General features: G+C 43.9%; 2 protein-coding genes across 3 annotated transcripts; one reads left to right on the plus strand and one right to left on the minus strand.

Moving 5' to 3' along the window:
- The first annotated feature begins 16,117 nt into the window (after positions 1-16,117).
- Positions 16,118-55,966, plus strand: LOC118401223 (E3 ubiquitin-protein ligase UBR2-like). Of its 2 annotated transcripts, none has more exons than XM_035798578.2 (46): positions 16,118-16,414; positions 28,232-28,491; positions 28,952-29,030; positions 29,640-29,750; positions 33,049-33,179; positions 33,312-33,450; positions 33,552-33,614; positions 33,742-33,862; positions 34,087-34,194; positions 34,373-34,461; positions 35,776-35,874; positions 38,229-38,392; positions 38,500-38,599; positions 40,273-40,401; positions 40,543-40,726; positions 40,836-40,897; positions 41,968-42,078; positions 42,225-42,290; positions 42,407-42,529; positions 42,620-42,683; positions 42,878-43,002; positions 43,467-43,519; positions 43,717-43,868; positions 44,562-44,716; positions 44,820-44,922; positions 45,133-45,242; positions 46,169-46,252; positions 46,354-46,535; positions 46,648-46,847; positions 47,076-47,169; positions 47,666-47,824; positions 49,965-50,056; positions 50,239-50,308; positions 50,415-50,563; positions 51,094-51,149; positions 51,246-51,342; positions 51,516-51,583; positions 51,812-51,947; positions 52,164-52,260; positions 52,398-52,528; positions 52,689-52,797; positions 53,137-53,193; positions 53,671-53,748; positions 54,032-54,202; positions 54,281-54,382; positions 54,603-55,966. In XM_035798578.2, exons 1-46 carry the CDS (start codon positions 16,331-16,333, stop codon positions 54,742-54,744), a joined length of 5,259 nt encoding a protein of 1,752 aa, XP_035654471.1. In that variant the 5' UTR covers positions 16,118-16,330; the 3' UTR covers positions 54,745-55,966. The 2 variants fall into 2 exon arrangements, with proteins under 2 accessions (XP_035654471.1, XP_035654455.1); XM_035798562.2 differs by lacking the exon at positions 35,776-35,874 and adding an exon at positions 35,592-35,690 and having other exon boundaries at positions 16,119-16,414.
- Positions 55,967-59,528: 3,562 nt separating this feature from the next.
- LOC118361884 (peripherin-2-like) lies at positions 59,529-65,203 on the minus strand. The gene is made up of 3 exons (XM_035742100.2): positions 64,237-65,203; positions 62,264-62,510; positions 59,529-60,963 (listed from the first exon to the last, which is right to left on the minus strand). The coding sequence occupies exons 1-3, from the start codon at positions 64,815-64,817 to the stop codon at positions 60,757-60,759; spliced, it is 1,035 nt and encodes a 344-aa protein (XP_035597993.1). The 5' UTR covers positions 64,818-65,203; the 3' UTR covers positions 59,529-60,756.
- Between the last annotated feature and the right edge of the window lie 6,695 nt (positions 65,204-71,898).

The raw sequence follows: 71,898 nt of genomic DNA on the forward strand, positions 1-71,898 counted from the left end.
CTCATCTGCAGTGACGTGATGGAACTTGACTGATGAAAGCAAATTAATGGCTGACATCCATTGGAAAGGAAAGGGAGCCACTATAGACTATTAAGATGGATCCCAGTTCAGGTTTTCAGTGTGAATAAATTGATAATATTATTCAGGCAAGGTGTTGTGTGTCTCCTTGCAGTTTGTGTTCTGCTGTGACTGTAAGGAGGGGTTCCATGAGGGGGAATGTGGTGTGAGGTCAGCACCTGTCACAGGAGGAGCTCTGCAGGTAGCTGAACCAATCAGCTATGTGCTGCTCACTGATGCACTGTCTCTGCCGCCCCCCTACTGTGACATTGTGACCAGCATTAGTGACCAGCATTAGTATCTCAACACTGGTGAGGGAACACTCTGAAACACACTCGTCATGGCTTGTATTACAAGTGTGGCCCTGGGTCTGAACTCCGTCCTGTGCAACTGGGTCCTGGACTTCCACTCCGCACACCTCCACTCCGCAATCCTCAACACTAAGGCCCCACAGGGGTGTGTGCTCAGCCCCCTCCTGTACTCCCTGTTCACCCAGAACTGCGTGGCCAAGCACGCCTCCAACTCAATCATCAAGTTTGCAGACGACACAACAGTAGTGGGCTTGATTACCAACAATAACGAGACAGCCTACAGGGAGTAGTTGAGGGCTCTGGGAGTGTGGTGCCAGGAAAATAACAGCTTTTCATGCTCAGTGGGAGCATGCCTCCCAGGAGACTATAGATGAGACTATAGCTGCCCATGTCCACATTGCAAAGTTCCTGTGGAGAAGAGTGGTAAAGGCACTCTGTTTCTCCATCACTCCATCTCTCTCCATCCATTCTCTGATCCTTGTTCCAATACATACACATTAGGCTATATATCTACATTTTTTCTCATTCTCACTATATAATAAATTTCTCTTTCTTGCCTGTCTGTAATGTTGTGTTTCTATACTGTGGTCCCAGGGGTCTGTATGCACATGGTGTGCCCCCCTGCCCAGTGTAAGTTTGAGTGGTGCTGGATCTGTCTTGTGGAGTGGAACAGGGAGTGTATGGGCAACCGCTGGTTTGGCTGGCTCTATGACCTCAGGAAGGCATGTTGCCACTCAGGAATCCGTACCAAGGATTGGAATGCAAAATCAATCATGTGTTTTTTAAAGACTCAGTAAGGTTTTCCCTGACCTATTACAAACTCTCAAGCAGTGACCTCATTGCCTTCAGTCACATTGTCGGAAGACAGAACTTTTATCCAACTTTAACTGGACAACATCTTGGATTTACAAGTCCCTTTTTTTCTTCTTGTCAAAGGGTGTCTCTGCGGTCATTGTACTGTACATCACAACCTTGTCATAAGAACGCAATTTTCTGTGTTTATATAATAGATGCCATTTAGCAAACGCTTTTATCCAAATCGACATACAGTCATGTGTGCATACATTTCACATACCAGTGGTCCCGGGATTTGAACCCACTATCCTGGTGTTGCAAATAACATGCTCTATCATCTGAGTTACAGATGACTGCTCATTCAGTCTTATTGTTACTCAATGGCCTGTAGTCATTCTTTTTTTCACGTGCTTTGTTGACCCAGAGTGGACTTTAGCTCTTCAACACTCCACCCTTCTTTTGACATTATTGTGGCACCTGTCAATCACATTGTTATGGCGACCACGTCCTGTCAATCAATGACAGCTCTGAGCTGTCGCTGCATGTGGCCAAGTCATGGTGTTGTCATTTTGGATTGGAATCCTATGTCTAGCATGAAACTGGTTGTTTGTCAACAGCGGGGCCACATGTGTGTCAAATCAAATTAAAGTTTATTTGTCACGTGCCCCGAATACAACATTTGATTTGACACACATGTGGCCCCGCTGTTGAGCTGTACCTTGTCAGCTCTTGACAAACAACCAGTTTCATGCCTAGACATAGGATTCCAATGGTTTTTTCATATCTATTTTTATCTTAGAAAAAGCCTCCAAAATGACCTTACAGTGAAATGCTTACTTACAGGGCCCTAAACAACAGTGCCATTTTTAAGTAAAAAATAGGTATTAGGTAAACAATAGATAAGTAAAGAAATAAAATAAAACTGTAAAATGACAGTGAAAATAACAGTAGCGAGGCTATATACAGGTGGTACCGGTACAGAGTCAATGTGCGGGGGCGGCGGTGTCGAGGTAATTGTGCGGGGGGCGGCGGTGTCGAGGTAATTGAGGTAATATGTACATAATAATAATAATAATATATGCCATTTAGCAGACGCTTTTATCCAAAGCGACTTACAGTCATGTGTGCATACATTCTACGTATGGGTGGTCCCGGGAATCGAACCCACTACCCTGGCGTTACAAGCGCCATGCTCTACCAACTGAGCTACAGAAGGACTCATGTAGGTATAGTTAAAGTGACTATGCATAGATGATTACTTGCATACTTGGTGATTATATGTACCTTAACAAGCCAAAATGCATCTGCACTGAGCACACATCAGCTGATAAGAAGCCATAAACATGCACACAGGCAGTATTGAGTAGCTTGGATGAAAGGTGCCCAGAGGTGCCCAGAGTAAACGGCCTGCTCCTCAGTCCTAGTTGCTAATATATGCATAGTATTATTAATATTGGATAGAAAACAACTAAATCTAAAACTGTTTGAATGATGTCTGTGAGTATATCATAACTCATATGGCAGGCAAAAACCTGAGAAGAAATCCAAACAGGAAGTGAGAAATCTGAGGTTGGTTTATTTTCAACGCAGCCCCCTATTGAATTCACAGTGGGATATGGATGAAGTTGCACTTCCTAGAGGTTCCACTAGATGTCAACCATCGTTAGAAACTTCAATGAGGCTTCTACTGTGTTGTGGGGCTGAATGGGAGCTGAATGGTCACGCGCAATTCACATGATAGCGACCTGCATTCCATGGCTTCTCTACAGACAAAGGAATTCTCCAGTTGGAAGTTTATTGAAGATGTATGATAACAACACCCTAAAGATTGATTCTATACTTAGTTTGACAAGTTTCTTCGACCTGTAATATAACTTTTTGAAGTTTTTGTCCGACATTCGGATGGACCTGCACGAGCGTTTGGATTTGTATACCTAAGCCCTAACAAAAGTAACTACTTGGACATAAATAATGGACATTATTGAACAAATCAAGCATTTATTGTGGAACTAGGATTCCTGGGAGTGCATTCTGATGAAGATCATCAAAGGTAAGGGAATATTTATAATGTGATTTCTGATTTCTGTTGACTCCAACATGGCGGATAATTGTATTTATTTTCTGAGCGCCGTCTCCGATTATTGCATGGTTTGCTTTTTCCATAAAGTTTTTTTTTAAATCTGACACAGTGGTTGCATTAAGGAGAGGTATATCTAGAATTCCATGTGTATAACTTGTGTTTTCATCTACATTTATGATGAGTATTTCTGTTGAATTGATGTGGCTATGCAAAATCACTGGTTGTTTTTGGAACTAGTGAACGTACCTCGCCAATGTAAACTTAGATTTTTTTAATATAAATATGAACTTTATCGAACAAAACATACATGTATTTTGTAACATGAAGTCCTGATGAAGATCATCAAAGGTTAGCTCTATTTGTGCTTTTTGTGACTCCTCACTTTGGCTGGAAAAATAGCTGGGTTTTTCTGTGAGTTGGTGGTCACCTAACATAATCGTTTGTGGTGCTTTTGCTGTAAAGCCTATTTGAAATCGGACACTGTGGTGGGATTAACAACAAGATTACCTTTAAAATGGTATAAGATACATGTGTGTTTGAGGAATTTTAATTATGAGATTCTGTTGTTTTGAATTTGGCACCCTGCTCTTTCACTGGCTGTTGTCATTTATTTACCTTTATTTAACTAGGCAAGTCAGTTAAGAACAAATTCTTGTTTTCAATGACGGCCTAGGAACAGTGGGTTATTAACTGCCTGTTCAGGGGCAGAACAACAGATTTGTACCTTGTCAGCTCGGGGGTTTGAACTTGTAAACGTCCGCTTGCTAGTCCAACACTCTAACCACTAGGCTACCCTGCCGCCCCGTCATAACATCCTGTTAACGGGATTGCAGCCCTAAGAAGTTTTTAACAGTTAATACAAACTCCAATGCTGTTAAACATTAGAATATAAGACCATTGCTTTGTCAGTGTCATTGCCTGTCAACTTTATGACATAAAGGCTGTTTATTCTGTTGCAAAACATGCACGTGGGTCAGACATGGGTCAGAATGTACCATATTGTTCAAGTACAGTACTACAGACAGGAAACACTTCTCACTAGTAAACAAACAGCTTGACTGAGAAACAGTGAATAGGCCTGTAGACGACTTTCCTTTAACCTGCTATCTGCCTAACAACAATCCACTCCTTATCCCTGTGGATCACAAGGCTTTAGCAGCTTCAGAATCTATCGGAATCTAGCAACTGCCTGTGTTTTGAGTGAAAGCCTCTGTTTGGAAATAGTTGCTCATTGCAGAGGTACTGTACCTACGCTGGCAGGCTGGTCGTAGTCATATTAATGCTGTGTGGTTCGTTGTTTGCAGAGAGGCCTTGAGGCCTGGAACACAGCAGGATGAGGAAGATGAACCAGGTTAGTGCCCCTGGCCATGACAACCCGGCCATGGAAATGAAGATGACTGATGGAATGGTCAACCAGGTGAGGAGAAAATAGCACTTTGAAGTTTAATCAGCCTCTCAATGTTGTTATTTGCAGTGGAGTAAAGTACTTAGGTAGTAAATAGGTTAAAGTACTACATTTTTGGGGTATCTGTACTTTACTATTTATATTTTTGGCAACTTTTACTTTTACTTCACTACATTCCTAAAGAAATAAATGTACTTTTTACTCCATACATTTTCCCTGACACCCAAAAGTACTCATTACATTTTGAATGCTTAGCAGGAAAGGAAAATGGTCCAATTCACACACTTATCAAAATATCATCCCTGCTCATCCCTACTGCCTCTGATCTGGCGGGCTCACTAAACATACCTTCTTGGTGTTGTCTGAAAAATGGTGGTGATTTGCTTGATATAAGGAATGTTTAATTATGTATACTTTTACTTTTGATACTTAAGTATATTTTAGCAATTACATTTACTTTTGATAGTTAAGTATATTTCAGACCAAATACTTTTACTCAAGTTGTATGATACTGGATGACGTTCACATTTTCTTTTAAGGTATCTTTACTTTTAGTCAAGTATGACAATTGGGTACTTTTTCCACAACTGGTTATTTGTTGATATTTTTCATTTCTTTCTAGAGTAATCCGAAGCCCTCTTCTCAACACATTTTCAATCCTCGCTACTCAGTTCCAAACTGTATATGATTATAAAGTGGTGTGCTACTATACTTGCTTTAATTGGGTGATACATGTAGGATTGGTCATTTGAGTATGCTATGATGCAGTTCTATGTACCGCAGTGTGATGTACCGCAGTGTGATGTACTGCAGTGTGATGTACTGTATGTGTGATGTACTGCAGTGTGATGTACTGTATGTGTGATGTACTGTATGTGTGATGTACTGCAGTGTGATGTACTGTATGTGTGATGTACTGCAGTGTGATGTACTGCAGTGTGATGTACCGCAGTGTGATGTACCGCAGTGTGATGTACTGCAGTGTGATGTACTGTATGTGTGTCACTGCAGTCTGAACAGCAGCCAGTTGTTGGAATTCAGATCTCTAAGACATCGGTGTCGAGTGCTGTCAGGACAAATGCCGAGCGGGCATCTTATACCTGCAGCCGCCGGAAACGAGCCTGCCTTCAGTGTGAGGAGAAAACCCACAGGTACCATTGCAGACGACACATACTCAACACTCTTTCAGTGGACACTGGACTCCGCTGACACACAGAATAACTTACAATTCAGATAAACTACTCTAACCCTCATAACCCCTGCACACCAAAATCAAGTAATTTAACCATTCAACTTCCTGAACTGCAGTTCATTCCACTGTATCTCAGCCCTTTACTTCAAAGAAGTTTCACTCACCCTCTGGTCTCAGAATGATATCAGACAGTATGATAACCTTTTTGTTTAGAAAGGAATTCTTTGAGAGCGTGTACAAAGGCCTGGTCTGGGATGAGGATGTCATAGATGGAGGAGAAAGAAGCTTCAACCTTATTAAAAGTCTGCTGAACCATTTCAGAGCTCTGGCTTCCAGCAATCAGGGAACTGACGAGGTGAGGGGTTGATGGCATTCCGCCTTTATATTGTAAATTGGGGCTAAAGGTATAGATTAAGATGAGATATGGTCTGATTCGTACAGTCACTCATCCTGTTTGTTCATAGGTGGACCTTCAGTACCTGAATGATGTGGTCGTAGATGGAGCCGACTCCAACCCAACAGACAGGTTCGGACAAACTGTCTTACTGAAGTCTTTACCAGTGATCAAATTACTCAAATACTTTCTGTTGTGGAAGATCGTTCTCAGGGAAGGCCTCCAGACAGTGTGTTCAACAGGGAATCTACCTTCAACCTGGTTGTAGATCTCGAGGTTGTCGAATGTGGGGCTGATGTCCTGCGTCCTGACTCCTACGGGGTCACGCCCCTGCATATTGCTGCAGCTCTTGACTATGTAGAGATGATCCACTTCCCGTTGGAGAGGAAAGGTCAGAGGTCAAACGTGTGTTTGCCACTTGTTTGTGTATGTGCGTGAGTACTTTTAATGTGTGTTGTACGGTAGTTCACATATGCATGTCCCGTCCCTTCAGCTGACATTGGTGCTAAGACCAACATGGACCATCAGACGCACTCTCCATTACGCAGCTAAGAGTGGGGGCACTCAGGGTACTGCTGCAGAATGAGGCAGACATCTCCGCACAAGACTACAAAAAGAGAACCCCTCTACAATTGGCTGCCAACCTAGGTACTGTTACCCTTACAGACGAAGGACCTTAATTTGAGCCAGTTTGCTACAGCAGAAAAATAATCGTGCAGCAACAGGAAATGGGAATAATTATGTGGATTATAATGAAGGGACATCCCTGTAGGGGTTGATACGTTTTTCATTTGAAAGTGGAAATGACAACAACAACAAAAATACACTACATGTTTTCATTTCCTGCTCTGCAGAAAAAAGCTCAGCAACAAAAGAGTGACAAGATGACCTCAGTGGTAAATAAGGGTTGGATGGTCATGGACCCAATAAGTCACAGTATACACCTCCAATTGTATAGTTAGGCCTGACAATGTGCTAGTTGTTGTGAATTAGTAGGTTCTTGTAGGTGGTCATCCTATAGCTTTGTTTAGCTCTCTTTGGTCTTGTCAGGCTCATTTGGTGATGAACCAGTTCCATGTGACTGACCGGATGACCAGGCAGCAGTTCTACTCCCTCCACCTGCTGGAGCCAGAGCCACCCTGCAAGCAGAATCCACCAGCACAGGGCTCACAAGGTAACCTGTCTAAACAGTAAAAAATGAAAACATCTCATCTATACTTTGGGGATCTTCATTTTTTTTTTTTTTAATTTAAAACTTTTTGTCATCTCTAATTTCTCTTTTCTTGTCTTCCAGAGAGATTGGCCAGTGAGCCTAGAATATTAGTATGTCCTCTTTAAGGCTAAACAGACTAATGCAGTGATAATGGATGAAAACTAAAATGGAAGACTACGTGTGCGGCAAATTTGTCAAGTGAGTCCACTAATTTGATGATGATTGCTGTATGAATTTTCTCTGAGACGTTTTCTCTCTCTCTCTCTCTCTCTCTCTCTCTCTCTCTCTCTCTCTCTCTCGCCACAGTTGCTGTTCATAGTGCACCATGGAAAGCTGGATCTCATCATGCAACCTGTGGTTCTAAAGCTCATCACTGTCAAGTGGAAACTATATGGCAGGTCAGTTAATCAGTGAGAGAGAAAGAGAGAGAGAGAGAGACTTTGAGAGAGAGAGACTTTGAAATACAGCGAGAGAGACTTTTGAGAGAGAGAGAGGAGAGAGAGAGAGAGAGAGAGAGAGAGAGAGAGAGAGAGAGAGAGAGAGAGAGAGAGAGAGACTTTGAGAGAGAGAGACTTTGAAATACAGCGAGAGAGACTTTGAGAGAGAGAGCGAGAGAGACTTTGAGAGAGAGAGAGAGAGAGAGAGAGAGAGAGAGAGAGAGAGAGAGAGAGAGAGAGAGAGAGAGACTTTGAGAGAGAGAGAGAAAGAGAGAGACGAGAGAGAGAGAGAGAGAGAGAGAGAGAGAGAGACTTTGAGAGAGAGAGAGAGAGAGAGAGAGAGAGAGAGAGAGAGAGAGAGAGAGACTTTGAGAGAGAGAGACTTTACAGCGAGAGAGACTTTGAGAGAGAGAGAGAGAGAGAGAGAGAGAGAGAGAGAGAGAGAGAGAGAGAGAGAGAGACTTTGAAGAGAGAGAGAGAGAGAGACTTTGAGAGAGAGAGAGAGAGAGAGAGAGAGAGAGAGAGACTTTGAGAGAGAGAGGTAGAGACTTTGAGAGAGAGAGAGAGAGAGAGAGAGAGAGAGAGAGAGAGAGAGAGAGAGAGAGAGAGAGAGAGAGAGAGAGAGAGAGAGAGAGAGAGAGAGAGAGAGAGAGAGACTTTTGCCAGAAGGGAGTGGCAGGTGTGTCGCTCGTGCCAAATGGGTCTCCCCTCTTGCCCCCCTCCAGTCTCCTGCTCTCTCATAAATAAAATACACTAGCGGCCCTGACCATTCATGCAGTTAGACACATAGCTGAAGGGATCTGTTAATACAGTACTGAATGGTGGCTCAGTATTTCACTCTGATTAGTAAACGAGTGACTCTGTAGATTGGGGGCTTGGATACTCCTACTCCTCAAGCTCCTGTTTGTCGTCTCCTGGACAACCGTGGCCATCTCTGTGTCTGTCATCCGAGACAAGGAGCCGTATGTTTTCCCTGAGGTGAGAAAGTGAAGGAGAGAGGGAACTTTACTCTTTTTAATTATTTTTTAAAGATTCACTCAATCCTTTTTTGGATCCAAAATAAAAAATGGTGAATATAAAGGTCCCAACTATTTTACAGGTCATACAGATGCTAGGACATGCTAGGACATGCTATGACATGCTAGGACATGCTTGGATTGCTCATAAGTCACTGATAAGGTCATTGTGGACTCCATTGTAAAAGCCAATGGGGATCCAAATAAACAAATCGAAATACAAAAAGATATATCTTCCTGCATGATTGGTGGCGTGTGTTTGGGGTGGTGGCGACTCTGGGGCTGACAGTGGTGGAGGTGGGCCGGGAGGTGGCGGAGACGATAGGCTCCAGGAGGAAGCTGAAGAGCTGGTAGCGGTGGTGTGAACGCCGGATCAACGATGACCCCATGACCCCATGTGGCCCAAGGTACAGCACCTTTTATTTTGCTTATTTATTTGCTTTTTTTTTTACACCTTTTCTCCCCAATTTCGTGGTATCCAATTGATAGTTACAGTCTCGTCTCATTGCTGCAACTCCCGTACGGACTCGGAAGAGGCGAAGGTCGAGAGCCGTACGTCCTCCGAAACACAACCCAACCAAGCCACACTGTTTCTTGACACAATGCACACTTCACCCGGAAACCAGCCGCACCAATACGCTGGAGGAAACACCATACACCTGGCGACCGTGTCAGCGTGCACTGCGCCCGGACCGCCACAGGAGTCAATAGTGCGCGATGGGACAAGGACATCCCTGCCGGCCAAACCCTCCCCTAACCCGGACGACGCTGGTCCAATTGTGCTCCGCCCCATGGGTCTCTCAGTCGCGGCCAGCTGCGACAGAGCCTGGACTCGAACGCAGATTCTCTAGTGGCACAGCTAGCACTTCGATGCAGCGCCTTAGACTACTGTTTCACTTGGGAGGCGCACACAGCACCTTTTCTCACCCAGTAGACACACACAGACACACGTCTTACTGAAGTCTCTCGACCTGATCTCGGCTGACACAGTTACCCAAATGAAACTTACTTAAGATCTAAGGAGAGTCCTCCTATGGGTATTATGCCCTTTGTCAGGCTACAGGTTGTTATATAATCCCATTGAGAATGTACTGTGCAACGTTACATATTCTTGCCATTTTTTTGTCTTCCTGCTCCAAAAGGAAAAACATTTCTTGGAAGAGCAAATCAAGATCATCCGCCGCATGAAGGGAAACTACTTACAAGACCCCTGGTGAACGTGTTTGTCTTATACACAATGCATGTCATATGGATATGATTTAACTCTGGCCGAGCTAGCAAGCAGGTGATGATATCGATTTTGGATGTGTCACAGGAACATCTTTGATTGGCCGCTGTACATTCTGCTGATGGCAGTGTTTGGGATCCATGTGGCAGATATCTTCTTGCTGGCAGGCACGCTGCGAGACGAGAGCCTGCGCCTCTTTGCTGTGGTCATCATTTCCCTCTGGCTCCGGGGGATGAAACGCGTCCACACTGCAACCACTAAATAGATTCCTCTTTTTGGCCCCATTTCTTTACTTGATCTCACGACCCCTTCGTTTTAGAGGACCAATCTGGTGGTGGACCGTTCCCTGGTCCCCAATGGATCATGGGAAGGCAACAAAACAATGGAAAATCATAGCTAAACAGATCACATGGACCGGGTGTTAGGTTCTCATAGCAATGGGTATTGTTCATGGGGTAGCTCAGGTATAATCGTGACACCTGGTCAGTGTCCTCATGTTCTCAGGTTCCATGACAACAACACATGAATGGGGCGCCACATTGTCCCCACTGTAGCCATGACAAGAAAGGAACTCGAGCTCATAGGCCCCAACATGGTCATGCCTCTCCTGTCCAAAATAGGATACTTTTTTGAAACAGCATGTCTGGATATTTTCAAGTATAAAGTAACCAAATATAATACTATAATATAATACACATAATACTGATCTTAGAATCATCCACAACATTACACCAATACCACTGCCTTTCATCCTCATTTTATACAGGGTTATAATTCCTTTCATTGTCATGCTGGGGAAGATTGTGGGGGATGTCCTACGTTTCCTCTTCCTATATGCAGAGATCTTTGTCCCTTATGCACGTGACTTATGGATTATGTTTCAGAGGTTAACCCAATTTGATCAAACAGATACCCACAAAATGACATAGTATATGCTATTGTAGCTGTGCTAGTATGATTAAAAAAAATACACATAAAGAAATATATTTACAGTATCTGAGTGTCTGAGCACGAGTTTAATTCCATGAGGGAAGTGGACTCTATCGTGGCCCACTTCCTCTGTGGCACCTTCCTGGCTCTGTCCTCCATTCTGTCTGTCAACCTGATGATCGCCCTCCTCTCGGATACCTTTCAAAGGTAAGGCCTGCTAAAAGTATATATATTTTAAAAAATGTAACCAGGTAAGTCAGTTAAGAACAAATTCTTATTTACAATAACGGCCTAGGAACAGTGGGTTAACTGGCTTGTATCATAGGCAGAACGACAGATTCGATCTAGCAACCTTTCGGTTACTGGCCCAACGCTCTAACCACTAGGCTACCTGCTGCCCCAATTTGAAGAGTTAGGGCAGTTATTCCCAAACTGGGGTACGCGCAATGCCGTCATGGGTACGCCAAATAAAAATGTGATTCACATTTGATTTTTGATTTTTTTTATAAATTCACATTTTCGAACAGTACATTTATATTTTCCAACGGGGCTATACATTTGGGTGAGTTTTTTTTCTCGCCTGACTAGCCTTGTTTCACTGCCCAAAAGAAAATTAAACCATCTAGTGTTCAGCAAAATAACAACACAATGTCAAATACAGGTAGCCTAGTCAAATAATTAACATCCAATCACATTAACCGTTACTCTCTCGTGGGAAACCTTCACTCTAGCGCAGACATTTAGAAACGATACATGACAATTAGAAAAATAAGCCACAGGAGTTTTTTGAGTGAGAATAAAGACGACTTTTCGAGTAGTAAGTCATGTATAAAAGCAACAGTATCAATTAATAAGAAGGTGCTAGGAGCGTATTATATGGTGAGCTACCGAGTGGCTAGGACAGGCAAGCCCCATATTATTGTGGAGGACTTAACTCTTCCTGCTTCCGCAGATATGGCGACGGACAATGCTGGGGGGAAAAGCCCAAAAAATGACACAGACAATGCCTTCATCAAACAACACTGTTTCACGAAGCATCAGTGACATGACAGGAGATGTTTTGAAACAATTACTGTGTTTTATACATACCAGTGAATTATATGCGTTACAGCTGGATGAGTCAACAGACGTAGCCTGGCACAGCTCCTGGTATATGTCCGTTACGTTTATGGGGGGTCAATTAATGAAGGCATCCTCTTCTGCAGACCACTGGAAACCAGGACAATATAAGAGGATATTTTTAAAGTACTGGACAGCTTTGTGACATCAAATGGACTTGGGTGGTCAAGATGTGTTGGTATCTGTACTGATGGAGCAAAATCCATGACAAGAAGACATAATGGAGTGGTAACGTGCGTGCAAGCAGTTGCTCCCGACGTCACTTGGGTACACTGCAGCATCCACCGAGAGGCTCTTGCTGCCAAAGGAATGCCTGACAGCTTGAAAGACGTTTTGAACACTACAGTGAAAATGGTTACTTTGTTAAAGCAAGGCCCCTGAACTCTCGTGTATTTTCTGCATTATGCAATGATATGGGCAGTGACCATGTAACGTTTTAACAACATACAGAAGTGCGCTGGTTATCAAGGGGCAAAGAATTGACACATTTTTTTAAATTGAGAGATGAGCTTAAAGTTTTCTTCACTGACCATAATTTTCACTTGTCTGACCTCTTGTATGATGACGAGTTGGCCTATCTGAGTGATGTTTTTTCTCACCTGAATGATCTGAATCCATGATTACAAGGACTCTCCTCAACTATATTCAATGTGCGGGACAAAATTGAGGCTATGATAAAGAAGTTGGAGCTCTTCTTTGTCTGCGTTAACAAGGATAACACACAGGTCTGCCCATTATTGTATGATTTTTTGTGTGCAAATTAACTCATGCTTACGGACAATGTCAAATGTCAATCACTCAGGGACTTTCCCGAAACGGACGACACAAACAACTGGATTCATATCCCTTTCATGCCCTGCCTCCAGTCCACTTACCGATATCTGAACAAGAGAGCCTCATCGAAATTGCAACAAGTGATTCTGTGAAAATCAAATTTAATCATAAGTCACTGCCAGAGTTATGGATAGGGCTGCGCTCAGAGTTTCTTGCCTTGGCAAATCGCGCTGTTAAGACACTGATGCCCTTTGCAACCACGTACCTATGTGAGAGTGGATTCTCGGCCCTCACTAGCATGAAAACTAAATACAGGCACAGACTGTGTGTTGAAAATGATTTAAGACTGACACTCTCTCCAATACAACCCAACATTGCAAAGTTATGTGCATCTTTTCAAGCACACCCTTCTCATTAACCTGTGGTGAGTTATTCACAATTTTTGATGAACAAATAAGGTTTTATATGTAAGATGGCTAAATAAAGAGCAAAATGATTGATTATTATTTTATTATTATTTGTGCCCTGGTCCTATAAGAGCTCTTTGTCACTTCCCACGAGCCAGGTTGTGACAAAAACTCACAGTCATTCTTATGTTTAATAGATGTATTGCGTACTGTGTGTGTGTGTGTGTGTGTGTGTGTGTGTGTGTGTGTGTGTGTGTGTGTGTGTGTGTGTGTGTGTGTGTGTGTGTGTGTGTGTGTGTGTGTGTGTGTGTGTGTGTGTGTGTGTGTGTGTGTGTGTGTGGCAGGCTTACAATGATGGCAAAAAAACAACATCGAAACAACATTAAAAAAACAACATTTGAGAGTGTGCTGACCCCAGTGCTAGAGGGGGTATGCTGAGCTAGGGGATCTGTGTGCATACGCCTTTACAGCTTACACGCGTGTACTCACTCAAGTATTATATATTGTTTGTCTTCATCAGGTATCAGTGTTTGTTCCATTCTCAACAAACCTGCATCTGTCACTCTCAGCATCAGTATGAATGAGTGTATCGTACTCACTGTGTGTACGAATCTCTTCTGTCAGGGTGTATGACAATGCACTGGCCAATGCAGTGATGCAGCAAGCAGCCATTATCCTGCAGGTGGAGGAATCTATGCCCTGTCTCTGCCGTTTCTATGACGACCGCCACAACCAACACCTCTGTGCATCTGCTTGGGGGGCTTCAGGACGATGACATCAGAACTGACCCAAAGCGGCACGCAGAGATGAAGACGATCACCGCTCAGATCAAGGTGACGGAATGGGACATTCATCTTAAACACCAGCATTTTGAACTGTACGTCTGTATACAGTACTGTATATCTGTACCTGCCTGTGGGTGGTTAAGCTCAGGGAGGGAGAGTGCTTTCTTTCTCTTGCACATGCTTTTTGACTTGTTTTTGACACTTCAGGAGACCCTAGATGAGTTCCTGGAGATGCAAAATGAAGTGAATCGCTCCGAACAAGGAAGATCAGGTGATAGTGACAGGGGCTCAGGGTAGGCACAGCACTGCCTCTCTTTTACCTGAATTTAGGAGTACGACACAACTTTGCTGTATTGTGGAATATTTCCAGGCGTGTGTCAAGATCTCTCTCTTCCTGTCTCTCCTAGGGGGAGGCGCTTCTCATCTCCTGTGCAGGGGGAACACCTGCAGACTCTTCAGAGGCTCCAGATGGACGAGACCCAGCAGAGCCAGGACCTCAGTGCCCTGAGGGCAGACATGAAGATCCTGCAGGCCCTGTTCCACTAACAGATCCAGTCCCAGACCAGCCCATGACAGTACTAGTGTAACAGTATAACTTTAGACCGTCCCCTCGCCCATACCCGGGCGCGAACCAGGGACGCTCTGCACACATCAACAACAGTCACCCACGAAGCATCGTTACCCATCGCTCCACATAAGCCGCGGCCCTTGCAGAGCAAGGGGAACTACTACTTCAAGGTCTCAGAGCAAGTGACGTCACCGATTGAAACGCTATTTAGCGCGAACACCGCTAACTAGCTAGCCATTTCACATCCGTTACACTTGGTTGACACTAAGACAGACCAAATAACTAATCTAGTGTAGTCTGGTCAAAGACTTAACAAAGAGTGAAGTCCATTCAAAACCTGAGAGAGTGCATATATAGATTGAGAGCTAAAATCGGAGTCTTTTCACATGATGATGTAATTCGTACTGACGTTTGTTTAAATAAGAGAAGGCCTACCATAGAAATATAATCTATGGAGTTTACTCTTTGACCCAGTCAATCTACACTACATTAGTTCTATTTAGGCCTACTATGATAACCTGTCTCTGTGCCTGTTTCTTCTGTGTATCTCTGTGCTAGAGTATATGTTTCACAGTCTCCTGTCTTTCCATAACTGATAGATTACATTATTGTGTCTCTGTGCAGGCGTGGGCTGTGGTGTGAAGGCAGCAGAAAGCACTGGGTCAGAGACTGTGGAAGCTCCACCATATAGGCGAGGTATCAGTGGTTCATGCATCTTGATTTTCTGTCATGTCTCTTTGTCGTAAGCCTGTAATTGCATAGTGCACTCTGCAGATGGCCACAGTGTGTTTAAGAAGTCTGTCTAATTTGACCTGTTTACTTTGAACTCACAAGTGTTGTACTCTCCAGTCCTCCAGGGCCTCAACAGGCTGACTCTTGATGCTGAAGATGACTGTAACCATAGAGACTGTACCAGCACCAGCAACCAGAGATACATGACCAGAAAATAAGGATGAAGCCTTCTAACTAACATCTACATGACTATAACACGTGCATTATTTTTTGCTAATGGTTTTAGCCTATTTATTTGACTTAGTTGTCCTAGATCCTTACAACCTGCATTCTCATCTAAATATAAGGCTTTGTGTTTTCAAGAGTGAATCAAGAGCCACCCATTTAGTTGTAATTTTCCTGATTTGCTTGGAATATGATGCTGGCTTTAAATGTGAATTAGCAATGATCCACTAATGCCTGGCAGTCTGTCTATACAATCTCAAATGTATTACTGTACAGTGTAAATAAATCTATTGCACATATGCCCTTTTGCAATGACTTTATGGAGTATGTCACTACAATTGTTATCAGCCTAATCATTATCATCATCATCAACAACAACAACATCATCACCAACAGCATCATCATCATCATCCTCAACATCATCATCATTATTCATATGTTGAATTATTCTGATTTTACAACTACAGCGTGTCTAATGTCCCCAGTGATTCTTTGAAACAAGTAACCTAGGTTGGCTTTCCCCTGACCCTGTTGTGTAAGCGTTGATCCTGCACAGCCTCTCATTTCCCATTAGTCAGCTTAAAAGTTTCCCCACTCTCTCGCTCGCACTACGAAGTAACGGCTGATATCCGTTTCCTTCCGCACTGGGAGAGGGAGTGAAGATGGCGGCGGCCGAATCTGATCGTGAAGTACCTTCTGCTCTGTGTACTGAATTCCTGAATTTCTCTGTCAAAGACACAGCTTCGGTAAGCGACAGTTGTTATATGTGTATATCTTTGATGTGATTGTTCTTGTCGAAGGGATTAGAGCGCACCAATTTCATCGCTGATATTTATTTCTGTATTTTTTTGTTTTCCATCTCGACTTGTTTTTCTCTGATGCGATGATGGCAGTACGGGAACTTGGCTAACGCTTACTAGCTAGCTAACGTTAGCTATCCTTCTAGAATATTTTATTTGAGCTAATATATGGCACTGCACTAACGTAAGAAGGATTCGATGTGATACTATTCCAGATGTTTTATATTGAGAGATGTGTCCAGGATTATTTAAAAACATATTTACTTTAGCTATCTACCGGTAACTAGCCAGTGTTTTATTTCTTAGATAGCTAACCGCTAACGTTAGCTGTTCACTTGGCAGACAAAACAATATGAATTTGCCGTCTCTGCGTACGAGCTGCTTCTGTTGCTGTTACTGCTGCTTCTGTTGCTGTTACTGCTGCTTCTGTTGCTGTTACTGCTGTTGCTGTTACTGCTGCTTCTGTTGCTGTTACTGCTGCTTCTGTTGCTGTTACTGCTGCTTCTGTTGCTGTTACTGCTGCTTCTGTTGCTGTTACTGCTGCTTCTGTTGCTGTTACTGCTGCTTCTGTTGCTGTTACTGCTGCTTCTGTTGCTGTTACTGCTGCTTCTGTTGCTGCTGCTTCTGTTGCTGCTGCTTCTGCTTCTGTTGCTGCTTCTGTTGCTGCTGCTGCTTCTGCTTCTGTTGCTGCTGCTGCTTCTGCTTCTGTTGCTGCTGCTTCTGTTGCTGTTACTGCTGCTTCTGTTGCTGTTACTGCTGCTTCTGTTGCTGTTACTGCTGCTTCTGTTGCTGCTTCTGCTGCTTCTGTTGCTGCTTCTGTTGCTTCTGTTGCTGCTTCTGTTGCTTCTGTTGCTGTTACTGTTGCTTCTGTTGCTTCTGTTGCTGTTACTGTTGCTTCTGTTGCTGTTACTGTTGCTTCTGTTGCTGTTGCTTCTGTTGCTGTTGCCACTGTTGCTGTTGCTTCTGTTGCTGTTGCCGCTGTTGCTTCTGTTGCTATTAACGCCATAGCTAGCACAGCAGTAGCTATCCTGGCAAACTTGCTATTATATATATATATATATATATATATGAGACTGTATTTGCCATCATTTTAACTATTGTTTTAAATAATACAAGTTCAAAACATGCACAGGTTATAAGTATGAGTAGTTCGAGACTACTCTAATGTGGCAACACACACTACGTGATTTCAATGGGGCTTTTGTTTTATACTAACTTCAACCAAAAACACATTTTATGCATTTTCATCCATTTCTGAGTCTCCTGCACTTTTGTAATACATTCCACACTGTGCCACTTAGGGCTGCATGATATATATGTATTTTGGGCAAACAATCTAGACCTAGTTTATTGGTGAATTGTTGGAATCATGGAAATATAATGATTATTGTATTTGGAATATAGTGGGCAGCACTTTGAATACATTGTTGTTTGACATGAAGACAAATGAATAAGCCGGGGATGAGTTATTGTGACAGGGTAGGACCCACTGTTTTGGCCAGTGTTTCCCAGGGGACTGTATATGATGTTACATTTCAATGTAACTACACTACATGACCAAAAGTATGTGGACACTTGCTTGTCGAACATCGCATTCTGAAATCGTGGGCATTAATATGGAGGTGTGCCCCCCTCCCCGCTGCTATAACAGCCGCCACTCTTCTGGAATGTAGTTTGACTAGATGTTGGAACATTGCTGCAGGGACTTGCTTCCATTCAGCCACGAGCAGTAGTGAGGACGGCACTGCTTTTTTGACAGTATCCCTCAAAAAGCAAGTTCTGCAGCCTCTAGTTTTGTCTTATCTTGATTATTGATCAGTCGTATGGTCAGGAGCTGCAATGAAAGACTTAGATAAGCTGCAGCTGGCCCAGAACAGAGCGGAACGTCTTGCTCATCATTGTAATCAGAGGGCTGATATAAATACTATGCATGCCAGTCTCTCTTGGCTAAGATTTGAGGAGAGACTGACTGCATCGCTTCTTATTTTTCATAAGAAACATTGTGTTGAACCATTGCATTTCTGTTCAAAATGTTGTATCAAGACTGCCCAAATGTGCCTCATTTGGTTTATTAATACATTTTAAAGTTCATAACTGTGCGCTCTCCTCAAACAATAGCATGGAATTATTTCACTGTAATAGCTACTGTAAATTGGACCGTGTAGTTAGATTAACAAGAATTCAAGCTTTCTGCCCATATCAGATATCTCTATGTCCTGGGAAATGTTCTTGTTACTTACAACCTCATGCTAATCACAGACTACGTTAGCTCAATTGTCGTGCGGGGGGACACCGATCCAGAGCTGTTCTTGTTTTGTCTCTTAATGTTCTGTATTATGTCCTGTTTTGTGTGGATCCCAGGAAGAGTAGCTGCTGCTTTTGCAACAGCTAATGGGGTTCCTAATCAAATGCCAAAGATGTTGGGTGATTAGGCCTGGCTCGCAGTTGGCGTCCCAATTCATCCGAAAGGAGTTCAATGGGGTTGAGTTCAGGGCTCTGTGCAGGCCAGTCAAGTTCTTCCACACCGATCTTGACAAACCATTTCTGTTTGGACCTTGCTTTGTGCACGGGGGCATTGTCATGGGGGCGGCAATAATGTTAAAGCTGGTTCCAGCAATTTTACCCATTTTTGATGGGCCGAGAGAAAATGTGCAGTCTTTTTTTTTAAAGCAAATTTGCTGCAATTATACACATTTTGCCATAGCAGAAGAAACACGGCATATGCATTTGAGTGACACGAACATTATAACAAAATCAATTGGGACCCCATGACGTTTAAAAAAAAATGTGAGCTTCTCCCTGACACTAGTTTATATTCTGATCTTATTTAAAACTAAATATAGCTCCATTATCTTTTCTACATAATTTATCTGGTTTCAGTCCTTTAAGTTCACACTGAAAGTGTTTTACTATCCTGAAAATTATGTAAAGAAATAGTTAAACATGAAATAAAAAAGAGAATTTGTAGTGACGGCCTGCTGCTGATAAATGAATATAGGATAAACACTGCAGTGAGAGAAAGGGATAATTAATCATGATTTTGGTGACAGTCATCTTTGAAATCAGCATATTTGGGTTATGGTTTGCGAACAAAGTACTAGTGTTGCACGGTATACCTTCACCATAGCAATATCATGGTATGGAAATAGCATGATACTTATGATGCCAACATTTGAGTACCAAAGTACCATTTCAAATGATACTACCAAATGTTTCAGCCCTACCGATCTAAAGAACCAGCTGCACCTGCTTATAAAATCTTTGTAAAGTCAGTTTTGTTGATAAATTCAGTTTCATTTCCCTAGAAACTAGTCTCTTGTATGCGCCAGTCCAATGTCTACTTTCATGGCATCTCAAGTGTGGCAGCGGTCACTTCCAGCCATCACTCACCTGCTTCTCTCCGTTCGCTCCTCCTGCACATCTATTCCTCCATCAGTTAAAAAAAATATATATATAATTTAGCTATGATGGCAATTGGGGATAAAGACCCTAATAAGTCTTCTGTTACATTTTATAAATTGGAGCAAAGTTGATACTTTGTATAATTTCATTGCCTTGTATAACCAAGAGCACAGGCCAGTCGGAGTAGGCTTTGCAGTTGCATGTTTACTGTCAAATCAAATGTTATTTTTCACATGGTCTGAATACAACAGGTGAATTTCACCTTACAGTGAAATGCTTACTTACAAGCCCTTAACCAACAACGCAGTTTTAAGAAAAATAATTAAAGAGCAGCAGTAAAATAACAACAGTGAGGCTATATACAGGGGGTACTGGTACAGAGTCAATGTGCAGGGGCACAAGTTCGTTGAGGTAACATTGTATCTCTCATGCAGCTTCTGAGTGACAGAGGAAAATGGAGCGCAGCTCCATGACAGGCATGCTTGTAGCTTTAAAGCAAAGAATGGCGTTTCTCTAGCCCAAACGTTTTTTAAAAATCGGACCGTATTACCGGAGCTACCTTTTTTTTTCTTCCGGAGAGATTTCGCACACATTTTTCGCACATGATTTTGCACACATTACACAAACCATGCCGCGGGCTGTTTTAAAAAAAAACAAATTCCAGGTCGCTAATTATTGGTTTCTTAACAAACGTTGTTCAGTCATGTTACCTAATTGGCTAACAACCTGCTAACGTGACAGTGGGTCTAGGCAAATTTGATTGGCACAGGAAGAAAGGAAAGTGGTCTGTTACTCATGAGATTCATATAGGCCAAAAGTAAGCCACAACTCTTTCTGGTACTCCTTAAATTATGTTTGGTACGTAATGTTTTTTAAAGTTGGGAGCAGTGTTTGTGTGAGAGAGGAAGACCGTGCCGTGCGTGTGTTAACAGAGAGTGAAGGTTTCATGCAGTATTTTCCCCTTACTGCCCCAATGAAATGCCGATCATTATGCATGTTTATTCCTCCAGACAAGTCACAGTTAGGCCTTTGCAAATAAACTCAGCAAAAAAATAATTGTCCTCTCACTGTCGCTGTGTTTATTTTCAGCAAACTTAACATGTGTAAATATTTGTATATAATAAGATTCAACAACTGACACATCAACTGAAAAAGTTCCACAGACATGTGACTAACAGCAATGGAATAATGTGTCCATGAACAAAGGGGGGCATAATCAAAAGTAACAGTCGGTATCCGGTGTGGCCACCAGCTGCATTAAGTACTGCACCAGATTTGCCAGTTCTTGCTGTTAGATGTTACCCCACTCTTCCACCTAGGCGCCTGCAAGTTCCCGGAAATTTATGGGGGGAATGGCCCTAGCCCTCACCCTCCAATCCAACAGGTCCCAGACGTGCTCAATGTGATTGAGATCCGGACTCTTTCTCTGTCTTGCAGAGCACTATGGCAGGTGGCATTGTCATGCTGGAGTGTCATGTCAGGATGAGCCTGCAGGAAGGTTACCACATGAGGGAGGAGGATGTCTGCCCTGTAATGCACAGCGTTGAGATTGCCTGCAATGACAGCAAGCTCAGTCCGATGATGCTGTGACACACCGCCCCAGACCATGACTGACCTCCACCTCAAAATCGATCCCGCTCCAGAATACAGGCCTCGGTGTAACGCTCATTGCTTCTACGATATGAGCGAATCCGACCATCACCCCTGATGAGACAAAACCACAACTCGTCAGGGAAGAGCACTCTATGCCAGTCCTGTCTGGTCCAGCGACGGTGGGTTTGTGCCCATAGGCGACGTTGTTGCCGGTGATGTCTGGTGAGGACCTGTCTTACAACAGGCCTACAAGCCCTCCAGTCCATCCTCTCTAAGCCTGTTGCGGACAGTCTGAGCACTGATGGAGGGATTGTGCGTTCCTGGTGTAACTCGGGCAGTTGTACCTGTCCTGCATGTGTGATGTTTGGATGTACCAATCCTGTGCAGGTCATGTTTGTTATTGTAATTTAATTATGCCAATGTGCTTTCATCAATTATAAACCCTTAATCTATTTTATGAGAGTTTATAAAATTCTTGTTTGCATAAAATGGACGCAGACCAGTCTTTCAATAATAGGTAACAGAATTTATTCTCGGAGTGCGCTGACACTTAACCACGAGCAACAGTTTATATACAGATCATGACGTCATTTCATGGCTTTAACAGAATCCCCTCTCGACCGGGACAAAGTGAGGTGAAAAGTTAATTCTAACTTACTAACACACTCCCAGGTAACTTTTGAGCCCTTAACATTATCGATCACCACTGAGCTGACAGTTCTAATTAACAGAACCTAGGAATGCACTCACTGTCTTATCTAAAATCCCCAGAGCTAATTTTCTGTAGGTTCAATGCTAGGTTAACGACCCATTCGTTTCTTCCTAGTTGGAATGATGTTCATTAACTTTAATTACTCCTTGTCCGTGTCACACAATCCCTTCTTATGAACTCATATTGTTAATCAGATATAGTAAAGCAGATTATAAGTTTTACTTAGCTACAGTTCCATTTAAAATGATTTGTTCAGTATTTTAATCTTAATTTTACCAACAATGTTACACGTGGTCTGCCACTGCGAGGATGATCAGCTGTCCGTCCTGTCTCCCTGTAGCGCTTTCTTAGGCGTCTCACAGTACGGGCATTTCAATGTATTGCCCTGGTCACATCTGCAGTCCTCATGCCTCCTTGCAGCATGCCTAAGGCACATTCACGCAGATGAGTAGGGACCCTGGGCATCTTTTTTTGATTTTCAGAGTCAGTAGAAAGGCCTCTTTAGTGTCCCAAGTTTTCATAACTGTGACCATAATTGCCTACCATCTGTAAGCGTCTTAATGACCATTCCACAGGTGCATGTTCATTAATTGTTTATGGTTCATTGAACAAGCATGGGAAATTGTGTTTAAACCCTTTAGAATGAAGATCTGTGAAGTTATTTGGATTTTTATGAATTATCTTTGAAAGACAGGGTCCTGAAAAAGGGACGTTTCTTTTTTTTGGTGAGTTTGAGCAAATCATCCATTTATATATACGGTTTTCTATTACATGGTGTGAAGTTAATTCGGTAAGTGTTGTGAATATCAGTGACAGTGTTTTGCGTAGGACTTGCGCATAACGGGAACAAGCGTCCATGGGACAGGGTGAACGGGATGCAAGGCAACGGAATTGTACCCCCCCTGTGTTACCTTGATACTTGGCCTGGTGCCGTTACTAAAATGTTGGTATCGTGACAACACTACAAAGTACTAAATAAAATAAATGTTTATTTCTCAAATGCGCCGACTACAACCTTACAGTGGCATGCTTACTTACAGGCCCTTAACCAACAATGCAGTTTTAAGAAAAATATGTGTTGTTATTTTTTACTTATTTTACTGCTGCTCTTTAATTAACAGTAGCGAGGCTATATACAGGGGGTACCGGTACAGAGTCAATGTGGGGTCACCAGTTAGTCAAGGTTATATATATACAGTTGAAGTCGGAAGTCTAAATGTATTTGGCTAAGGTGTATGTAATCTAATTTAATTTTCTAATTGTAATGTCAGAATAATAGTAGAGAATTATTTATTTCATCATATTCCCAGTGGTTCAGAAGTTTACATACACTCAATTAGTATTTGGTAGCATTGCTTTTTAAATGGTTTAACTATGGTTAAACGTTTCAGGTAGGCTTCCAGAAGCTTCTCACAATAAGTTGGGTGAATTTTGGCTCATTCCTCCTGATAGAGATGGTGTAACTGAGTCAGGTTTTGTAGGTCTCCTTGCTCACACACGCTTTTTCAGTTCTGCCCACAAATTTTCTATAGGATTGAGGTCAGGGCTTTGTGATGGCCATTCCATTACCTTGACTATATTGTCCTTGAGCCACTTTGGAAGTATGCTTGGGGTCATTGTTCATTTTTGGAAGACCCATTTACGACCAAGCTTTAACTTCCTCACTGATGTCTTGAGATGTTGCTTCAATATATCCACATAATTTTCCTTCTTCATGAAGCCATGAAGCCTATTTTGTGAAGTACACCAGTCCCTCCTGCAGCAAAGCACCCTCGCAACATGATGCTGCCACCCCCATGCTTCACGGTTGGGATGCTGTTCTTCGGCTTGCAAGCCTCCCCCATTTTCCTCCAAACATAATGATTGTCATTATGGCCAAACAGTTCTATTTTTGATTCATCAGACCAGAGGACATTTCTCCAAGAAGTACGATCTTTGTCCCCATGTGCAGTTACAAACCGTAGTCTGGCTGGTTTGGAGCAGTGGCTTCTTCCTTGCTGAGCGGCCTTTCAGGTGATGTTGCTATAGGACTCGTTTTTACTGTGGATATAGATACTTTTGTACTGGTTTCCTCCAGCATCCTCTCAAGGTCCTTTGCTGTTGTTCTGGGATTGATTTGCACTTTTCGCATCAAAGTATGATGGCTGCGTGGTCCCATGGTGTTTATACTTGTGTACTATTGCTTGTACATATGAACATGGTATCTTCAGGCATTTGGCAATAGCTCCCAAGGATGAACCAGACTTGTGGAGGTTTACAATTTTTTTTTCTGGTGTCTTGGCTGATTTCTTTAGATTATCCCATGATGTCAAGCAAAGAGGCACTGAGTTTGAAGGTAACTTTTGAAATACATCCACAGGTACACCTCCAATTGACTCATTATTTCAATTAGCCTATCAGAAGCTTCTAAAGCCATGACATTTTCTGGAATTTTCCAAGCTGTTTAAAGGCACAGTTAACTTAGACTATGTCAACTTCTGACCCACTGGAATTGTGACAGTGAAATAATCTGTCTGCAAACAATTGTTAGAAAAATGACTTGAGTCATGCACAAAGTAGATGTCCTAACCGACTTGCCAAAACTATAGTTTGTTAACAAGAAATTTGTGGAGTGGTTGAAAAATGAGTTTTAATGACTCCAACCTAAGTGTATGTAAACTTCCAACTTCAACTGTACATGTAGGTAGAGTTAGTGACTATCGATAGATATATAAAGAGTAGCAGCAGTGTAAAATAGGGGGGGGCAATGCAAATAGTCTGAGTAGCTGTTCAGGATTCTTATGGCTTTGGGGTAGAAGCTGTTAAGAAGCATTTTGGACCTAGACTCTGGTACCGCTTGCTTTTTCCTGTTGTCCAAAATCATCTCCAGGTCTCTGACCTCCCTATAGGCTGGCTCATCGTTGTCGGGGATCAGGCCTACCGCTGTTGTGTCATCGGCAAACTTAATGATGGTGTTGGAGTCGTGCCTGGCCATGCAGTCATGGGAGGGAGTACTGGAGGGGACTGAGCACACACCCCTGAAGGGCCTCCGTGTTGAGGATTAGCGTGGCTTGATGTGTTACCTACCCTTACCACCTGGGTTCGGCCTGTCAGGAAGTGCAGGATCCAGTTTCAGAGTGAGGTGTTTTAGTCCCAGGGTCCTTTGCTTTGTGATGGGCTTTAAGGGCACTATGGTGTTGAATGCTGAGCTTTAGTCAATGAATAGCATTCTCATATAGGTGTTCCTTTTGTCCAGGTGGGAAAGGGCAGTGTGGAGTGCAATAGAGATTGCATCATCTGTTGGGGCGGTATGTGAATTTGTGTGGGTTTAGGGTTCATGGTGTTTTGGGTAGTGAATTGATGTTAGCTTCAGCTGTAAGCTAATAAGAAAATTGGCCTACAATGCTGGAAGCTACCGGTGTCGCCTTGCATTGTAAAGTGTTCTAGCCTGTAATGGACATTTTGTTTTGCGAGCAGTAATTAACATTTGCCGTTTTCTACATGCTGCGGTGTATTATTCTAGTGCGTTAACTTCTGTGGGGAGCTAAATTGATGCAGCTCAATGAGTGCAGTGGTTCTCCAGGACAGGCTAATTCTAGCAATGAGTAAGTGGAGCAGGAAAGGTGCTCTCGCACTATGTAAGGGGACATCAGCTGTGCTGATAGACTTGGTCCTTTTTCAATCAGTAGATGCAAGACATATTTGACCGAAGTGCTGAAAATACCAAAACTTTAGTACTAGTCATTTTCTAGTTTCGAAAAAGTACCTAGGTACCAAAGATGGTGGATAAATGTAGAGTTCACTCAGGCTGTTTTCCATAGAAAAAGGTCTGTTCTGGTCTGCTTAAGGGGGTGGCTTTCCCATACAGCAGCTAGGTCTGGTCTACTTAGTTCATTGACTGTAATTGAGGTACTTTATATTATGACAAGATGGTGTCGGGTTGCATTTCACAAAAAAAATTAAAAAGATTACGCATTAGAAATGTCTTTAAACGCTGCTCTAAAATGCTTCTTAGTTTAATTTCTGTTCGGCATCAGACTCATTTTGTGCTTCAGTTGAACTTCTCCACTCTGAGAATTCACAAACCGGCATCCCATCAGCTACGTTTCTCTGGTACTTTTTTTAGTCTAGCCTACTTTTCTCCAGTAAATGCAAGATTAATTATAAACAAAACATTAGGAAATGTAGCTGGCTCCATTTTTATATAATAACCATTAGTGGACAGATTGACCGGAGTGGACCCTCTCACTTTGCGACTTCCTCTCTGACTAAACTAACATTACCAGCCCAATCTTTTTTTTTTTACTGCCACCCTAGTGACCAATTAATAATGAGTGTTGCACTGCCAAGTCTAAGGGTATTTTGATCACTGTCTCGGACTCTATAATACCCACTGCTGGTAGCCATGTGTTCTTCTAACCGTAAATTCGGTGTCCTAAAAACACATTGCAGTTTTACCCAATAAAGCCTATGCTCACTCACAATTACAGATGCACATTTTGGCACGCTCCTGTCTCGTAGATTGAAATAAATGATCTTGACCACTCCGGAACCTTCGTTTTCTTGGTAAGCAACTCCATTGTATATTTGGCCTTGTGTGTTAGGTTATTGTCCTTCTAAAAAGTTAATTCAACTCCCAGTGTCTGTTGGAAGGCAAACTGAACCAGCTTTTCCTCTAGGATGTTGTGTTTAGCTCCATTCCATTTACTTTTTATCCTGAAACTCCAGTCCTTAACAATTACAATCATAACATGATGCAGCCACCACCACTATGCTTGAAAATGTGGAGAGTGGTACTCCATAATGAGTTGTATTGGATTTGCCCCAAACATTTGTATTAGGGACAGAAAGTGAATTGCTTTGCCATTTAAATTTTTTTCAGTATCACTTGAGTGCTTTGTTGCAAACGGGGTGCATGTTTTGGAATATTTTTATTCTGTACAGGCTTCCTCCTTTTCACTCTGTCAATCAGGTTAGCTTTGTGGAGTAACTTCAATGTTGTTGATCCGTCCTACATTTTCTCCTGTCACACCAATTAAACTCTAACTATTTAAGTCACCATTGGCCACATGGTGAAATCCCTGAGTGGTTTCCTTCCTCTCCGGCAACTGAGTTAGGAAGGATGCCTGTATATTTTTAGTGACTGGGTGTATTTGCGCACCATCCAAAGTGTAATTAATAACTTCACCACGCTCAAAGGGATAATATAATAATAATAATAATAATAATAATAATAATAATAATATATGCCATTTAGCAGACGCTTTTATCCAAAGCGACTTACAGTCATGTGTGCATACATTCTACGTATGGGTGGTCCCGGGAATCGAACCCACTACCCTGGCGTTACAAGCGCCATGCTCTACCAACTGTGCCACAGAAGGACCATATTAAATTTCTGCTTTTTTACCCATCTACCAAAAGTTGCTCTTTGCGAGGCATTGGAAAACCTCTTTGGTCTTTTGGTTGAATCTGTGTTTGAAATTCACTGTTGACTGAGGGACCTTACAATTATCTGTATGTGTGGGGTCATGTTAAACACTATTATTGCACACAGAGTTAATGTGACTTATTAAGCACATTTTCATTGTTTAGGCTTACCATAACTAAGGTGTTGAATACTTGACTCAAGAAATTTTGAAAAACACAATTCTACTTTTGAGTTACAATTTTTTTTTAAATTCTATTTTAAATTTCAGCACGTAACATTTTTTAATTTTATTTATTTAATTTTTACCTCTAGGCAAGTCGGTTAAGAACAAATTCTTATTTTCAATGACTGCCTAGGAACAGTGGTTTAACTGCCTGTTCGGGGGCAGAACGACAGATTTGTACCTTGTCAGCTCAGGGATTTGAACTTGCAACATTTCGGTTACTAGTCCAACGCTCTAACCACTAGGCTACCCTGTCTCCCCAACAAAATGTGTGGAAAGAAACCGTGTGAATACTTTCTGAAGGCATTGTAACTTGGTCAAATTCATACAAGTTGAACTTTGAGTGTGTTGCTACATGCCCACATGTCTAAAAACTGGTTTGTTATAATATTCATGGTCGCACTGTTGCCCCCCTCTACACAGAAATGGCTCCAAGTGACTGATCTGTACAAGGAAGTGTACCATCACCTGGCCCGCTATGTCCCAAAGATCTACTGCCTGGGGCCCAACCTGAACCCCCAGAGTGAGGATTTGCTGGCCCAGATGCTGCTGCAGGCCCCTCTGGAGTGGTACCTGTGTGGGGAGGACCCCTCCACGGGCCTGGCCAAGCTGGAGCAGAACAACCAGCCCTCACAGCTCTGCGGACACGTCTTCAAAGTGGGAGAGCCCACCTACTCGTGCAGGTGGGGGTAGTTAAGGTCTCGTTCAGACAGACGGAGACACGCGTGCACATACTAGCTGTCCTTTCCTGTGAATTGGGTCAGGTTAGCCCTGTGTTAAGTCTGAGGTCAAACCGTAAGCTTCCTGGTAAGTGGTACTGTCTGGATAAAGTCAAGGTCACTTCAATTTACAGGAGCAGCTTGCTAATACTAGCCAATTCCATACACTCAGGTGTGTGTTCAATGGAAAACCATTGGGACTCATACCCATGCTTATTGTACTTGTATAGCTTAATTGTACATCCGTTCCATGAGTATTGCTGTTTTACATTTTTATTGGACTCCTTTGTATTGGCTTTGAGTGACGTGTTCACTGGGTCATGTTAATATGGGATCTAGACATGACCTGGTTGAACATTGGAGGACGATGTTTGACACTGTTGGCTGTCCCTCCTGCCTCACTCACCGTCAATCTCTCCTGCAGGGAATGTGCTGCAGACCCCACCTGTGTGCTGTGTATGCAGTGTTTCCTGGGCAGTGTGCACAAAGAGCATCGCTACAGGGTAAGAACGACGACGACAACCTCTACCACGCACTCAATGGTTCAGTAGAGGCAGACCAGCAGCCTAAACAATGGCTAGGTTTCTGTAGAGGTGCTGTCGCAGAATGGTTAAGTGAGTGTGTGATTGGCATGAGACGGGTCACTCAGTTGCTGCTCTGAATCCAGGCTGAGGGTCAGGAAGGCTAATCCCATTTGGGGCTGGCCACTCTGCTGCCATGTGGTCCTCAGGATGGGTGCACCTCGGCTCTGTTCATCCAGGAGTAGGTACAAGTTGCCCCTAAGCACTGATACAGGGTCAGATATGTAGTTGCAGTCCTATTAACGATTTAAGGTTAGGATTGGGGATGGCGTGAATGGATCCATGGCAAATTTGACCCGGAGTGCTGACTCATGCATTCTGGTCTTATCTTACTCCACTTGCGTTTGTGTTCTAGAGCATTGTAGAACATTCTAGTTCAGGGCAATCAAATGTACATATGTCTGTTACAGGTTATGTAGAAGATTCTAGTTGTTGTCGTCTTCCAAATGTAAATGATCCATCAGCTTCTCTGTCTACCGTGTGTGTCTACACAAGTGTTGTCTTGCCTCACATCTCTTGTCTGCCCTCCAGATGACGACCTCTGGGGGAGGGGGTTTCTGTGACTGTGGAGACACAGAGGCATGGAAGAAGGGCCCTTACTGTCAGAAACACGAGCCCAACATCAGTGACTCCTGTCAGGAGGTGAGCATCTCTTAGCCACAGCTATATTGCGTCTCATTGACATCCAATAACCATACACAGTTCATTCACTGCTGTTGCTCTTACACATGGTATTACGTTACAAGTTGTTAGAGATTGCGAATTGGCACTCTAAAATAGGCTATTTCATTTGATTGAATCATTGTTTTAGTTCGACACTCCCATAGTTGCAGTGCATTTGGAAAGTATTTAGACCCCTTGACTTTTTCTACATGTTGTTATGTTACAGCCTTATTCTAAAATGGATTTTAGAATAAGGCTGTTTGTCATCACGGGGTATTGTGTGTAATCTACAGTCGTGGCCAAAAGTTTTGAGAATGACACAAATATAAATTTTCACAAAGTCTGCTGCCTCAATTTGTTTGATGGCAATTTGCATATACTCCAGAATTGTCAAGAGTGATCAGATGAATTGCAATTAATTGCAAAGTCCCTCTTTGCCATGCAAAGGAGCTGAATCCCTAAAAAAACATTTCCACTGCATTTCAGCCCTGCCACAAAAGGACCAGCTGACATCATGTCAGTGATTCTCTCGTTAACACAGGTGTGAGTGTAGATGAGGACAAGGCTGGAGCTCACTCTGTCATGCTGATTGAGTTTGAATAACAGACTGGAAGCTTCAAAAGGAGGGTGGTGCTTGGAATCATTGTTCTTGCTCTGTCAACCATGGTTATCTGTATGGAAACACGTGCCGTCATCAATGCTTTGCACAAAAAGGGCTTCACGGGCAAGGATATTTGCACCGAAATCAACCATTTTATCGGATCATCAATAACTTCAAGGAGAGCAGTTCAATTGTTGTGAAGAAGGCTTCAGGGCGCCCAAGAAGGTCCTGGTGTTTGCTGGACTGTCTCCTGAAGTTGATTCAGCTGCGGGATCGGGGCACCACCAGTACAGAGCTTGCTGAGGAATGGCAGCAGGCAGGTGTGAGTGCATCTACACACACAGTGAGACGAAGACTTTGAGGATGGCCTGGTGTCAAGAAGTGCAGCAAAGAAGCCACTTCTCTCCAGGAAAAACATCAGAGACAGACTGAAATTCTGCAAAAGGTGGACCCCAATCAAGTTGTAGAAACATCAAGGATGATCAATGGAAACAGGATGCACCGGAGCTCAATTTCAGGTGTCACAGCAAAGGGTCTGAACTGAACTGCTGAGGACTGGGGTAAAGTCATTTTCTCTGATGAATCCCCTTTCCGATTGTTTGGGGCACCCGGAAAAAATCTTGTCCAGAGAAGACAAGGTGAGCGCTACAATCAGTCCTGTGTCATGCCAACAGTAAAGCATCCTGAGACCATTTCATGTGTGGGGTTGCTTCTCAGTCAAGGGAGTGGGCTCACTCACAATGTTGCCTAAGAACACAGCCATGAATAAAGAATGGTACCAACACATCCTCCGAGAGCAACTTCTCCCAACTATCCAGGAACAGTTTGGTGACGAACAATGCCTTTTCCAGCATGATGGAGCACCTTGCCATAAGGCAAAAGTGAAAACCAAGTGGCTCGGGAACAAAACATCGATATTTTGGGTCCATGGCCAGGAAACTCCCCAGATCTTAATCCCAATGAGAACTTGTGGTCAATCCTCAAGAGGCGGGTGGACAAACAAAACCCACTAATTCTGACGAACTCCAAGCATTGATTATGCAAGAATGGGCTGCCATCAATCAGGATGTGGCTCAGAAGTTAATTGACAGCATGCCAGGGCGGATTGCAGAGGTCTTGAAAAATAAGGGTCAACACTGCAAATATTTACTCTTTGCATCAACTTTATGTAATTGTCAATAACAGCTTTTGACACTTATGAAATGCTTGTAATTATATTTCTGTATTCCACAGTAACATCTGACAAAAATATCTAAAGACACTGAGGCTGCAAACTTTGTGGAAATTCATATTTGTGTCGTTCTTAACTTTTTGCCACGACTGTACACACAATACCCCGTAATGGCAAAGCAAAAACAGTTTTTTTTAGACATTTTAGCAAATGTATTAGAAAAAAACCAACATTTACATAAGTATTCAGACCCTTTGCTGTGACACCTGAAATTGAGCTCCGGTGCATCCTGTTTCCATTGATCATCCTTGATGTTTCTACAACTTGATTGGGGTCCACCTGTGGTAAATTAAATTGATTGGACATGATTTGGAAAGGCACACATCTGTCTATATAAGGTCCCACAGTTGACAGTGCACGTCAGAGCAAATACCAAGCCATGAGGTTGAAGGAAATGTCCCTAGAGCTCCGAGACGGGATTGTGTCGACACAGATCCTACGAAACGGTACCAAAATTGTATTGAAGGTCCCCAAGAACACCGTGGCCTCCATCATTCTTAAATGAAGAAGTTTGGAATCACCAAGACTCCAATGGATGCTCTGACTGATCTCTAGAGTTCCTCTGTGGAGATGGGAGAACCTCCCAGAAGGACAACCATCTCTGCAGCACTCTACCAATCAGGCCTTTATGGTAGAGTGGCCAGATGGAAGCCACCGCTCAGTAAAAGGCACATGCCAGCCTGCTTGGAGTTTGCCAAAAGGCACCTAAAGAACCTCAGACCATGAGAAACAAGATTCTCTGGTCTGATGAAACCAAGATTGAACTCTTTGACCTGAATGCCAAGCGTGACATCTGGAAGAAACCTGGCACCATCCCTACGGTGAAGCATGGGGGTGGCAGCATCATTCTGTGGGGATGTTTTTCAGCAGCAGGGACTGGGAGACTAGTCAGCATCGAGGAAAAGATAAACGGCGCAGAGTACAGAGGGAACCTTGATGAAAACCTGTTCCAGAGCGCTCAGGACCTCAGACTGGGAAATAAGGTTCACCTTCCAACAAGACAATGACTCTAAGCACACATCAAGACAATGCAGGAGTGGCTTCGAGACAAGTCTCTGAATGTCCATCAGTGGCCCATTCAGAGCCCAGATGGAAAATGGCTGTGCAGCAACACTCCCCATCCAACCTGACAGAGCTTGAGAGGATCTGCAGAGAGGAATGGGAGAAACTCCACAAATACAGGTGTCTAGCTTGTAGCGTCATACCCGAGGCTGTAATCAGTGCCGAATGTGGTTCAACAAAGTACTGTGTAAAAGGTCTGAGTACTTATGTACATTTAATATTTCTGTTTTTTTATTTATTTGTAATACATTTGCAAACATTTCTAAACCTGTTTTTGCTTCATTATTGGATATTGTGTGTAGATTTAAACCATTTAAAAAATGTGAATACTTTCTGAATGTGCTGTGTATTTCGCTGATCATTATTTAATTGTCTATTTTCAGGATCCCCTGGCCCACCTCTCAACAGACATGATTGCCCGCTGCTATAATGTCTTCTCCGTTGTGCTGAAATACGCCGTGGACATGCTCACCTGGGACAAGGAGGATGAACTGCCCCTGGGCCTGGAGCCTCCGTATGTACACACACACACACACACAAAGTAATTTGTGATCAGTTTTAATGTTCTTGCTGGTCATCATGACAACCCAATAATTTCCATCTATATCCAGTTGATAGTCATGTTTGTCTGCTTCTGATTTCTCAGAGACCGAAGTGACACTTATTACTGCATGCTCTTCAATGACGAGGTGCACACCTACGAGCAAGTCATCTACACCCTTCAGAAGGCGGTCAACTGCACCCAGAAAGAAGCAGTCAGCTTCGCCACCACAGTGGACAGAGATGTGTGTGTGTGTGTGTGTGTGTGTGTGTGTGTGTAGCCTGCAAACCTACGGCATCATTGACTAATGGCTTGATATGTGTGTAATCATCTCCTGCTATACAGGGAAGGAAATCGGTGCGCTTTGGCGACTTCGCTTTCTGTGAGCTGGCCAAGTCGGTCATTGTGGTGAGTAGCCTGGTTTGGGGATCTGGATGTATCTCATTGAAATCTCATGACATCATACCGCTGCTACCAATTAATCTGTTAAGTCATTTTCAATGAGTGTCTATATATTAATTGTGTGTTTGTGTAGAGGAACACGAGTCGTCAGTCCAAGCCCTTGCGGGTCCAGGTAATGCACTCCTCGGTGGTGGCTCATCAGTGCTTCGCTCTCAAAGCCCTCCACTGGCTGGGCCACGTCATAGGATACTCAGGTCAGTCTCCTTCCACTCTACATACTATTAACGTGAGTATTGTCTACCTGTCGTTGGATGGTGCACTCAGTGTCCTCTTGAAATATAAACAACTTAACACAATATTTAAATGTTTATTGGGGGTGGGGGGGGACCCGTGTGTTCACTGTGTGTGCCTGAGGGCCCATTGACACTGTGTGTGTGTGTGTGTGTGTGTGTGTGTGTGTGTGTGTGTGTGTGTGTAGATGCTCTGAGGAGGATCCTGTGTCAGGTGGGCCTAGAGAGGGGGCCAGAGGGTGAGAACTCCTCCCTGGTGGACACGCTCATGCTCTGTGACTCCAAGATGTGGAAAGGTGAGGAGGAACTGCATCTTTTTAGTTCTTGACAGCTTTGGGAACAGTTTCACTCAATAATAAAAATCCTCAGATTTTGGGATGGGTATTGACCGACCCCAACCCTATCTCCTGCAATGCGCATAAAACACAAACACTTCCATGAGTTCTGACTCTTAACACCTCATTTCTACTCTAGGAGCCAGGAACGTCTACCACCAGCTCTTTATGAGCAGCCTTCTCATGGACCTCAAATACAAGAAGCTGTTTGCTATCCAGTTCGCAAAAGTAAGCTTCTTCTTTTGATCCTTAATATGATAAGCCACTATGGCCGCCTAGCACCGCTATTTGGGAAGTCGCCACCTTTTACAGGTGGTAGTCTATTCCGCAACCTCAAACTAGGCTCAGCATTGCTGAGCGAGCGTGATTTTAATTCCACAGAATTATGCAACTGAACCGATAGACCGACAAGCATGACCGGCCACCGGTCAAATGTATTTTCGCCAGCTAACCGGTTTAATAGTTACCCGTTAACATCCCTAAAACATACTGTTAGCGTATAGCTCTGGAAGAGAATTTGATACTGTCTTGAATTGAAGATTGATATGTCAAACAAATGTAATGTATTGTATGAATATGAGTGTTTTCATAAAGATCATCCCATGAGCTCTCTGACAGAGACTGACACCATACCCATTTGGTCATGTAAACACACACCAAAGCGGGTATAGTCTTATCATAACAGCAGATTGAGGGTATTTGGCACGAGGCCTGGATGAGGCGTTAACTGCGCCCATCACATCCTTTTACTCTGTCCTCCTGGGTGGCATAGCTGAGAGGATGGAAAGACAGCCGGCTTTACAGCAGGCTTTTCTCTCAGCCTGCTTGACATGTAACACAACCCCACACATGCCCAGTCCCTGTCGGACCCCTCAACCCAAAATCCTAGGCTGTCCGCTCTGCTCTCACACACCCAAACTCAAAGCTCTACAGGTGTCTTGAGCTGAACCTGAGAGCATAGATATGCACTCACTAGATCACATGAGCTAAGACTTAGACCGGATATTGGGTAAGATTGACTGCCCAAAGTCTTGCGTGGAGGAATATTGAATCCAAACTTTTTGATTAGACTCAATTGGTCTCTGATACTATTTAGTGATTCTGTATCTATGCTCTCTGAGACCTGGGTGGTCAAGGATCAGAGTGCTTTAGATGCTTAGTAGGGGGAGTAGGATGAAGTTGCCCGTAGACACTCATCTGAGGTCAGTTTTGCTTTCCCTCTCCAAAAGGAGATTTGGCAAGTAAGCTGATCCTAGATCTGTGTCTAGGGGTAACTGCTCACCAGAGCGTAGAAAGGTATTGGGGGAGTGGGGCCCACGGCCTTTGACCAGGAGGTGAATGTCCCCCTTGTCATTTAGAATTACCGGCGCCTCCAGACAGATTTTATGGAGGATGACCACGAGCGTGTAGTGTCAGTGACCTCTCTGTCAGTTCAGCTCTTCACCGTCCCCACCATGGTGAGTAACCCAAAACTCCATGCCTGACCGCACACATTTCAACACACACCTCTTCTCTTGTCTTCCCCCATTCCACTGCTGTTAGAATTATGAGCGCTTGCAGAGCGACTATGTGAAAGATGACCACGACAGAGAGTTCTCGGTCACTGACCTCTCGGTGCAAATGTTCACAGTGCCCTCCCTGGTGAGTACAGGCTGCACGGGTCGGGGTGACGTGAGTACCACCCGAGATGGGACGCATGCTGAGAACCACAAGGATTTTTAGACTGTTAATTGATGTCACGTCCATAGAGTGAAAGGATGGCCGTCTTAACCACGAGTGTGTCATCTTCATTATGTTCAGAATATCTCCGTTCTCGTCGTTGATTCCTTGAAAAGGGTGTTGCATGCCAAACTGATGTTTTAGATGTTTCTTAAATAAAACAACATTATAGGATCCCATTTCTTGTGTTTATCACAATAACTATTATAGAAATCAAACTGTTAAAGATTTGTGATCACCCTAGCAAAGTATGCTATTCCAGTTGTATGCTAATGCTGTAGTGTACTTTTAAAGGGATACTGCGAGACTCTACTTACCCAGAGTCGGATTAACTCGTCAATACCATTTAAAACATTTTTTTTTTTTTTAAATATATACAGTGGGGCAAGAAAGTATTTAGTCAGCCACCAATTGTGCAAGTTCTCCCACTTAAAGATGAGAGGCCTGTAATTTTCATCATAGGTACACTTCAACTGTGACAGACAAAATGAGAAAAAAAATCCAGAAAATCACATTGTAGGAATTTTAATGAATTTATTTGCAAATTATGGTGGAAAATAAGTATTTGGTCAATAACAAAAGTTTATCTCAATACTTTGTTATATACCCTTTGTTGGGAATGACAAGGTCAAATGTTTTCTGTAAGTCTTCACAAGGTTTTCACACACTGTTACTGGTATTTTGGCCCATTCCTCCATGCAGATCTCCTCTAGACCAGTGATGTTGGGGCTGTTGCTGGGCAACACAGACTTTCAACTCCCTCCAAAGATTTTCTATGGGGTTGAGATCTGGAGACTGGCTAGGCCACTCCAGGACCTTGAAATGCTTCTTACGAAGCCACTCCTTCGTTGCCCGGGCGGTGTGTTTGGGATCATTGTCATGCTGAAAGACCCAGTCACGTTTCATCTTCAATGCCCTTGCTGATGGAAGGAGGTTTTTACTCAAAATCTCACGATACATGGCCCCATTCATTCTTTCCTTTACACGGATCAGTCGTCCTGGTCCCTTTGCAGAAAAACAGCCCCAAAGCATGATGTTTCCACCCCCATGCTTCACAGTAGGTATGGTGTTCTTTGGATGCAACTCAGCATTCTTTGTACTCCAAACACAACGAGTTGCGTTTTTACCAAAAAGTTCTATTTTGGTTTCATCTGACCATATGACATTCTCCCAATCTTATTCTGGATCATCCAAATGCTCTCTTGCAAACTTCAGATGGGCCTGGACATGTACTGGCTTAAGCAGGGGGACACGTCTGGCACTGCAGGATTTGAGTTCCTGGCGGCGTAGTGTGTTACTGATGGTAGGCTTTGTAACTTTGGTCCCAGCTATCTGGTTCTGGGATTTTTGCTCACCGTTCTTGTGATCATTTTGACCCCACGGGGTGAGATCTTGCGTGGAGCCCCAGATCGAGGGAGATTATCAGTGGTCTTGTATGTCTTCGATTTCCTAATAATTGCTCCCACAGTTGATTTCTTCAAACCAAGCTGCTTACCTATTGCAGATTCAGTCTTCCCAGCCTGGTGCAGGTCTACAATTTTGTTTCTGGTGTCCTTTGACAGCTCTTTGGTCTTGGCCATAGTGGAGTTTGGAGTGTGACTGTTTTAGGTTGTGGACAGGTGTCTTTTATACTGATAACAAGTTCAAACAGGTGCTATTAACACAGGTAACGAGTGGAGGACAGAGGAGCCTCTTAAAGAAGAAGTTACAGGTCTGTGAGAGCCAGAAATCTTGCTTGTTTGTAGGTGACCAAATACTTATTTTCGACCATAATTGCAAATAAATTCATTAAAAATCCTACAATGTGATTTTCTGGATTTTTTTCCCCTCATTTTGTCTGTCATAGTTGAAGTGTACCTATGATGAAAATTACAGGCCTCTCATCTTTTTAAGTGGGAGAACTTGCACAATTGGTGGCTGACTAAATACTTTTTTGCCCCACTGTATAAACCTCTGCGTGCGGTACAGTATGAAGGATGTTAGTGGTAGTTTTACGAGCCAATGCTAACTATTATTAGCGCAATGACTGGAAGTCTACAGGTGTGGTAGTATAACCGGTAACTTACTGCATACTGCACACGGAGACATAAAAACGGTATCCACGACTGGGTAAATTGGGCCGAAATGCCAGAATATCGAAATATCCCTTTTTAAGTCTGTAGTATATTGTCATATTTTTACATAGATTTGCCTGGATTGTGTTTAGGGGCAATTTTTGACTCCGGAATGTCCTTCTACTTGAGGCCTCTAACCCTCATCCTCTCCCCCTGGCCCAGGCGCGGATGCTGATCACCGAGGAGAACCTGATGACCACCATAATCAGGACCTTTGTGGACCACCTGCGCCACCGCGACTTGCAGGGCCGCTTCCAGTTTGAGCGCTACACCGCCCAGCAGGCTTTCAAGTTCCGCCGCGTCCAGAGCCTCATCGGAGACCTCAAGTAAGATGACTGTGCTAACACTGGGCTGTGTGTGTAGATTAGTTAAGTAAGTGTTGTACAAAGCCAGTGTGTGTGTTGTAAACAATGTTGTTTGTGTGTGCACGCAGGTATGTCCTCATCAGTCGGCCCACAGAGTGGAGTGACCAACTCAGGGAGAAGTTCCTGGAGGGCCTGGACACCTTCCTGGAGCTGCTCAAGTGCATGCAGGTTAGAACTAGTCACTGTTCGTGGTGGGGGACTGCGCGTCCGTAACCCCTCTGAGCTTGATTGAGACTACACGGGTTTATGGAACAGAGTGACGATGTGTCTATGTGTATCTCTGTAGTCTAAAGGTGCTTCCTCTCGGTCTCCCCTCATTCACCTACACTGCCCTACAAAATAAGATTTGGTGAAAGAAATATGATAGTAGAACTTGCTTCCACCTGTCCAGTTCTTTCACATCAGATAAGAACGAGGCATTTAGGTCAGAGGAATGCATTTCTGACTCCTATGTAGAGGTCGACCGATTAATCGGAATGGCCGATTAATTAGGGCCGATTTCAAGTTTTCATAACAATCAGAAATCAGTGTTTTTGGGCGCCGATTTGCCGATTGCTTTTATTTATTAAATACATTTTTTTTTTTTTACACCTTTATTTAATCTTTATTTAACTAGACAAGTCAGTTAAGAACACATTCTTATTTTCAATGACGGCCTAGGAACGGTGGGTTAACTGCCTTGTTCAGGGGCAGAAAGACAGACTTTCACCTTGTCAGCTCAGGGGATCCAATCTTGCAACCTTACAGTTAACTAGTCCAAAGCAATAACGACCTGCCTCTCGTTGCACTCCACAAGAAGCCTGCCTGTTATGCAAATGCAGTAAGCCAAGGTAAGTTTCTAGCTAGCCTTAAACTTATCTTATTAAAAACAATCAATCATCACTGGTTAACTACACATGGTAGATGATATTACTAGATATTATCTAGCATGTCCTGTATTTCTATAATCTGACTGAGCATACAAGTATCTGACTGAGCGGTGGTAGGCAGAAGCAGGCGCGTAAACATTAATTCAAAAAGCACTTTCGTGCGTTTTGCCAGCAGCTCTTCGTTGTGCGTCAAGCATTGCGCTGTTGATGACTTCAAACTCCCGAGATGAGGCTGGTGTGACCGACGTGAAATGGCTGGCTAGTTAGCGTGCGCTAATAGCGTTTCAAACGTCACTCGCTTTGAGCCTTGGGGTGGTTGTTTCCCTTGCTCTGCATGGGTAACGCTGCTTCGATGGTGACTGTTGTCGTGGTGTTGCTGGTTTGAGCCCAGGGAGGAGCGAGGAGAGGGACTGAAGCTAAACTGTTACACTAGCAATACTAAAGTGCCTATAAGAACATCCAGTAGTCAAAGGTGAATGAAATACAAATGGTATAGTGGGAAATAGTCCTATAATAACTACAACTTAAAACTTCTTACCTGGGAATATTGAAGACTCATGTTGAAAGGAACCACCAGCTTTCATATGTTCTCATGTTCTCAGCAAGGAACTGAAACGTTAGCTTTCTTACATAGCCCATATAGCACTTTTACGTTCTTCTCCAACACTTTGTTTTTGCATTATTTAATACAAATTGAACATGTTTCATTATCTACTTGAGGCTAAATTGATTTTATTAATGTATTATATTAAGTGAAAATAAGTGTTCATTCAGTATTGTTGTAATTGTCATTATTACAAATACATTTATTTTATTTTTTTAATCGTGCCGATTTAATCGGTATCTGCTTTTTTGGTCCTCCAATAATCGGTATCGGCGTTGAAAAATCCATATTCGGTCGACCTCTACTCCTATGTTCATTTTGGGGGTGGTGTTTAGCAGCGTCTGTGCTTTCTGTCTCTCCCTCATCAGGGAATGGACCCGGTTGTGAGGCAGGTGGGCCAGCACATTGAGATGGAGCCTGAGTGGGAGGCAGCCTTCACCCTGCAGATGAAGCTCACACACATCATCTCCATGATACAGGAGTGGTGCGCTACAGATGTGAGTGACTTGACATATACATGAACACTCACACACTTTTCTCTCACAAACTCTCTGTCGGTCACTCACAAACATGCACCTGCCTTTTCTCACCTGTGGTTCCTACGTTTTTTAAAAATGTTTCTTCCTGTGTGTGTACAGGAGCGTGTGCTGATTGAAGCCTATAAGAAGTGCCTGACAGCCCTTACACACTGCCACAGTGGCTTTGCCGACGGGGAGCAGCCCATCACACTGAGCATGTGTGGACATTCTGTGGACACCATCCGCTACTGTGTGTCTCAGGAGAAAGTCAGCATCCACCTGCCTGTGTCCCGCTTACTTGCAGGTCGGACACTAGCACACAGCTGAATGACATACCCACTGATGCTTTGGCTATGATATCGACGGACATTCTACCCTTTTGTTAATATGGTCACTGCTTTTTTTCTGTTTAGGTCTCCACGTTCTCCTCAGTAAGATGGAGGTGGCCTACAGATTCCCTGAACAGCTTCCGCTGGTAAGTAGGGCTGTCACGGTGACCGTATTACCGGCGGTCACGAGGTCATGACCGCAGTCAAATTCCACGTGACTTATTCGTCACGGTAATTAGGCTTCTCCAAGCTCTGATGCTGCTGATGGTCATTAGTAGCCTACCAAATGTCCTACTTGTCTGGTGCTTTGCACTCTATTGTCCCTCGAATCACCCTGACATTAATGCAAATGTCATTGAACATCTGAATCAAACAGATGTTCATGAGAGCCCATGAGCTCATGTTGCGCAGCATTTCTATAGGCTATGCAGTTGCGTGAGGAAACAGTGATGTCCTCCATTTTAAAAAGAGGATCCCATCAGCTTTCTATGGGCTAGGCCTACTATATTTATTTCTCAACGTTCTTAATATTAAGCACATTGCTTCTCATTACAACAGGAGTATAGCCTACCTGGCTGGTGTGGAAATGCATGATAATGGTCCAAATCAAAATGAATTTCACGCATATACTAAATGATACACTAAATAATAGTACATATTAATAATATATGTATAGACAAGATTTAAATCAAGAATAGTCTGATTGGTGACAATATTACCATATCACTTTTTTTTGCGACTTTTTCTAATCATAGGCACACACGTCATGTAGCTTAGCCCATAGGCCTATATTTTCTAAACTAAAGTTGCCAATTAACTTCTTAAAATGAAGCACATGACTCAACTGGTGTAGAGTCTAATTGGCATACATAGGTGGCGTGTGAGTTTCAAGTTTGGGGAAGAGAACTATTACCGTAAAAATGTACCTTTTTTAAATAAAGCATTACATGCATAATTGCATTTGCGGTCACTTTTGAGAATGTTTTTTTTTTTTTTTTCGCGAATGGTTTGCATGTTGGAACATTATAGCCATTTGCCGTGTGCGCATTGCTGCTCTTATAATGGGAAGAAATAGTTTACCAACATTTGAACCTAAACGTTCTGATCTCATTGAGCCCTACTGGTAAGCATGCAGGAGTTGTCTGTGTATTTCTGTAGCAGCTTGCCTTGGCAAAACATGTGTCTTTTCTAATAAATGCATCTCATTTGTCTACAGAGTGAGCTAAGCCCCCCCATGCTAATAGAACACCCCCTTCGCTGCCTGGTCCTCTGTGCCCAAGTGCACACTGGGATGTGGAGGAGAAACGGCTTCTCATTGGTCAATCAGGTAAAAATGTCCCCTTCCATCACTATAATACCTTTTTTTTTTTTCTTCTTTTCCCTCTGCCCTGTGTATCAGAGCACTAACACGTGTGCGTTGTTGTTCTTGTGGCATTTATGATGAAGGTAGTTCATAGTGTACTCTGGTTGCAGATCTACTACTACCACAATGTCAAGTGCAGAGTGGAGATGTTTGACAAGGACCTCATTATGCTGCAGGTCAGTTTTTCTTTTGTTGTTTCAGCTGACAACTTAATGACGCTAACGTTAAACAGAGGCGCTTCGGGCTTTAACGAGAGCGTGCGCGCGTCTGTCGCCGTTATCGTTCTCTACAGGCCGGCGCTTCCATGATGGATCCCAACCACTTCCTGATGATAGTCCTGAGCCGCTTCGAGCTCTACCACATCTTCAGCTCCGCCGACTGCAGGAAGAGATACAACCGGGAGAACGCCAACAAGGTCTGCTCTCTCGCTGACAATGACAACTTAGATTAGGCTTTTATGCTCTTGCTCATCTCGGACTGACCTGACTCCCTGTGCCTCTGTCAGGACGTGGTCCAGCAGAACAACACCCTAACGGAGGAGATGCTGCACCTCATCATGATGGTTGTGGGTGAGTGCCACTACGCTACCGCTCACGAGGACTGGTTTTTTTTTCAGCGTACATTGTATTTTGAGCCTCTGTTTGACTTGTTTCCTTATGTTATTGACATTTTTTAAATGTTTTAAAATGGGTAAATGGTTGGGGTTTGGCTGGTAAATGGTTGGGGTTTGGCTACAGTACCTGACGGGTATGTGTGTATTCAGGTGAGCGTTTTGAAGCTGGTATTGGCCAGGTGGAAGGCTGTGACGAGATCAAGCGGGAGATCCTTCACCAGCTTTGTATTAGACCCATGGCCCACAGTGAGCTGGTCAAAGCCCTGCCTGAAAACGTAAGGCTTTTCACTCGCGCGCTCTCTCTCTGCCTCTCCCTCCCTCCCTCCCTGTCTCACCACATCTAGATCAGGCTGACTTCCCGGCTGCAGTTTCCACTTGGAATATCTCAACACAGAGTTATAGCCAACAATATTTAACTAGTTACGTAAGCTGTCGTGGCATCTGCTTAGACGGCTCCTATTTCCCATGATCTACACGCCATCTGCACTTTTGGGTGTGACGTTCTCTCTGCAAGTGGATTAATAGTGTATCTATTTGACTAGCCTGACACCTATTGGCGGTGCAGGACGGGTGCAAGTCGAAGCTAGTAATCTCGGACGGTTAACCCAGAACTAAAATGTTTAGTGATTTGGTCAGATATATTTACGTAGTCCACATGAGATTAAGCTTGGCCAAATGACCGCTAGGAATGAGGCTGTACTAAAGCCAACCTGTATGTGTCTGACACTTTATCCTTTAGGAGAACAAGGAGACTGGTATGGAGAGAGTGATCGACTGTGTTGCTTCGTTTAAGTAAGTAGATTTCTTCAGTTGTTTGATGTTACATTAAGTCTCAACTGACCACTTCCTGACCACCCAGGTTGTTAACGTAAAATAGTTTGTTCCTGTTTACTTGGCTAAATGAAGATCTGACAATTGGATACGTATGACGTGCCCCGTTGTGTCCAGCTGTGTGACATGTTGATCACACATGCCCTCTGTGCCCACAGGAAGCCTGGCGTGACAGGCAGAGGGCTGTATGAGCTCAGGCCAGAGTGTGCCAAGCAGTTCAACCTCTACTTCCACCACTACTCCCGGGCTGACCAGTCCAAGGCAGAGGAAGCCCAGAGAAAGCTGAAGAGACAGAACGGAGAGGACACAGGTAGAGCGTCTCAACGAGAAACACTTGCTTCATCTCTGTGGTGATTGGTTGTGGGTACACAAGAACATCTTGGAAGTTAGTATTAACTGTAATTGATTATAAGCGATTGTTGCAGACATTGTGGTGATTGGTTGTGGTATTGCAGCTGTCTATCGAGTGCTGCTTTGCTCTGACTATATACACTGAGTGTACAAAACATTAGGAACACCTGCTCTTTCCATGAGACTGACCAGGTGAGTCCACATGAAAGCTTTGATCCCTTATTGATGTCACCTGTTAAATCCACTTCAGTCAGTGTAGATGACGGGGAGGAGACAGGTTAAAGAAGGATTTTTAAGCCTTGAGACATGGGTTGTGTACGTGGGCCGTTCAGAGGGCGAACGGGCAAGACAAAATATTTAAGTGTCTTTGAACTGGGTATGGTAGTAGGTGCCAGGTGCACCTGTTTGTGCCAAGAACTGCAACGTGTTTTTCATGCGCAACAGTTTCCCGTGTGTGTCATCCAGCCAACTTGACACAACTGTGGGAAGCATCGCAGTCAACATGGGCCAGCATCCCTGTGGAACGCTTTTGACACCTTGTAGAGTCCATGACCTGACTAATTGAGGCTGTTCCAAAGGCAAAATGATTGGGTGAAACTATTAGGAAGGTGTGCTTAATGTTTTGTTCACTCAGTTTAAGTCTGTGTTGTAGCCCTCCCTCCTCCGGTGCTGCCCCCGTTCTGCCCGCTGTTTGCCAGCCTGGTGAACATTCTGCAGTGTGACGTACTGCTGGGCATGCTGGGAGCCGTGCTCCAGTGGGCCGTGGAGCCCAGCGCAGGACACTGGTCTGAGTCCATGCTGCAGAGGGTGAGAGAGACCAGGACCACGCTCTGCGTGTGTTAGTGTCCTATGTTTATTCGCGGGACCAGTCGAGGTATCGCTGTACATAACCGTGTCTGTCCGTCTCCAGGTGCTCCACCTAATAGGCATGGCTTTACTGGAGGAACAGCAGCAGTTAGAGAACAGTAGTGAGGACAACGACGTCTACTTCAACTTCACCCTCAAAATGTCCCGTAAGTCTCTCTCTCTTAGCCTGGGTACCAGTCTGAGTTATCATTCCACTCCTTGTCATGCTGAACATGACGTGGATTACAAGGAGTGGATTGTTAGCCTGAAGTCCAGAACCTGTTTTGCTAACTTTCTCTCCTTAAATGGCAACTTTTTTTGTAATATTTCCACTATTTTTTAACTAGTGTATATACTGCTGTGTTTGTGTGTTCTAGGTCCAGGGGAAGCCCCCAGTAACACAGCCAGTGTCCTGGCCCTCCTGGAGAACCTACAGAATGCCCCTCATCTGGAGGTCCACGAGGGCATGATCCGTTGGCTCCTCAAGGTAGGTCACTGTTATTACAACCTCCACTACCAATACAAATCTTACGGTTGGGGTGACCACATTTTAAATACCCAAATGCGAGACAACGGGCTGATTTTTCATCAAATTGTATTTGTCACATACACATGGATAGCAGATGTTAATGCGAGTGTAGTGAAATGCTTGCGGGACAGTATAGCCAAAACATTAATAATCCCCCCCCACTCACAATCTCCATCCCGCTGGACTGAGCGAGCTAATTCAAGCACATGTTGCCTTCTCTTTTGCCTTGCGCAAAATTTGGTGATGCATAAATGAGACTGCTTGTTTGGTCAAGGAAACATTTCTGGTTGGTCTCAGGGAATGTAAACCGTTAGGAAGGGAGACTTAAAAAAATATATTTAAAAAAATACCGTTTTGAAGTGAAGTAGCCTAATGATGATGGAGGCCCTTAAACGTTTGACGAAATTACCTTTCAGTCTAATACGGATATTTCCTTATTTTTGCAGCTCTTCGTTAGACGCGCATTTTTTTGTAAGTAGTTGACTGTTCTCCAAGTTTAGCTGGAATTTAGCCCGAAAGAGACTGGTTGGAATGTCTATTCTCATCAAATGAATAGGAAATACAGTACTTTTTTAACATTTATTTTTTTAATGTATTGATAAAATCCGAGACATGATTGTTTGGTTGTTACAAAGGGTCAAAATTCGGGACTGTCCCGCTGTCCAGACATCTCATCCAAGGGTGACATCTATTCAAGTTGGTACAATATTATACATGCCATGGCCACCAGGAGGCAGCATAGGACCGCATGCAACCAGTGGTCCTCATGACTAATCCATATCTACGATGACTTCCAATATCAGAATACAAAGATTTATTATTAGAATATATTTTGTACCCCCCCCCCCTGTTTGCTGAGGTAACGTTATTGTGTCCCTGTGCAGACGGTGGCCGGCATCAAGATGATGCGGGAGCGTAGCGCTTCCACTTCCACCGTGACCACCAGCGGGAGCCGCGGTCAGGAAGAGGTGGGTCGAGCACATCCTATGAGGAGGCAATTTTTCTTGTGGTTACTCCGTGAATTTGAATCGAAAAGTGTACGGACACATTTGCGTCTCCCCTCTTTCAGACAGCGTGCGACAAGGACAAGGAGGAGAGGAAGAGGAAGGCGGAGATGGCCCGCCTGCGAAGGGAGAAGGTCATGGCCCAGATGTCGGAAATGCAGAGGCACTTTATCAACGAGAACAAGGAGCTGTTCCAACAGAGTCTAGAGGAGCTGGATGCTTCCACCTCTACCTCACTGGAGCACAGGTAGTGACACACACACAGTTTTTAAACTCTATCCCCCACCACACACACACTAATGTCACCACCCAAATCCCCACCGTAGGCGTATAAAGATTGTCTCTCACCGCTCCTGCAGCCCCGTGTCGTCAGACGCAGCCCTGGCGTGTGTGGGCCCCAGGCGGTCACGTCCCAGGGAGAAGAGGCAGGTTGTTACGTGTATCCTGTGCCAGGAGGAGCAGGAGATCCGGGCTGACGGCAAGGCCATGGTGCTGGCTGCCTTCGTCCAGCGCTCCACCGTCATGTCCAAGAACCGCACGAGACCACCGCACGACCCCAGTGAGTGGAAGAGAGAATGGAGGGCTTTAGGTCGCAGATGGGTCGAAGTTGCCCTTAGGTACAGATCTAGGATCAGCTTTCCATCCTCCAAGTTGTGACTTTAACTATTTTAAGATCAGTGTCAACAGGCGTCTTCAACCTACATCCCTTCCATGGTCTTGTCTATTTCTGCATTTTTGTCTGTGAATGATATACTAGCATTGCTTGACTTTTTGGTATGTTTTCCAGAGCACTACGACCCTCTCTTCATGCACCCTGACCTGTCGTTCGGCACGCACACAGGCAGCTGTGGCCACATCATGCACTCTCACTGTTGGCAGAGGTGAGCCAGGCTCCGGGTTCTACAACACACTGGTAGTAGAGGCCTTCACGGGTCCAAAATGGACATGGGCTTTGCCATCCGGACCCGATATGCAGACGTAAAACATTTGGACCTGTTTCAAATGGACCCGAGGATAACTAGACCCATTCCTGGGTCTGGATTCAGACCTGACATGAGTGAGAAAAGCAGCGGAACTGTCAAATGAAGCTAGTTTATTAACCAGAGCTGAGGAGGTAGAGAGAGGTGACACGCTAGTAGCAGCCTTCCTGTTGACTCTTGGTCTTCGTAGCCTATCCTTCTCCTTTAACTTTTAATTCTGTAACTTTCGCCCCACATGGAGGCTCTATAACTGTAGCCTATTGCCGCTTTGATGTCTTATGATTGGCGAACAGGCTACACACACACCACTCTCTTGAAAAGCAAAGTGCGTAAGCATAAATGATACAATTTCTCTGGGAAAAACTTTGGCCAGTAGTTTCCGTGTGTGTGTGCGCAGGTACTTTGAGGCGGTGCAGGCCAAGGAGCAGCGGCGTCAGCAGCGACTGCGTGTCCACACCAGCTACGATGTGGGGAACGGGGAGTTCCTGTGTCCGCTCTGCGAGTGCCTCAGTAACACCGTCATCCCCCTGCTCCCCCGAACTATGGGCTCCAGCAGGTACCCAATCTGTCTCTCTCTCACATCCACACGTTACTTTGAGGTGCGTCTCTCAAGTCATGTTGTTTCCTCCCCTTTCCTCGATCTGTGTTGATCTGAAAGGGGATAGGTGAAAGCAGAAGGTCTATAGTAAATTCTCAATGGGAATTGTCTCTCCCCGTCCAAATACCTTTTTAGATTAGCACCGATGAAGGAGACGACGAGAGGAAGACACTTCAGACTATTGAGATGCACCCTCGGTCAGGAAACCAAACATTTGACTGGTAGTGGGTACATGGCCACTGCAACCCCAGACTGTTTATCGGTTGTCACGAGATGAACCCCGTCTGTTCACTCGCTTCTCTAAAAAAAGAAACGTCCCTTTTTCAGAACCCTGTCTTTCAAAGATAATTTGTAAAAATCCAAATAACTTCACAGATCTTCATTGTAAAGGGTTTAAGCACGGTTTTCCATGCTTGTTCAATGAACCATAAACAATTAATTAACATGCACCTGTGGAACGGTCGTTAAGACACTAACAGCTTACAGACGGTAGGCAATTAAGGTTACAGTTATGAAAACGTAGGACACTAAAGAGGCCTTTCTACTGACTCTGAAAAGCACCAAAAGAAATATGCCCAGGGTCCCTACTCATCTGCGTGAACATGCCTTAGGCATGCTACATGGAGGCACGAGGACTGCAGATTTGGCCAGGGAAATAAATTGCAATGTCCGTACTGTGAGACGCCTAAGACCGTGCTACAGGGAGACAGGACGGACAGCTGATCGTCCTCGCTGTGGCAGACCACGTGTAACAACACCTGCACAGGATCGGTACATCCGAACATCAAACCTGCGGGACAGGTACAGGATGGCAACAACAACTGCCCGAGTTACACCAGGAACGCACAATCCCTCCATCAGTGCTCAGACTGTCTGCAATAGGCTGAATGAGGCTGGACTGGAGGTCTTTTAGGCCTGTTGTAAGGCAGGTCCTTACCAGACATCACCGGCAACAACGTCACTTATGGGCACAAACCCACCGTCGCTGGACCAGACAGGGCTGGAAAAAAGTGCTCTTCACTGACGAGTCGCGGTTTTGTCTCACCAAGGGTGATGGTCGAATTCGCATTTATCGTCGAAGGAATGAGCTTTACACCGAGGCCTGTACTCTGGAGCGGGATTGATTTGGAGGTGGAGGGTCCGTCACAGCATCGTCGGACTGAAATTGTTGTCATTGCAGGCAATCTCAACGCTGTGGTTACAGGGAAGACCTCCTCGTCCCTCATGTTCCTACCCTTCCTACAGGCTCATTCTGCCATGACCCTCCAGCATGACAATGCCACCAGCCATACTGGTCGTTCTGTGAGTGATTTCCTGCAAGACCGTAATGTCAGTGTTCTGGCATGGCCAGCGAAGAGCCCGGATCTCAATCCCATTGAGCACGTCTGGAACATGTTGGATCGGAGGGTGAGGGCTAGGGCCATTCCCCCAGAAATGTTTGGGAACTTGCAGGTGCCTTGGTGGAAGATTGGGGTAACATCTCACAGAAAGAACTGGTAAATCTGGTGCAGTCCATGAAGAGATGCACTGCAGTACTTAATGCAGCTGGTGGCCACACCAGATACTGTTACTTTTGACCCCCCCCCCCCACCCCCCTTGTTCAGGAACACATTATTCCATTTCTGTTAGTCACATGTCTGTGGAACTTGTTTAGTTTGTCTCAGTTGTTGAATCTTGTTATGTTCATACAAATATTTACGTTAATATTTATGTTAAGTTTGCTGAAAGTAATTGCAGTTGACAGTGAGAGGACATTTCTTTTTTTGCTGAGTAGAGAGAGATATATATATATATTTATTTATTTATTTATTAAAATAGTTGTCACCTCCACAACCACATAGATGACCTTCAGGCATGTATGTGTTGGTTCTTTTTACACAATTCCGGTCAATATTGTAACAGAAAATGCGTTTACCTGCTTAAATGGATGGTTATCAATCAATCGGAAAGGCTTTGATTCATCTATACCAACAGCCTTGTTTATTTACCATGTCAAATGAAGAAGCAAGGGCCAGCCCGAATTCCTATGCTGTCCATAACTGTATTAATGAGTAGGTCAATGCCTTGTCAGGTCCACTGACAGTCTCCTTCTCTCCAGTTGTGAGCAGCCTGGCCTGGGTCAGTGGCTGAAGACCAGCGGTCAGCAGATAAAGGCCATGCACTCTGCCCACCGGAAACTCCAGCCCGTCAGTGAGTATTGGAACGCTGAACATTGTGTTAAAGGCAACCACATGTTCCTGTCGTCCGACAAATGTCCGATGTCATTGTTACGCAGAGGCCCATTTTACACCGGCGTAGAGAGGAAATTGTGATCGAAAACACTACTGTGTCTATGCGTTCAAGTTACGTCACTAAGGTGTGTGTGTGTGCAGGTACCGTTGAAGAGACAGTGGAAGAAGAGTGCCCTGCCCCTGAGGTTTTCACTGTGGACTACATTCCCACGTACGTGACCCCTGACCCCTGAGGGAACATGAGAGAAAGACAGGACATTTTGAAGTCTTGAGTTACCACGTTGACTTGCCCGTGCCTCTTTTTTTACTCTCTTCAGGAATCCCTACTCCAGCACCATAAAGGAGATGCTGGCCACTTTTGGGACAGCGACCTACAAAGTTGGCCTTAAGGTGCACCCCAACGAGCAGGACCCTCGCATCCCCATCATGTGCTGGAGCAGCTGTGCCTATACCATCCAGTCCATAGGTGAGAACCCCCTCTCTCACACACACACACACACACACACACACACACACACACACACACACACACACACACAAGTTTGTTTTACTATCCTTATGGGGACCAAACAATTGATTCCCATTCAAAAACCTATTTTCCCTAAACCTAATCCCTAAGACTAAAATAGCAGATTTCCTTGTGGGGACCAGCATAATGGCCCCACTTGTATGACTTTTTCTTTGTTTTTACTATCCTTGATGAATTCTGGTCCCCACACGGATGGAAAAACCCAAAAGCGCGCACACAGAGAGAACAAGATAATAATCGAATCAGAGCAACAGACAGTTTACAGTGACGATAAAACTCATATCAAAGGCATTCATGTGAGATTGAGTTATGTCTTCATTATTTAACGGGTAAATTAATGTTTCAACTGCTGCCAATGGTCCACAAACACCGCTAGAGCATAGACTCCCATTTTTAGAATAGATGTTTGTCCCAATGCCACGTTCAACTGACTTCCCCCCTTCTTTTTCTTCTGCTTCCTTTTGCAGAGCGACTGTTGGTGGATGAGAAGAAGCCTTTATTTGGAAGTTTACCTTGCAGACAGGTAACGCGCTCTTCCTTTAATTCCAACCCGTCTTTGAAACAGTTCCACGTGTAGAGATGGATCCGACGCCAGTGCTGAGTGTGTTTCTGTGTACAGGACGACTGCCTGAGCTCCCTGGCCAGGTTCGGCTCAGCGTGTTGGACTGCGGCCTGTCAGCCCACCGTGCAAGGCCACTTCATCCGACTGTTAGCAGGTAGGACAGCGACTTAACAGGGACCTGCAGGACCCACTCCATTTAGGATGGCCTACTCAGTGCCTGTAGCCACGTTCACTTTTTATGTGTTGAGGTTGTTTATTTATTTTGATGGGGGGGGTGAAGGTTTACAGTTTCATCGTTATAGTGATGGAGTGTGTATGTTTGTGTAGCTTTGATTCCAGACCCCCAGGTGGAGGCCTCTCCGTGTATCCTGGACGTAGACATGTTGCACCTGCTGGTGAGTCGTCGTCGTCCCCCCCCCGAACCCCCGACCTCGTTCTCATCAACACACCAATAATACCATCAGCCACACAGCCATACATGACCAGTGGCATGACGTCTCTCTGGGTTGCCAGATCAGACACAAACCCATTGTTGATACTACCGTAAAACCTTTTTACATTGTGCATAAGTGTTATAGGTCAACACTAATCCCTGTGTCTCTCTCTCTCTCACCCATTCTCAGGTAAGTGTGGTTCTGTCCTACGGGTCGGTCCACTCCCAGGACTCGTCAGGGCTGAGCGTGGATGCTGTCCAGCTGCACCTCTTCCACCTCATCACTGTGGCTCACATGGTCCAAATACTACTCACTTCTGGCCCAGGTAAGGAGAGAGGGAACCCAATACCTGTGTGTGTGTCTGTGCGCGGGGTCTGCAAGAATATGAGTGTGTGTGCATGCTTACCAGACCGTTGGAAAGTTGTCTAAACACCGGTTAAGATATTACCTTCTGGATAGTTGGAAGAGAGGGTCATTGCCATTCAACCACTGTCGTATGGCGTAGAGAAGGAAACAAACATGACATTCCATGTGTCAACAGAGGAGGTGACCATGGAGCAGGAGAGTGGCGAGGCGGAGCGGGGGGAGGAGGAAGGGGCCTGCCGTCTCTACAACACCCTCAGAACACACGTGGGCAGGTGAGGTAACGCTGACCCTGTAGCCATGGAGAACTCCCCTGAAATACGCACTCGCCTATCATAATCCACCAAGCAGCCGGCTTTTCCCCGGCATTCACACGTTGTGCTTAAACCATGCTGTGTGTGTGTGATGACAGTTCCCTACCTGAGGTGGGCTCTGGTTGGCACCTGTGGCGGTGTGTGAAGACTGGCATCCTGCCCTACCTGAGAGGAGCGGCGCTGTTCTTCCACCACCTCCACGGAGTTCCTGCACCCCCAGAGCTGCATGGTCAATACAACGCACAAACACACTCGCTCTCTTTTACTCCTCTTTGAACACCTACGGGGTACCAAGCAGAGCCATGCGGGTGTTGATGTTCTCCCGTGTGTGTGTGTGTGTGTGTGTGTGTGTGTGTGTGTGTGTGTGTGTGTGTGTGTCTCTCTCCTAGCTCTGTGTCCTGGTCAGTGGGAGGTGCTGTGCGGATACCTCAGTCTGCCCTCCAACCTGCTGCAGCTCTTCCACGGTCAACAGGAGCTACTGGAGCCCTTACTGCATGGGTAAGAGTCTCTCTCACACACTCACACTCTCTTTTCTCCTCTTGTATCTTCTGATTGGTTCAGGAGTGCCAGCTACATGGCTGATTTGATGTAGTGCTCAGGTTTATTTGACCCTATTGCTCTCCACCAATGATGTCGTACAATGTAAAAAGATGAGACCCAATTATATAGACAGTGCATCGTCAATAAGTCATAAACAACAAATCGGCACACTTCTAAATCAATAAATATGCATAATCAAGTGTCTTTAGTGGATCGTGTCATTGTCACATGATGGGGAGGGGGAGTAACACCTTTTGGAGTGAAGTTTGTCTTGCATTTTGTCCTCCTGTCCTGTAGGTGGTGCACTCACCCAGGTATACAGCAGACCCTTCAGGGAGGTGGTGTTCTTGTGAGGTCAGTCCTGCTATTTTACTGTCTAATATGATGGGGGGGTGTATTCTAATGAAGGCAGAAACATCAAGCTTTTTACCTTTGCTTAAATAAAAAGTGGCAGGTAGCTTAGAGGTCATGAGCGTTGGACCAGTAACCGAAACGTTGCTAGTTTGAATCCCCAAACTGACTAGGTGAAACATCTGTCATTGTGCACTTTAGCACTTAACCCTAATTGGGCCCGTAAGTCGGTCTGGATAACAGTGCTAAATTACTCCAATATAAAACATTGAGTTTAATGGTGAGCGAGCGTTCAGCCTTTTCAATTATATTTTTTGTTGCGCCTCGACTCGCCTCTTCTTTCCATTGGGGCTTTGATTACTTAGGTTGGATATTGGTATAAATGATTGTGTGGTCCAGAGTGGTGTTAGAACTATACAATTCAAGTAGTTGTTGATACTGTTTAGCGCTCTAGGGCTGACCAATCCTCCCATTGTCCAGTTTTCCTCGGGAGTCCAACAGCCTGGTTGACCTACCAGATGACTACAGTGCCCTCATAAACCAAGCCTCCAGCTTCACGTGAGTACCCAAAGAACAACTGTCCATTGGTAATTCAAAAGATTTCACAACACAGGCTTACAAAATGTCCTATAGAACAGTGTTTCCCAAACTGGACCCCCCGGTGCACGTGTTGGTGTTTGCCTTAGCACTACACAGCTGATTCAAATAACTAACTCATCAAGCTTTGATTATTTTAATCAGTTGTGTAGTGCTAGGGCAAAAACCAACACTTGCACCTGGGGGAGTCCAGTTCGGGAAACCCTGCTATGTGAGTGAAAATGTGTTTATGCCCCCCCCCCAGGTGCCCTAAGTCGGGTGGGGATAAGTCCCGTGCGCCCACCCTGTGCCTGGTGTGTGGCTCCATGCTGTGTTCTCAGAGCTACTGCTGCCAGACAGAGCTGGAGGGAGAGGACGTGGGAGCCTGCACTGCTCACACCTTTGCCTGCGGAGCCGGAGTAGGCATCTTCCTCAGGTACAGACCCGACCGTGGGCGTGTGTGTGTGCCTTCATTCGTGAGTGTGCAAATCTAATTCTGTCCCTTCTGTTGCAGAGTGAGAGAGAGCCAGGTTCTGTTCCTGGCTGGTAAAACTAAGGGCTGTTTCTACGCTCCTCCTTACCTGGATGACTATGGAGAGACAGACCAGGGCCTAAGGTGAACGACCCTGCACATTCACTCCTTACAGTCAAGTAGTGGTTCTCAAAATGGCTTCTCGAAAGGTCGGAACAAACACATGCGCGCACTAATCTCCCAGAACCAACTTTGAGACCCATTGCTGTACATGTTATTGGTCTGTGCTGAAAGATGCCTTTGTGTCATTGTGGGTATTTTCTTTACATTTTTTTTAAAGCAGTTTGTCCCTGTGTTTATCCAGGCGGGGGAACCCATTGCACCTGTGCCATGAGCGCTACCGCAAGATCCAGAAGCTGTGGCGCCAGCACAACATCACCGAGGAGATAGGCCATGCCCAGGAAGCCAACCAAACCCTGGTTGGCATCGACTGGCAGCACCTGTGATGTCTTGGGTCACATCTACCGGAGTCGGACACACCCCTTCTCCATATGAATGGGGGGGAGGCACGGCACATGGGGGTGTGGAATGGTTGTCAAGGGAACACAGCCCCACCTCTTTCGCTCCTCCCCCCCGATTGGAGAAGGGGTACCTGTCGCCCCCCCTTGTCTGAGAGTGGATGAATGCATGTAGGTTTTTCTCCTTTTCTTTTTGCTGTTTCTCCCTTGAAGACATTTAATTTAAAGACTGTGTGTGTGTGTGTGTGTATATATATATACATACACACACACACACACACACACACACATCGCTCTCAAGCATATAGCCGACGCATCGGGCACCCATGGACTGGCTCGGGTGTAACATGAATACTCAGAGTATAACTTCTTTATAGGAATGCTATTTAATTTCTGCCTATTCAAATATCATTAAATTATATCTAAGGTGGCTGACGTATTGGTTTATTTACAGTTGGAATTGCTTTGATGCTAAACATTTTTGACTCAGCACCAGCTTTTCCTTCTTGCTCTTGTCAGCCAGTGACAGCTCATTTCAGAGTTTGGGACACAATCTCATCAGATCGGTGAGGTCAGATTGTGCCCCCTACCAGTATTGGGATCCATTCAATTTAAATTTCAACATAAGAGCTGAAAAATCCTTATTGAAAATAAATGGTGCTTTTCAGCTTTCGATTTGGAATTTCAAATAAAGTCCTGAAATGTATTGACCCCCCCACCCCCCATTAGTTACTTTCTCCAGTCTGATGGACACCCAAATACACAGTACTCAGAGAATACAAGCCAATGGAAGGAAGTTCGGTAACACACTGGTGTGAATGTTTGTGTTTTTGTGTTTTACTCCTGAGTGCCTGTGTTCTGGTTTTTACATTTGTCAGGGTGTATGTTGGAGTGTGTTAAGTCTTTTTGCAGGTTGAGTATGTGTGCGTTTTGTCAGTTCTTTGTATTTTAACACTATTTAAATGAACCCCTTAGCCCACAGATATGAGCCTTTTTAAGGCAAGGCTGTCCCTTCCTTTTTTGCTAATGTGTACGTGTGTGATTGGTTGAAGTCAATTTTATCTGATGTGCATTGATGGGGTTTGTTTGTTTTGGAAATTGTTTTTGTATTGTACATTTTTTTAATGTTCAGCAGAAACATTTTTTTCTGTATGAGAAGAGAATGCAGAAACATATCCCTCTACCTGTTTTTTTTTTTTTTTTTTTTTTTTTTTAAATAAACCCACATAAACCCAGTGGGTTTGCCTGACCCGACCTGGAATAAAACTCCATCTTAGTTAATTTTTTGGTCAGATAAGTCTTAGATAAAAGTCTCAGATAAAAGTCTTACCCCTCTTAAGGTTGCCTCTGGACTGTACCATTTTTCCACAGCTACGGCTGGGTGGACTGGCACATTGGGGGCAAATATCGTCCTTAAGGCTCAGAAACAGAATAGATTAGTCAGGCTCACAAGGCACTTTAGAGGAATGAACACACACAAGCGCACACGCACACTGCTCTTTGATGCAGGTTCTCTCTGATGCTGGGACCTGAAGCTCCATATTCTTCATCCCATCACTCCGTTGGCATGTTTTCCTGGTAACCACCCCCACCCCATTCTTTGACACGCTCCCAATATTGAGGCTGTATTATTATTATTATTATCGTGTCAGACTTGTTAATATGTGAATTACTGTATAAATGAGTACATTGTACTATATTGTAAAAGAATACCAAAATAAATCAAAAGAAGGAAGGCCTGAGTGGTGTCTATTTGTGAGCTGGTGGGCTTTTGATTAGAAACTAGATAATATGATAATGGTTTTTGCAATAGTGAATCGATTCAATGGCTTACGAATCTTGGAATTGTGATATTTTTGTTCATTTAACAATTAAATTACATGCAGCAACAAATACATTCTGACAGGAAATGCATTAATCAGGCAAAAAGTGTTCTTCCCTAGTCTTTTGTGGGCGCTAAGTGAAATTCTGTTGGGAGGGGGCCCGCCTACGAGGAAAATGTTTTAATGGCCCCCCTCTTGACAGCTGCAGTTCTGTAGTTTTTGCCATGGTGCATCGAGAACATTTAGTCGTTTTACAGCAGATGTCCTGCCATGACTTATGCCATGTTACTATATCTGAGTGAGAGTGACTAACAAAATCCATTCGCAATACATGTGACATGTATCGGGATATGATTTGTGTCATGAGGCCAATATCCAGCCTTATTACGAAGACCGTACTGGATTTAGTGGGTGTGAGAGACACCTATGTCATATCAATATCCCTATTGCTGTGAGAAGCACTTGTCCCAGATCGGTCAGGGCCTCCCAGCATGACCACCACGGAGACATGCCAGGAGAATACGGTGGATTGTGCCCCGTTCAAGTGCTAGTCGGAACTAGGAAACATGGATATTTCCCGACTTGCTTACTGGTCGTAGGTATACACGTACCATGTTCAACGAATCAGAAAGTCGAAGTGAGTTTCCTAGTTCCGACTAGTTCTGAACGCGGCATTAGGCTCCCAAGGCCCAGCTGGAGAAAGAGCTGATGGTGTAATGAGAACACTTAACCGGTTTACCAGGTATACAATGAAGCTGAGGCTAAAGTAGTGTGCTCTTCACTGATGAATCCTGGTTTCAACTGTACCGGGCAGACAGCTTGATTTATTTTTTTTTTTTAACACCTGTCAGCTAGATGGATCATCTTGGCAAAGGAGAAATGCCCACTAACAGGGATGTAAATACATTTGTGCACAAAATTGGAGAGAAGCTTTTTGTATGTGAAGAACATTTCTGTGGTTTTCTATTTCCGCTCATGAAGCCTGGGACCAACACAGTACATGTGTTAATTTGTTCAGTATACATTCCTATTCTTATAAAAAGGTCATTCATATGGTTTCCTTGGTTAATTTACATAGTGTATATATAAGATCTATGAAATGAACCCAATCTCGTTCACAGCCACTAGTCTGGGGATGAGATTAAAGAGTGACTGCACTTCCTGATTTAGCCTTGTTTTAGATTTGGTTCATTAAGAAATGCTAGTAGCCATGACTGTATTCAGGCGTGAGTTTCTTTTGGGTGTGCTTTGATGTGGTTGTCTCTTGTTTGCAGGTTAGAAAGAGTTGTTAGCCAATTAGCTTCAGCCAGCTGTGAATGTTTGTTTGACTTTGGGTAGTCTATCAATATTTTCATGTTGCACATCTTTTATTTAAATGCTCTGAATTGATGATTACTTAGATGCTGCCAGATGAGGGCAGGATTAAAATAAACCCAACGCACAGAGAACTGTTACGATACCCTTCATTCCGTGACGTACCATTTTTTTTTTTTCATACTGACTTGGACCAAAATGGTCCTATTTACACTTTGTAGTCCATTTTGACACTATAACAAGTGTTTCTGACTGACATCGATGCCACATGGGACATTTTCAAAAGGAGAAGTGGCTTTTTCTTTAAAACAAACCAAAACGTCTTCACACTTACCCCCCCACCCCAATCGTCCTTACCTAAAACATGTAAATAAATAAAAATAAATTGTGCCTTCCTTCCTGTATTATACTTATGCTAAAATGTTTAATCTATTCTATTGAGCCATTTACTTAGTTTGTGTTCTTATCCTTTATTATTTCTCATTGTTGCTGCATTGTCGAGAAAGAACCTGCAAGTAAGCGTTTGATTGGACGGTGTATCCCATGCATCCTGTTCTAATAAAACTCCTGTGATAAATGTGCATCACGAAGTTTCCTAGTTTAAATTTTTTATTTTTAGCACCGTCATTAGATGTAACGTTCTGGCACTGGACACACATCCAGGCAACCTGAGGATTTGAGAACATAATTGGGTTGTATCCTGCAGGAGGGAGGTGGGGTTGCCCCGTCCCATCCGGCCCAAGATGCTTTGGGCACCTTCCTGCGTTAGAGGCACCTGTCCTTGCCGTCACCTGACGGGGCTAAGCTGCACATCAAAGCCTCTTACTGCTCTTATCGCCTCATCTGCTGTCTGTGCTTTAGGGTTATTATTCCAGATGACAGATGCCCCCCCCCCCACTACCACTCACATATACCAATGTCTTTACTGTACCTGCTCATCTGAACCCACCTCTCAGGTAAGGATACCTCCGATCATAGCTTAGTTGGACACATTGAGGTATAGGTGATGTATATGTCTCCTTTCAATTGTCTTGCCAAAATGTACCTCAACCTTTCAATATGAATTATCCAACACTTCAACTTATTTAAGCTTTATTTAACCGAGAAGTGCCTTTGAGGCCTCTTTCATAATTGAGACATGATAACTACAGATGAATTATCAGATAACGTGTGTTTGTTTTCTAGCATAGATCTCCTATCTTCTGAGGGTGGCCCAGTTAAAGTGACGCCAGTCACCTGTTTGTCCTGGAACAGAACTGAGGACTGGATCCCTGCTGAGTGGAATCCACACATTCCTGCTGATCTCATCAGGTAAAGCTGGCCTCCTCCTGGGTTCTTTACATGTACTGTACCCTCATCTCACTCGAACCTCCTGGCTCTCCTTAACTCCTTATTCACCAGGTCCATGCAGCCTACAATTAGCATTTCTCCCCTCATTCTTTCACTCATTCTCTGCTAGCTTCATGATTAGTTTAAATAAGGCTGAGGACCTCAACAAGAGAGGTGTATTAGGAAAAATACTGTATGAATGTACATACAATCTTCCTGTCATAGGCATATTCTGTAAGTGTGGAATACCCATTTAAAAATGACCCATGTCAGACAAAACCCTATGGACAAAACGGACAATCATACTCTTGTTCTCATTATATATCTTTATCTTACGCAGTGGAGCTGCTAAATTCTCCAGCCAACCCACAAGACTGACAGTTTTGCTGATCAAAATCCACATTTACAGAAAATATTAACTCTCAATATTACAAAGGAAGAGAAATGGTCACACAGAAAGTAAAAATATTACAACTGATAAGACTTTTTGTATCCACGGAAAACTGACCCGTATCTCTATGTACTCACACAAGGAACGCTGATTTTAAACTGCCAATCGGATCATATTTCGCTCTCCAAAAAGTACAGAACATTCTCCTTCTAAAGTTCCCCCAGCACTTCATCTGGCCACTCAGCCCACTGTATCCCCTCAAAGGAGTACAAAACCAGAGTTAAAACCGCCTCGTACACGAAGCGGACATATAACCCGATAGCAACACTGATACATAACGAATGAATGTAAAAGTGTGTGTTGTATAGGTGTGAATGCATATGGCCCTGCACTGCCAGGACCTGAGTGACAGGGGGCTGGGACAGCCAGGACCCCAGTTCCGCAGCTACCCAATTTAAGCTGCCATAAGGGGACATTTGACCGGGTTGCATTGGGCACACTGGTAATGTTGAGTTTTGGAGTCGGTTGAATTGAGCAGGCTAAATTACTTCACAGAACTACATATATATTTGTGTGCCTGTCAGTTTACATGTCCACGCAACACAAGTTGTGGAGTGTAACAAGGACATAGGAGTAAAACTATTAGATATGAGCATAGAGAAACTGTATTAGGCTTGATGGTCTCAGGGTCTGCCCATCGTTTTTCATGGAGAGGATTGCCAGGCAGGGGAGGAGATAATTATTCATTCAGGACATTTTCTTCATATTCACAAGCCCAAATTCATGTATACTGTACAGATGTTTTGACAACCCAAATATATTTTTCATTATTTAAAAAAAAAGAAAAGAAAAAAGATTGATTAACATATATACATAATTATTATGGACAGGATATACATTCACATTTTTTGAGTTTGGTTCTTACTTCATCTGAGCAGTTGGTTAAGTTCTTCACTTTTCAAAGGGTGTGTGCATGTGTGTCAATGTTTGTGTCTGTGTGTGTATGTTTGCGTACGCATTTGTTTTCATGTGTTTACATTCGTTTGAGCGTGTGTGCGTCGCTTCACTGAGAAGATCTCTCTCCTCTTTCTCTTTGAGCTCCCATCGACAGGACAAGCCTCAGTCCTTTTGGGTGGGACCCTCTCAACTCACAGTGGCCACCGCCTCCTCACCCTCCCCCACCTGGTTCCCTGCACCGGCCAGACCCTTGATCGTTGCTATGAAGTCCGCTACCGTCTCCTTCACACTCTTCTCCAGGAGCCAGCCCTCGCTCTCACTCTCCGGGTTCTCTGGGTCTGCCATGGTCTCCAGAGAAGTGGTCAGGTACTGTAAGCCCACCATCACTCCTGCCTGAGGACCACACAAACAAGATATGTACATCGCCGAGTCTCTATACAGACACACTGCAATTAAACAATCTGTACGGCCTCTGAAACACCATAGATCTCTGCTATCCATTCTTTTTTTGGATTTAGAAAACAGTGATTCTAAATCTATTCAATCACTGATCCAAATCAAATGGATTTATAGTCACTAAGGGTTGGCTTTTAGATCAAATCTCCCATTGAAATCTTCCAATCAATTGACACAGATCTCCAATTTGGTCCAAACTGACCATTTAGTGTTGTTGTTTTGACCCAGACAGCAACCCAGTTAGTGTTCAGTCTGTAAGTTGGCACAGTGAGATCCTGCTTCCAGGAAGGATACCCGTTGCACTTTGCTCTGCCCAGATTAACCCCTCTAAGAAACCCTGATCCTCCCTCACCGCCTATACCAACCCCACATTACGCAATCCCTCACCCTTTCAGTCCCAAGACTCCTTTAGCTGTCGTTATGGGCTATAATCTGCCGAGGGTCGTTTTCCCCACGGTCAGTTTATAACTCAGTGAATATAGGGAGGTTTGAACAACAACAACAAAAAGAGTCACTCACATGGTCACTCTTTCAATGGAAAAAGAGTTTATAATCAGATTCCATTTCAAACAGAGAAATATGGTAATGAAGGTAAGGTAGGCCTAGTTATTGGTGGGTGGATGCGTGGCATTCATGCTCATTCATCTGTGTACCATAGATCAGACACTGGAGCTCTACACCTCAGCCGTTTGGAAAGTCAGTTAGATGGAAGTCAAGTTGAGTCAAGTGAGTGCTAAGACCAACCAAGGAAATGGCATGTTTTAGTGCCTGCTTGGCAGAAGGGCAAAGGCATAGTGATAAGTTGGCTTGTTGTGTGCCACGTGTTCTCTCAAAGTCAAAGGGCAAGAGGGTTGGCATGTGTGCCCAATGAACTGGTCAGCTGTGGCCAATTTGGACCAGCTGGACCTTTCCTAATAATACTCACTGAGCTAGATACTAAGAAATGGCTTTCGTCTTCCACAATGGGAAACCTATGGGAAAGCCTTCTTTTCAAATCTTCTTCTCCTCAGCACTGGGCCTAGCCCTGCCCTGCTACTTACCTACACATGCCTTTTAAGACGGTAATTGAATCAAATCTTCAGCTAATCAATTACTTTTCAGTCTGGCGTGTGAGGTCACATCAATTGATCTTTAGCGTTTGTAGCCAGCTACCCTTTGAAGGGAAGGACATTGACAGAACCTCCCGAAAGTACCACCAGCCATTTCCCTTTCAGTTCCATACTTTTCTCTTTCTCACCTCCAGTATGATGTACAGTAGCATCAGGCTCCCGATGCTGTTCATCATGCCTCCGTAGTAGGCGACCAGGGACTCGCGGCAGCCCCGGGTCCAGATGTTGAGCTCCTCGGTGTGGTGGTCGTAGTCATAGTGGGCTGAGTTGTTGGTCAGTTGGTGCTGGATGCAGGGTCTGGGGGAGCCGGGGTTGCAGCAGCTGAACGGTACACTCTCCATCAGGAACTTCCCCTCCACGTTGCTCAGGACACGGCTGTGGGAAAGGCCCAGAGAGACACGTCAGACGCGTCACAAGTCATGTCAGCCATGTGACGCAAAGTATGGCATTCGAGTAACGGGTGTATGTCCGTTGCCGTAACACAGGCCTACGAGGCGCGGATGTTTAAACGATGTAAAGGGAAGGTGATTTAGGAAAACGGTGAACCCATGAGCCTCTGGTAGGAAGAGTAAACAAATGGACGGCTCACATGGTAAAGTATGTGATCGTAACTGGCCACCTTTCGAGTGTCAGTTTAGACTAACTGTATGAGTGAATCATCAATCGGTGTTTGGCAGGGGTATTCTATCGAGGCCTTGGCTGAATTTCTGTTGACAGGAGAAAAGTGGGTGGGTCTCCTGGCTAATATTGACAGGTGTTGAGTTTAAACCCCGGGTTCACGAGGATCCTCTTGATGTGATCGTCCGTGAGTGAGAGAGACGGCCGATATCCCTTGAGTAAAGTAACAGAAACATGGACGCATAAAGCACAGTCAATTACACTGTACACGCACACACGTATACACACGTCAATGAACTTACTCCGATGCATTTAAACATGCACGCTGTTACACATGTACTATCCACACATTGCCGCACACTTCCAATTATATTCTCTCAATGTCCAAATGATCCTAGAGAATCTCAAGTAGTTGTGTAGCTCAACGAAGTTACTTCGTTGATTTGGCTCGAAGCGCAAAAAAATCTAATAGGTACCATTGACTTGCATTGGATTTGTGCCACAAATGCTAAAAAGTTACCAATTAAAACAGTGGCCAGGTAAACAAAACCAAAGCTTGGATTGCTGTCATCCTTTATGCTGAGACTGTTTACAGACTAAGGAAACCAATGTGACATGTTGTAATCTGGGTGAACTATACTTTTAATCAATGCCTTAAAATCAGAATCTAAATTGACTAAATATAAGTATCAGTTGCCACCAGGGCACAATATTAGGGAGAGAGGGGGGTAGTGTGTTTGCGTCAGTCTATTAGTGACAGTTAACGGCTGTTTTATTATGATTTAGGGGGACAGTAAGCTATGAAGGACGTGAAATTTAGATCCATGGAGATTATCTACTTATCAGAACCTGGCACATGAACCTGACTTCACTTACACTGGTATCCTGTTCTGACACCTTGAAAAAGGTTAAGGTACAACCCTCCGCCACCCCCAAAAAACTCCACCCGTTTCAAAAATATAGCATTTTGTCCCAATAAAAGTGTTGATTTCTAAATGTAGCAAATAACTGAAAGTAGGCGACTAACTTAAACTACTTGTTTTGTATGTATGTTTTACATTAAGTTGTCACTACCATACACAAGCAAAAGCATATGCTACCGTGGCCCATTTTCTATCTCAAGCTTCCTGCACAAGATCACAAGAGATCAAATGGGTAAAGATGGAGACTATGGGGAGGAGTGAGGAAAGCTCTTATGTAGTAGCCATGTCAAATATGCTCCATAAGACTTAGCATGGATTAAACAAACTGTTTCTTTCCTTAAAATAGCCTTTTTTTCCCCTCTCAATTGAAAGACTAAAAGGCAGCTTAGGAGGCCAAGGAGATTTGGTGGAAAGGTAGAGAGTAGGAAGGTAGGAGTCATCTGTTCTGGCTGACACCCAGAGAGACTGTCAACTTTTACTGTACATGGTACTTTTTGGCCTTTGGGGTACCCTAATCAACCCAACATTGCTCTCACTCAGCTACGGATTCTAGTACTCACTCTTTGACTTCATCGTTGCTGAAGTCCAGATAGCGGTTGCTGATCCACTGGACCACAAACCAATCCCTATAGTTGTTGTTGCCACAGCAGCGGAACTCGATCTGGGTCATGTCCAGCGTCCTCTTCATGAAGCAGCGTCCAGGTGTATCCGTATCCTTGTAGAATTTGATCCCATTCTTCAGACCCTCGGCCAGGGCGAAGTACAGCTGGAACTGCATGCAGAAGCACAGCAGAGCTGTGAAGAACAGGAGGATGTTGAAAGCGAAGCAGCCCATCAGGTAGCCCTTGACCATGGGCTTCCACTTGGCGAACTTTATAGCATCCAGAGAGTCGTGGCACACTTTGCCGCCAAAAACATTGAGCCCGCAAGCAGCTAGGCCTACTAGGATCAACAGGTTGGGCACAAAATGGCTTTCGTTGTTGTTCATCATCTCACTCCTCTTCCGAAGCTCGATCTTAAAGAACAGCCCCAGGCTGAAGACCAGGATGCCGGTCATCACTGCAAGCCAGTACATGAGCCATAGGCCCTGGGCAAGCTTCACCCGCTTGGGCAAGTCAAACTTTACCTTCATCAACGCCATGCTTACCTCAGAGTGTATGCTATTCCCAAATCAAAATTGGATTTTTTTTTTAAAGAAACAAATTTGAATTTACAAAAGATTCTAAGCTATTTTTTCAATGTTTTTTTTGATTATGTAACAGGCAAGGATTTCAGTTGACCTTAGGCAACTATGTTCCTGTGGAGAGTTTCAGTTGGAAAATGGTAATCCATTCCAGAAAGGAGCTGCAGAATGTGTTTTGGCAAGCGTTTCCCTCTTCATATCCATTCTGACCACCCTCAAATCAGGAAAGTCCATAGTGCTGGGTGAGCAGAGGATTCTGCCACCCAAAATTCCACCCAAAAATATTCACATAAAATCCCTCAAAATGACAGGATGGTGGGCTACACAGCTATTCCGGGTGGATCTTTTTCCTGCAAAAGGAGATAGCTAAGCGAGTAGCCGAGTGATCGAGCCACAAAGTTGCAGTACGTCACCCTAACCTCCGCTAATCAGCCCTGATCCAATTTGCAGCAGATGAGCCCTGGGCTCTAATCTCTTGTCTTACCATATAATTGATTTGTTGCTTAAGAATTCAACTTCCTCCATTACCTGCCCGCGCTGGGAAGGGGAGACTGGAGACAGTCTTGCGGCCGCAGGAACTACTAACTTGTCAAGTGTGAACCTTTTCGGTGACAGCCTGGGTGGTGTTTGAAGAGTAAGACTGTACTGCCTAATGTGTTTGCCAAAACAGCTACCCAATAATGTCACAGCATAACATCATTTTGCCTCTTCACCAAGCAGAATCTCTCATGTATTCCTTGCAAACAAGAACAAAGGATCCTCATTATCTCCTTGTGTTGTCAGGGTTTGGATTAAGGTTAAGTCGATGTATTATTACTTCCTTCCTTCCTTTGAGGCTCTAAATTCTAAGTCTTAGTGCAGGGCAGAATGTAGCACAAAATTATCACCTAAAACGCCTTTTTGTATTGTTGTAGCTTTACCATCTTTATTGCGGAGATAAAGTCAAATACACGTGCCTTTTCTCTGTTGGCTCTCCACATATCACTCGGAGGCACACCCTGTTCCAATTCTATAGTTGCTAATGTTTATAAGGGTCAATAAATATAACTGTTTAGAACATTAACTTTCATAGGACTTTCCATAAAATTGACAAATTGCTGGTGGCTAATGTAGTTTGCTTTTCCAGTGCAACAAAAAAAAGAAGGTATAATTATATGTTTGGCTCAGAGACTTGGCGAAGTCTCAAGCTTTATTTAGCCCAACCTTAATCCAATTTGTGGCCCACGTTTGTTTTAGTATTTACTCTAGGCCTATCATTGTCTTAGAAGTATGAATAGGCCTAGGCATTTACAAAAGGCTTTGTTCCCCACCACAACTACATCAACCTGGACTCATCAAACATGATTTTAGCATACAGAGACAAAGTCAGAAGGTCAATGGCATGGAGGAGGATTGCAGAGATGTTGGTGGGTAAAGAGAGATTTGCACAATGTTTGCTAGTCAAAGCCACAATTTCCTTTACCCAAAGTACCCATTCATGTCCATGTAGACCTACTGTATGTATTTTACAGGAAGTGAGCTAAATCATCAATGTCATGACACCAGTATAATGAAAGAGCCATAAGCTATAATATATGAGAATCATAATGTTAAGATACCATAATCTAATTGGTAGCATGTTACATGAGACATCCATGCTTAGTGTATCATTTACAATGTTATAATGCATGTTACTGGTGATTTCTGTCTTTGGTGGGCAAATTCCACAATTTCATTTGCTCAACACATTCACAAATGGTGGCTATGATCACAGTTTTGAGGTTTAGGTTGCTTGAAGGTCATAGCTAGCAGGCAGCACAAGCAAACTTTGTTGTGCAAATCTCTCTTCACCCACCATCAACACCAACTCTGCAATCCTCTATGCCATTGACCTTATGACCGTCTCTGTAGCAAAACCAGACACTGCAATGATTGGCATTCCTCCATCATTTTTGGTTGTGCTTGCCCGGAACTATGTTTCACGAAGGAAAAATGTTCAAGCAAACATCTGCTCCTCACCTAATTGGTTAACGGCAGCGGTAGTTGCGTGTAATTTGCATGAAGTTTCCTAGAGCAGAGCTTTCTCTATCGCTCCGCTAGCAGGGTTCGTGCCACTCACCTTCCCACAATCCCCTGCATATTGCTCCGCCTGCTCCAATAAAAAATGAATGGGGGCGCAACTTCGTCTGGCGAATTCGGAAGTGGTGAAAACCCTACGTAAAAAGGTTAATTGGCGGGAAAATCCATCTGACTGGAAATGATGGACAAGGAGTTTAAGGAGTAAACGTTTTATAATAAGGATTACATGGTGAAAATCGGACCTCTCTGAAATGAATATGGATGGCACTCCCTTCAGCAAAATATATTTAACCGAAACTCTCCCGCTTGAAAAAATAAAAATTAAATAACTGTCCCTATATCCAAAAATGTAGGCGAATTAAAACAAAGTAGATAGAGAACATGTCTACCGTTTACTCTCACTTCTTGGACACAGACCAAGCTGATCTTCATCATGTACCATTACGTGTCAAAGCGGGGATGTTGATAGCGCACCTGGCTGCGGGCTATCAGGCTGTGGGTTCGCAGACCACCTTGGACAAGAGTAGGGTTGGAAAGATCTCCTTTATAGTAAAAGCATTGAATTAATCTATCGTCGTGTTTGTAGGTCCGATAAAAAAAAATGCCATTTATAAAAAATATAAAATTCTACATAATTGTAAGTATTGGCAGATTTTTTTTTAAATAGCCTACAACGCAAATTACCGAAAATACAGGCTAAGAATGGACAGAGAGATAGGTTTGTGCTTTTAGACATTTTCTTTAATAAAAGTTAGTCCTCTCATACCACCTCAATGTGAGTCTTGGTTTTAACTTAACAACCCTTTACTGACACGGAGGTAGGCTATTTAAAGAGTACATGGTGGGTGGAGGAGTTGACGACAAATCTATGGATATAGCAGCCTATAGCCTAATTATTTAACTAGGCAAGTCAGTTAGATAGGCCTACCTCTTATTTCTTCAATAGGAAGAAATTAGTCTCCAACACAAAGCCCTCTTGTTGTTAGTAAAGTCCAATTAAAATGAAGACGGTTGAAATTAATTATGCCTACGGGTACTCTAATTTGCCTACTTTCAGCACCATGAGCTGTCCATTTCCGAGGGATCGTGCCGCAGGTGCTTTCAAGTTTCAGCACCACAATGTAAATTGCTAGAATCTGGTTTATTGTGACTTTTTTTTTAGGTCAATAGTGCAGTTTTGGGAATAGGCCTAATCAAATATATTTTCAGAAGAAATCTTTGACTCTCCTCCTGAACTGCCATTGTAGCCCTACACAGCACAGGCATTGGTTAAGCAGCTCACACAAACGTTTTTGATCAGCAAGAGCAGAGCAGGCCGGGGCTCAGGGTTGGAATATCCATTGCAGTGTGTAATGCAGCCTGGTTTTATTGACACCATCCCAGCAGCTATCTTAGAAATATAACTTTGCTCTGTGCTCCTCTGAGCATGCACTTCGTAGCCTGTAGGGGATGGATCATTTGATTGAGACCACACTAAATAGCCTATAGGCGCAATTGATATTGCTTGCCCAGCGGAGAATCAGAGATGACGGAGCAGCATTGGGCACACATCAATATATACCCTAATAAGCAACTCATTCTAAAACATTGAGAAATATTGATATTTTATTAATTACAAATTACATGACCCTACCCAGGACTAGATTTTTTTTTAAACTCCCCTTGACTGAAATTGAAAAAGCATTGTCCCTCCCCCTATTTTCCCCCAGGTGACCATTCTGTAAATGTCGATCTCTCCCTTAGTAATAGGTGACATATAAATAGTTGGATGTAAAACATTTCCAGAATTAAAAATAGTTACATTCTTTTGTGAATAGTCCTGTAAAGTATGGTGACACTTGGTGTTAATCTCCTTTCTTATCCAGCTATAGCCTGTCCTGAACCTACTCCTAAATGTGATGTCAATGGTCAAGACAGCAGCTGGCATCACAGTTAGGAAATAATGGATCAGTCCTTTTAGATATCAGACAGAACTAACCCAGGTGTTTATGCTCTCCAAGCACATAACACACATTTCTGCCTCTCCTTTTTGTTGTTGTTGCCTTTCTCCATACTGACCAAGGACTATAACGATAACCCCACCCTGCATCTCTCCACTTCAGTCACTATGGATTATGATCGGTTGCCTACTATGCATCCCCTGGATCAGTGATTCCCAAAAGGTTGGTAACCAAGGGGACAACTTCCAGGCAATGTTCTGAAGCAGGGCTTTCTTCACCGGGTTCAGTCAACCAACCCACAGCCTCTTCAAAATGATTCAATCCAGCATTCAGTCATGTACAATTGGCCTTTGCCTGAGTGGAAGAGAGCAGGTCTGTTGCAGGGACAGGGGGTGGGTCTCAGTGCAGGGTTCATCCCCTCTTTCGTTGTGGACACAAAGGTCCATAACAGTAGAATCCAGCCTGGGCATATCCCAGGGGCTGTTCGGGGCCTGCCCCAACTCAACACTGAGTACACAGTCACCAGTATGGGCCTACAGTGTCTCTCCTCCACTGATACCAGACACAGCCCCCAGGAGGTCACAGTCAACCACACTGGCCAGAAGAGACCCCCCAGATGGTCCACCACATTATAGTCTAAACCCCTCCAGGCCCAGGGCAGGACCTGAATAGACCAGTACATCAGACTCAACTGACTGGATCCACAGAGACCATCACCCCCATTATCAATGTACCATCCTTTCCCGGGCATATACTGACCAAATAAAGAGCTGAGGCTGAGCCAGTTACTGGGCAGAACTCTGGGTTCCCGGAAAACCATGCCCAGTCGCCTGTTGAAAAACGGCAACTGGAGCAAGTTTCCAGGTAAGAACATCATGATAACCTATACAGATCTCTCTGGCAATACACATTTACTCAGTCATGTCATGTTTGTCATTCATATTTGTTCATAATTCACTGTTTTGTCTTCACTACTTCCCCTCTGTGACATGCATAATTTATCCTCTTCTCCCTGTAACATGATGGACTTAACATACCTGCCACTCAGCAGTTCCCTAAAGGAGACCTGTAAGTACTTTTATCTGCCTGTGAAGCTCAGCTCAACTGGGAAATCCAGTTCCAACAGTAACTGGCCACCTTATACAGTTTCTATAAATATCTGACATACCTACTTGTCCTTATAGCTACTGCCTTACCTCTCCCTGAACTGTATAGCCAAAACAGTAGACTCCGCACCTCTCTATGACTGTGAAACTGGGGTAGTTATTGAGTGTGTGTCTGTGTGTGTGTCTTAGGATCCTCCAGCAGATAGAGCAGGACCATGCCAGGGTCCTGGAACCAGACCTGTCCCCCTTCACTTCTCTGGAGGATGCTGCCCACCACCTTCTACCATGGCTTCCAGATCAAGCTACCCACACAGGAGGATCTATGGAGAGGTAGAGTAGTCAACAGCCCACACTACAGGGCAAACTTGTAATTCTTTCAAATCTCTCTTATCTCCCTCTGCAGTGGATGAGGAGTTTGAAGCAGAGGCCACTGAGGTCATGATGCAAAATGAAGCTATGATGAACAAGTACCAGTGTCTCATGCAGGAGGAGTTTGAGCTCTATCTATCTATCTATCTATCTATCTATCTATCTATCTATCTATCTATCTATCTATCTATCTATCTATCTATCTATCTATCTATCTATCTATCTATCTATCTATCATTTCTCCTTTGCCAAGATAATCCATCCACCTGACAGGTGTGACATATCAAGAAGCTGATTAAACAGCATGATCGTTGCACAGGTGCACCTTGTGCTGGGGACAATAAAAGGCCACTTGAAAATGTGCAGTTTTGTCACACAAGACAATGCCACAGATGTCTCAAGTTCTAAGGGAGAGTGCAATTGGTATGCTGACTGAAGGAATGTCCAACAGAGCTGTTGCCAGAGAAATGAATGTTAATTTAAATTTTGTTTTAGAGAATTTGGCAGTACATCCAACTGGCCTCACAACTGCAGAGGGGGGGGGGTATTCCTGTCTTTAAGAAAGCCAGTGGGTGGACCTGGCACTAAAGTGGCTGGGCCTATACCCTCCCAGGCCCACCCATGGCTGGTCATCTGCTCAGTCATGTGAAATCCTTAGATTAGGGCCTAATACATGTATTTCAATTGACTGATTTCCTTATATGAACTGTAACTCGGTAAATCTTTGGATTGTTGCATTGATATTTTTTTTCAGTATTGTTTGACAGCAGGATTGATTGATGGGACAGATTTCAGGGGTGAGGTATTAACACCTCGAGAGGAAGGAAAGTGTGTGAGTTCTAAATCAGCAAGAGGTACCCCTATTATTAGCATGCTGTGGACAAGATTAGAGTCAGCCTTGGGATTGCAGTGAATTACTGCCCGATCCATTTACAGGGGCACAGAGTCACACGCAGATCCGCACGCAATGAAACTGTGGCAGCAAAACTCACGCCCATCCATGATAGAACAGTATTATTATACCCAGCGTGCTGTGGTTGGGTACTTCAGGGCCTGAAAGTATGGGCACACGCCCACACATGTACCCACCCTTGCTGTAAATGTCATTATGACATTGGTCTCTCTCCAAAAGTAACTAGATACCAAGTTAGATTATATTGTTATAAAACGGTTAGATCTGATTTAAGGATCAAATTCTGATAATTGTCATAGAGGTTTTTTTTGTTGTCATTTTGTCTAAAATGTGTTTTTTAAATATTTATTTAACTAGGCAAGTCAGTTAAGAACTAATTCTGATTTTCAATGACAGCCTAGGAACAGTGAGTTAACTGCCTGTTCAGGGGCAGAACAACAGATTTGTACCTTGTCAGCTCGGGATATGAACTTGCAACCTTTCGGTTACTAGTCCAATGCTCTAACCTCTAGGCTACTGCCATTGACTTAATTTTCAATTTATAGAGTATGATTCTATATAAGTATTAATCACATGGAGACACAAACAATCCTACCAAAAGCAAGAGGGTATTTTTGAAAAATGTATTGAGTGTGGTCTAGCCCACTAAGACA

Source organism: Oncorhynchus keta, chromosome 2, assembly GCF_023373465.1.
Source record: "Oncorhynchus keta strain PuntledgeMale-10-30-2019 chromosome 2, Oket_V2, whole genome shotgun sequence".
Taxonomy (NCBI): domain Eukaryota; kingdom Metazoa; phylum Chordata; class Actinopteri; order Salmoniformes; family Salmonidae; genus Oncorhynchus; species Oncorhynchus keta.

What these genes read in the sequence shown, in the direction of transcription:
- LOC118401223 (XM_035798578.2), top strand. Translation starts at nt 16,331, where the DNA reads ATGGCGGCGGCCGAATCTGATCGTGAAGTACCTTCTGCTCTGTGTACT. An exon ending in CTTCACCCTCAAAATGTCCC is followed by an intron (nt 44,923 to 45,132) that starts GTAAGTCTCTCT and finishes TGTGTGTTCTAG; the next exon opens with GTCCAGGGGAAGCCCCCAGT. An exon ending in GAAGTTTACCTTGCAGACAG is followed by an intron (nt 51,150 to 51,245) that starts GTAACGCGCTCT and finishes TTCTGTGTACAG; the next exon opens with GACGACTGCCTGAGCTCCCT.
- LOC118361884 (XM_035742100.2), bottom strand. Translation starts at nt 64,817, where the DNA reads ATGGCGTTGATGAAGGTAAAGTTTGACTTGCCCAAGCGGGTGAAGCTT. An exon ending in AGCAACGATGAAGTCAAAGA is followed by an intron (nt 62,511 to 64,236) that starts GTGAGTACTAGA and finishes CCTTTCCCACAG; the next exon opens with CCGTGTCCTGAGCAACGTGG. An exon ending in TACTGTACATCATACTGGAG is followed by an intron (nt 60,964 to 62,263) that starts GTGAGAAAGAGA and finishes TGTGGTCCTCAG; the next exon opens with GCAGGAGTGATGGTGGGCTT.